The following is a 72,089-nucleotide window of genomic DNA, read 5'->3' on the forward strand; positions in this document are numbered from 1 at the left end:
CATTCTCTGTTGTACCCACTTGCTGTTGTGTGCTAGCTAGCTCAAGTCATGTACAATGTTTAATTTTACAGACCGGATTGAAAATTGGACTAATCTTGGGATGCTGCAGATAACCAGGTATGAAAGTAAAGCCTGTTCTTCATTGTTTTATTTTACAGGTACCCAACCGCCAGCTCCTAGGATGACCAGTGAGACAAACTAGCTCGTGAACTAGACTCGAAGTGGACTGTCCTGTTTTTATTACAAGTTTACATAATTATTTATATGTATATATGTACGTAACTTACCAATACTGATATAATATATAGCCTGAATTGTGATTCAACCAGAGACTTCCACCCAAACAATATCCTACATAATGCTCACTTTATCATGAAGTTTATGATCACGTGTGTTAATAATCATGGTGTTGTCGACGTACTCCAAACAAAGGATTGTTTCTCTACATGATCAAGGATTCAATAGCCAACATACTGGGAAAAGAAGGAACGCGTGTGACGCGCATTGCAGTTTGCAACTTTCTTTGTATGTACAAAGCCACACACACTATTCAACAAACGAGTGGTTCTGGACACCCTAGCAAGATAACAGCAGAGGTGAAGGCTCTGGTTGAGCATCAAATGATGCAGGACGATGAGACAACAGCGTCCCAGCTACATCAACTTTTGCTAGGAAACAGAATTCTTATTTCCCTTAAAACTATCCTTCGTTGCTGTGCACAGTTGGGATGGACATTTAGAGGATCAGCCTATTGCCAGCTGATCCGCAGTGTTAATAAGACAAAGCGATTTGAGTGGGCACTGAATAACCTTGCTGAAGCCAACAACGGTTTTGATGATGTTGTATGGACTGATGAAAGTTCCATACAACTAGAAACCCACAGAAGGCATTCCTATCGCAAAATAAGAAATGCACCCAAGTATAAACCAAGGTACTGTACATGTGCATATACCCTTATGTTCCATGTTAAACATGTGACCATTGACCAAGCTGGTGATGGACAGTAGCTGGACTCTATGTATTGCTTGTCAAATTGAAGGTGTCAGTGGAAAACGAAGTGGAAAAGGGCCTAGCTAGCTAGTCTCACAGGCCAGCAGGACATTTTATAAGCACGCGCTTGCAAGGAATAGTCTGGGAATCTGGACCACATTCGTTTAGAATGTAGATAATTTATAATGCATTGCACAGGGAAAGGTCTGGCCTAGACTATGTGGCTATAAGGCCAGGCATGTGCCAATTTATTTTTCAGTTTAAAAAGGTAAAATGGCACTAGTTGTTTTAAGCATGAGATCATCATGTTGGCACTACATTAGACAAAATGTAAAAATTTAAGGTGGTTCATAAAATTTTTCGAAATTCTATTTAATGCCCACCACATGGTCAATTTCCTGACACGTTCAATTCTTGTAAAATGGTTTCATTACTTTTTGTATTGTACAGTAGAACTTCTTCTCTTAGGGGTCACCGTAACGTGGCCTCCATATAATAATGATTCCAAGTTTATTTTACAAATTCGATTTGCATTAAGTGGTCGCTTTTGTAGCTAACTAACAAGTAAAGCAGCCAGCTTTCCAGTCCACACTTTGCCATATTATAAAACTGACCCTCTTAGATGATCAGCCAACTATTGGCAATATATTTCTTACGTGTAATGATTAATTTTAGTGAGGCTGATGAAGCTACGTAGTATTCAGTGTGTATGGCATCCCACTACACTTGTATGTGATACAACTGTTTCGCAGGACTTTATTTCTTCGCTGCTATTTTTGCTAAATTATTTTGTTTACTGCTTTAGGGGTAGAACTCCTCTTTACCATTTTTTATGAACTTTGTCTTATCCCCTGGGTTTAGGGTGCATACTATTAATATATGTACATATTTTCAATTAGGGCCAAGCATCCCGTCAAGGTACATGTGTGGGCAGGAATTAGCCTGAAAGGACCAACCGACATCGTCATCTTTGAGGGAATCATGGATGCCCCTCTATTTGTAGAAATTCTTCATGTTGGCTTACTACCCTTTATCAGGGTCAAGTTACCCGAGAGACACCGGTTCATGCAAGATAATGATCCTAAGCATAGCTCTAATTTAGTTAAGGATTTTTTGAAAGAAAATGGCGTGAACTGGCGGAAAACTGTGCCAGAATCTCCAGATCTTAATCCCATTGAGAATCTCTGGCACGAACTCAAGGAATTTGTCTAGAGGGAAGTTAAGCCAACCACTAAGCTGCAATTGATTGCTGGGATCAAACAATTTTGGGCTACTGTAGACAGCCAGAAATGTACAAAGTACATTTGCCACCTGCGGAAGGTAATACCGAAGGTAATCCAGGTGCAGGGGGACCCTACTGGATATTAAATGATCCTTGCATAAGCTTAATGCTGTGTATTACATCAGTTTAATGCTGTGTGAACCAATGGTTTTTTATGGTGCCTGCATCCATAAATGCCCAAATTTTAAAACACCCATAACTTTCTTCTAGATAAACATTAGTACATCATTATTGGACAACAAGTGAAAACTGGCTTGGCTTATAACATACTTGAAGGGTGAGATTATGACACACCCCCTGGAGGCATGGTTGATTAAACATCAAATAATTATACGTTTTGAGAATTCTCTGTGCTACCATTTATCTCAAGGTGCTATCTTTTCTTGCACAGATTCCCCTTCTCATCACACAACTTTTCACAGAAGATATTTTACATACAGAACAGTAGCCTTGATTTATAACAGTTTCAGCCACATTCACATAATTTTTATAAAAAGAAATTTCAAGCAGCATACTAAAGCTGTTGATTTACAATAAAGATCACAAGAATTTCAGTAAAATGTTCTTGAATCTCAAAGAAGATATTTGTCTAACACAAAACAGTTGTACAGAAGTAATTCCATGAAATTTTAAAGGTGTTTTTTCCTCTTCCATCACACGTGTAATTGACAAGATTCGTTTTGCATTGATCACATTTTCATCTCGCTCTGCCATCTTATTAAGTTGCAATCACATGATACTACATACCACATGATGTGCCATGACGTGATTAGTCTTTTTAAGTTTATCGCAGCATTGTAGTGTAAACGGGGACAAGGTTATAGCAGGTTTTCTAAGTATATTCAAAGAATTTAGTTTTAAAACGATGTTTTAACACTTTACTATTGTTTAAGAAAGAAATCTTAGGTACCATCGCGATCGCCAATCTATAAGGAATAAAATAGCAGTTGATTTGCAGAAATAGTGCAAGCGAGCATTGAGTTATAAGAATTTTAATGGAATGGTTTAAAATCTAATGCGTAAGTTTTGGGCATTTATGTATGCATGCACCATATACCCTATATGCATACATAACTTGTAGGAGATACACAATACTGTAGTAGTTAAGAGTATGGAAGCCAGGCGAGTCAGACAAAGAAAGACAGCCCAGCCAGCTAAAGCCTAGAAAGCCAGAATGTACAATAAAAGCAAACAATACAAGAAAACATTAAAACATACCATGCATATTGCCTATCCACTGGCAGCTGGCATGGCAATTTGAGACTTATGTGTGCCAGCTGGCTTTCAAACACAAATGAACAGTATAGTTCACTTCTCTAAATAGCCATTTGATCAACCTCGTCAATTAGTGGTGGCCATCATGTGCTGTTTTGATTGGCGTTAAATAGAATCGTCATACTGTTTCTATCATTCCCACAAACACCCACCCATTATATGGTTGTCTCTTCATACAGCGTGAATTCTTTTCCCGCTTCAGTGCAAAGCCTTAGGCCTTATAGTTTTTTCAAACGTTATTTATTATTTATTTATTTACGATGCAATTTCAACTTAATGCTTTACAATGACCAGCACTGAAGGTCTGACAGCTACTTGTGCTGCAGCCTTAGGATTACCTAACCTAGTTACAAGAACTCAGACTTAAACAAAGATGTATAACAAATCTAATCAAAAACTACCAAGCTGTAAAAAAAGTGCGGCCCCCAAAAAGGCCATGGTGAAAAAGATGTGAAATCCAAGGTGGCGGCCAAGAATTGGCTGTGATGGTAGGTTAATGGTTAAATTTTAATAACGACAATTCAGGTGAATTTGGTGCAAAGACCAAGCAGCACAAAATTCACCTGAATTGTCGTTATTAAAATGTAATCATTAACCTACCATCACAGCCATTTCTTGGCCGTCACCTTGGATTTTACATCTTTTTTCACCCAGGCCTTTTTGGGGGCCGCACCTTTTTTTACAGCTTGGCAGTTTTTGATTAGATATCACTTCTTTTTGTATTTGTATACTGCAAAGCCAGCCTATGGCTGGCTTTGGGGCTTTTTTAACCCATGTGTTTTTTTCTTTACCACAGGAAGAAGAAAAGAACTTAAAAAGAAGATTTTTAATACTTCAATTATTTTTGATTTTATTAGTAATCAAACAAATTATATACATATATTTATTACATTCCCATTATTCCCCACAGGATATTCTTTTGCAGCTGATTTCTCTACTGGGTGACTTGAAATGTAGCTGAACTATATACAGGATGGTTTCTTTGTAGCTGAACTCTCTACAAGGTGACCCATTCTAGCTGGTCTCTCTACAGGGTGATTTGTTTCTAGCTGAACTCTCTACAGGTGATTTGTTTGCAGCTAAACTCTCTACATGGTGGTTTCTTTGTAGCTGAACTCTCTACATGATGGTTTCTTTGTAGCTGAACTCTCTATAAGGTAACTTCGTCTAGCTGAACTCTCTACAGGGTGATTTTTTTGTAGCTGAACTCTCTACATGGTGATTTGTTTGCAGCTGAACTATCTACAGATGGTTTCTTTGTAGCTGAACTCTCTACAAGGTGACTTCTTCCAGCTGATCTCTCTACGGGGTGATTTGTTTCTAGCCGAACTCTCTACAGGTGATTTGTTTGCAGCTAAACTCTCTACATGGTGGTTTCTTTGTAGCTGAACTCTCTACATGATGGTTTCTTTGTAGCTGAACTGTCTACAAGGTAACTTCTTCTCTACAGGGTAATTTGTTGTAGTTGAATTCTCTACAGGGTGGTTTGTTTGAGGCTGAACTCTCTACATGGCGGTTTCTTTGTAGCTGAACTCTCTACAGAGTGATTTGTTTGCAGCTGAACTCTCTACATGATGGTTTCTTTGTAACTGAACACTCTACAAGGTAACGTCTTCTAGCTGATCTATAGGGTGATTTGTTTGTAGCTGAACTCTCTACATGATGGTTTCTTTGTAGCTGAACTCTCTACAAGGTGACTTCTTCTAGCTGATCCCTCTACAGGGGGATTTGGTTGTAGCTGAACTCTCTACAAGTGATTTATTTGCAGCTGAACTCTGTATGTGGTGGTTTCTTTGTAGTTGAACTCTCTACAAGGTGACCTCTTCTAGCTGATCTCTCTACAGGGTGATTTGTTTCTAGCTGAACTCTCTACAGTTTATAGCTGAACTCTCTTCAGTGTGACTTGTAATGTTTTGAATCTCTACAGTGATATATTTGTAGCTTAACTCTCCACAGGGTGACTTTCTTCTTGCTGAACTGTCTATAAGATTAACTGTTTGCAGCTAAACTTCCTACAGAATAACTTGTAATGTAATAGAATTATATAATGGAGTAAATAAATTAGCCGCATGCTCTAGTAGGGTGACTGTTCTATTAGAGTATCTCGATCTCGCATTTGCTACACGGAGTTGGCTTTCGAATTATAACTCAGTGGTTTGTAATCCGATTCTTCTGTACTACTGCAAGGACTTTCTATGAAGATTATTCCAGCTATACACCGCTTTTCAGCTCATTGCTCTAAGCGGTTTGCCTTGTAAGCGTGAAAACTAATACTTTTTATTCATAAAAATCGATCGCATAATTGTGACACAGGTTGGGTTTTGTGTCATATCTCCATGGTCTTTATCTTGATTCGTTTCAAACCACCAAAAGGCACTCCTACGATGGTTACTCCATCTACGTAGCAATTTTCAACTCATTCAATGAAGCGGTTTAACCTGTAGGTGTGACAACAAATCGATCTTGTTTTATGCGAATAATCGGTCATAACTCCTGAACCATACATCGGATGTGCACCAAATTTAATTCTAGAATTCGCCTTTAGACTCCCTTTTTGTGTGCTAAATGTCAAGGCGATCGGAGTACGCATTTGCGTTGTATAGCAATTTTTGCAAGTGTGTGAAAACACAAGGAAGAAAAAAAAACAAAGAAAAAAATCGAAAATTTGGCAGCTCGTACCTCGGAAACAGCTGGAGCGATTTCATTCCAATTTGAAATGTAGACTCCCCTGGCTGGTAGGCAACTCTGTAGCAAATTTGGTTCCAATCTGATAAGGGATCACCGAGATACAAAGGTGTGAAAATGACGTTTTCTTTTTTCCTGTAAATATACTCACGGTGTGGCGCGCCGGCTTCTTGAGCCGCACGACACACTACCATGTGTCTTGAAATACGGAATAACAGAAAAGGAGTTAAAGTGAGAAAAAAATCCCTCCAACCCCAAGATTCCAACTGCAGGTCACCCAATGTCTAGTCGGTGCCACACTCAGTCTTCCTCCATGAGGGATGGATTTCCTTCCTCAAACCTAAAGTATTTAATATTATTAACTGACCAGCACTAAAGGTCTTACTGTGATATAATATTGTGCACTACTCAAGCTTGTTTCAGTGCTTTTTATTGATTTGCTATGGTCAAAAATTCCATTTTTTTTGTGTATTTGTATAATTAATAGTAATAAAACCAGAGAAGTAAATAACACCTACAGCTTTACTAGTGGGAATTTTTAACAGTCTAGTACAATCTCACTGTCATGATTGCCATACAGTGGACCAATCTAATAACTTGTGCAATGATTACAACTTTAATTTGCTACAGCTTGTTTGTGAGCTAAATAATGTAGTGCTCTTACTCTGAATTCCTCACATCCATAGGCTACATGTTAATAAGGTAAATGGATCCCTTGTGGATTAGTGATTTGGCGAAAGTTACATAAAGGTCATTCCATGTCAAATCACCGAGAAATTGTAGGGTCACCTTTCGGATTTTGACGAAACATGGTGTGTTGGTAGTACCTATGGTGCTCATCACCCATACCAATTTTTAGCCTCATACACCACTGATTTATGTCCACAAATATTTTGAATATTTCATGAAAAATGGTTCGTCTTGAGTTACAAATCAACTGTAGCTCACCACTGTGTTAATATTTTAAAATAAAATTTTCAGCAATTAAAGACTGTTAATTGATAGTTCAAGTAATCCTTAAACTATGGGATATAAATTTAATTAAGGTTCAAAGAGGCTCCATTAAAAATTTTAATCCTTAATATTTCAAGAAACGCTGCTTCAAATTCTTAGAATTTTTTAGTAAATACTAATTAGGTTATGGTCTATTGTTGGTAAACGTTTTGTGGTGGGGTCACTATGGGTTCAAGAGATATAATTAAATATGTTGTGGTATGTAGTGGAATTTTGTAGTCTATTATTGCTATATGGGAGTGTGCACCTCTAATAACCACTGCTGATAAGGCCATGCCAACTTTGTCTTACACAATGAAGGTGTCCAAATACAGTGCAACCTGTATAAGTGACCACCTGTATTGAAAGACCGCCTTTGTGCTGCAATTTATTTAGTTGGATTTACTGTATGGGTAATTCCATATTAGTTCACCAAAATTTTGCACATGGCCCCCTTGGAATTGGACAAAATTTGGTGGGTGGGTATCCAAAGTGGTCACGTGTCCTTTCAACCATTACTTGTATGGCTTCCCAGAAATGGCTCATTTAGCATACTATTTTCGCTGTACTTGTGATCATTCAAAGCATCATAACTTAGATGTTTTTAAAACTACACCACTTTAAAGCTCAAAGAAAAAGCTTTCGTTTGGTATATTTAACAGCTTAATTTGTTGAAGTTGATAATGAACTACGTCTCCTAATCTTTGACTTTTGCTCTACCAAAAAGTGCTAATTAGAATTTTTGTGAATATTTGTCAACATTCACCTAGTAGTTGCAAAAGTTTCAACTTGGGGTCACTATGGGATTATGAGATAGGTAGCTAGCGGTGTTTGCGGTATTATACATGTAGTAGATATCCCATGCAGTATTGCATACCTTGAAAACCATTCTGTTGATTTAGGTTTGCAGACACACAAGACTCTTTGATTCAACTGCAAGTTAATATAAACAGGTTGTGACAAATGCATTTAATACAAGTTTGTTACTGTGGTGATACAGTGTGATGCTGTTTGGTAGCAAAAGTCATTTCTTTTTTTGTCAGAGTACACACAACCACTTCTTGTCCTTGGGTCTATGAGAGTTAGAATGTCATCCATTGGTATAGTGTGGATATTCTGGGGCTATGAGTACTAGAACAAGTTTGATGGACCGCAGAAATGTCAGCTTTACTTCCTAGTGTCACTGCAAATTTCAAGCGCACAAGCTAACCACCGATTCTCTTCTTGTAAACAAGTGATAAATCCAACAATCGATTCTGGTGAAACTTCATTCTTTGCTAGAGTAATTACCTCTCTCTTTCCTGAAAACATCAGATTATGAGTAAAATTTTATTTCCACTCTTTCTGAAATTGGCACAAAAGAGTGGTTTTCTCATACCATGGATTATACGTGAGAGTTGAAAGCAATGTCCCTACTGTCTCAAATAATCTTCATTGTTACAATACCCATAGTAAACAGCAGGTATGTTGTTACGTGCTCAATTGAACAACTGATATGGTGTCATTAGCTGGTCACTGTACTGCCTTTGCAAGCTATATAAGCTGCCTGCATTTGAAAACTATACAACTAAATAAATTGCAGCACAAAGGTGGTCTTTCAATACAGGTGGTCACTTATACAGTTTGCACTGTACTTGGACACCTTCATTGTGTAAGACAAAGTTTGCATGGCCTTATCAGCAGTGGTTATTATAGGTGTACACTCCCATATAGCAATAATAGACTACAAAATTCTACTACATACCACAACATATTTAATTATATCTCTTGAACCCATTGTGGCCCCATCACAAATATTTTACCAACAATAGACCATAACCTAATTAGTATTTACTAAAAATTCAAAGAATTTGAAGCAGCGCTTTTTGAAATATTAAGGATTAAAGTTTTTAATGGAGCCTTTTGAACCTTAATTAAATTGATATTCCATAGTTTAAGGATTACTTGAACTATCAATTAACAGTCTGTAATTTGCTGAAAATTTTATTTTAAAACATTAACACAGTGGTGAGCTATAGTTGATTTTGTAAACCAGGCGCACGACCACAGCCGGCCAAAGGCCGGCTGTGGGCGTGCGCCTGGTTTACCGAAATTGTTTTCGTAAAAGTGTGTGTGTGTACCTATCTATCTACCTATCTACCTATGTTTGTCCGTACGCACCCATGTGAGCAAAATCATTTAATAACGGTAAAAGTAGTAAGAAGTAAAAGTGAAATGAAGTCTGTATTAAACTTTTGCACAGGTGAACTTTGCTCTGAGGTGGTTTCTTTTCGGCGGACTGAAATACGGGTGTGGTGACTTTCCTCAGACTACCTTTCCCTTGAGGTTTTCAGGCATTTAGCAACTGAAAAACAATGGTGCAGGCCTCGTACACTGCCAGGAATAGCCTATCGCTTCGAGTTGAAAGGGGGCGTATCCCTTACGTATGCGAACGAAAATGAAGAGTAGCTTTGAGGCTTTGTCGAGAGAATTTGTGGGAAAAAACACGTTAGTCACACTATAAAACATTTTAGAAGATAGTTTTGTGCGTAATATGTTGGTAAAAGCGGTTTATTTAACAAACGCTTCCTTAGCAGTGCATAGCAACGTAATTGAACGAATTACGAATATTTCATGAATTACGAAATATGAGAAATAGCGAATTATATTACTGCACAACCCAAACTACCCTATTGTAAAGTAGTAATACATAGTTGGTTAATTCATAGTAGTATATACTGTCTATAGTTATTCCAGATGAGTTAGCTAGCTGCATGGCGCCTGGTTTTTAGAAGTAGCACAACATCAACTTGTTTCGTGAAATATTCAAAATATTTGTGGACATAAATCAGAAACTATGTGGTGTATGAGGCTAAACATTGGTATGGGTGATGAGCACCATAGGTACTACTAACACACCAAGTTTCATCAAAATCCGAAAGGTGACCCTACAATTTCTCGGTGATTTGACATGGAATGACCCATAACAAAAATGTCTTCCCTTTAAAGACTAATTTGCTAGCTCCTCTAGTCATAAATCATGAGAAGGTACCAAAGAACACAATATCTGAGAGCGCATATGCATTGAATGAAAAGCTCAAATAGGAATCGCTTCATTAGTAGTATCTCAGGTTGTTGATAGGTTAATGTTTACAGCTCATTGTACCATTTTAGTGATTGTATTGTTTAACTAAACTCTTTATAAGGACCATCATATTGTAAGCATTGCCTACCCTGAAAATCCACAAGTTTTATGAAAATTACTTATTCTATTACTTAGCAAGTTTGCAAAACTAAAGGCTAATACAACTTGTGCTACATAACTTGCCTATCAATAACAAACAACACTGTCTAACTTATAAGTGAGTAGAACTTACCATTTTTATAGCTACAAGGTAACTGTGATGATCTTCCTTTGCTAATGCATTAAAAACTGTTCAGAATATTGGTCAACAATCAGATCTCAATGTGTGGATGAGGAGCACAGTTAGAAGTCACAGCCAATGATGCAGCTCAAGAGGTGGCTGAGGACTGGGAAAAACAGCTCCAAGATCATCTACAAGTCACCATCCAGGGACGAAAGATCACCTAGAGGCAGTATCTGATAACTGGCATAAAATTAATAATTCTTGTACTTACATATATGATAAGATTCCAAGCTTTACCATACCAATTTCATGTGGTACTACCTTTATGACGGTATCATTGGCATACTTATCCAGATGGGAATTATTCAGTTACTTTGTCTTGAGATGTATATGAATTAGTACATTGCCACAAGGAATAATGAATGATAAAATTTATTTTGAACAGATCTTCCGCTTTATTCACGTGGCAAACAATGCTGACCAAGCAATGCCTGTAACACTACCAAATATGTAATTCAGAATCAGATAATTAGTAAACGTATTGCTGGCATTCTTTTGGTTCAACTATGTTCCAAACAAAACCATCACAATGGACCCTTCAAGGGACACTAGTCCTTCAAACAATACATGACAGAGATGCCAATAAGTGGGGAATAAAGGGTTTTATACTAAGTGATGCCAGCAAAGGGTATGTATACAGATTTCAGATACATACTGGGAAGAGCATGGAAAACAGGGTCGAATGCTCTAGGGTAGTACTGCAAGTAATGAAAGGCCGAGAAGACCCTGGTTTGAGTTATACACAGATTATTACTACAGTCCACAGTTGTTTTTGACCTTCTACAGAAAGGGTGTCAACTGCTATGGAACAGCTAGAACCAATCGAAAAAGCTTTCCCAAAGTGTTAGTCAAAAAAGGAGATCAGAGGGTATTATGATTATAGAATACCATATTTCCTCGTACAGAAGCCTGGGAATTTACTTCTTATAATCCATTGTGAACCAGCTGAAAATCTTCTTGTTCCTTGTAGCAGCTGCTGTTAACATGACCAAACTAGTCTTGCATAGCCAGACCACTTTTTCCCATGGATTGGGTGAGGAAAAAAGGGTCTGGTGCAACTCCAATAGCTCCATCCCCAGACACTGGGGATGCTAACATTTGGCTGCAAATGAGGTGCCAATGACGTCAGTAAACCAATGATGATGTGGAAATATTCTCACAGGTTGTGAGTCTTGTTACATGAAGAGGATGAACTTTCAAGACGCTATAAAAGAGACATTGGAGCAAATTAAGATCATTTAAACAGATTGAAGCCATCTTGAGTTTACTTACTGATGTCATTTGCACCTCCATTATGGCCAACGTTAGTGTCCCCAGTGCCTCAGAAGTAAACAGCTATTGGAGTTGCATCAGACCCTTTTTTCCTTATCCAATACACAGAAAATAGCGGTCTGGCCACGTGAGACCATATCAAAACATGCTATTGGGATTTGTAAAGTCAGAATGGCAAAAATGGCAAAATCAAATTTACAGCCAGTAACCATTTTATCAGCAATATTGTACATTAACAGTGCCCACTAAAACACCAGTGCCCTTTGTTTGTTTTCTGCCCTTAGATCATGAAATGGACTGATTAAACACTGATTTTTGCAAAGGTTTCAGCAGTTGCGTAGCCAAGGGTGAGCATGGTCGGGCATTTGCCCAACCATCACAGTTTTTTTTTGTTTTTTTTAAAATTTATTTATTGATTAGCAAACACCCAACAGGGTTTTTACGCTAATGTACAAGGTACGTACACATAAGTGCCTAGTTTAAGTTACAATAACATAAGTGCCTATAATTTAGGTTACAATAATGATTAGTACTAAGTTACAATAAGTGCTAAGTTACAATAGGTGCTAGGTTACAACTAGTGCTAAATTACAGTAAGTGGTAAGTTACAATAAGTGCTAGAATTACAATGAATACTAAATTACAGTGAGGGCTAAGTTACAATAAATACAATAAGTGCTAAGTTACAGTTACAAAGTAGGAGTAGTTGATTGTTTAAATGTTTCAAGATCAATGGTAGATAGATTAGGGATACATAGATCGTTCCAATGGGGAATAGTTCTGGGTAGGAATGAATAGAGATACGTGTTTACTGAAGACTGTATATGATTAAATTTCTGATCATGATGGGCTCTGGTAGCAGTTTGATTTAATGATGGCAGACAGCGATTTGGGACCAATAATAAATGATTAACTATCTTGTACAATAGGATGAGGCGTGCTTGCTTTCTGCGTTCTTGTAAAGATGGCCAATTTAGTTCATTTAACATGTCTGTGATACTGTCACGGTGGTGTCTGTTCCAAGGCTTATTTAAGACGAAACGAGCAGCTCGATGTTGAATCATTTCAAGTTTAGAAATGTCATTTTGGTGGTGTGGGTCCCAGATGGCACAACAATATTCGATAGATGGTAGCAGAAATTGTTTGTAGGCATATTCTTTGAAGTGTTTATGACAGGAATGTAAATTTCGCTTTAGGAAACCAAGTAATCGATTTGCTTTGTTGCATATGTAGTCAATGTGATCGTGCCATGAAAGTTTATTGTTCAAGTAAACTCCAAGATATTTAATCTTTTCTACTGATTTCAAGGGCACTCCATTCATTTGATATGTAAATGTTTTGGTGGTATGGTGTGTGGTAACTTGTAAGATGTTGCATTTAGATACATTAAAGTCCATCTGCCATTCATTTGCCCATTTTATAAGAGTAGTTAAGTCATCCTGCAGAATCTTCTGATCACTTGGTGAGTGTATAGGCCTATAAATTAAAATGTCATCTGCAAACAGTCGCAACTCACTATGTATGTTTGTAGTTATGTCGTTGATATATATTAGGAAAAGGGCAGGTCCAAGAACTGAGCCTTGGGGGACACCAGATGTTATGTCACAAGATATGGAATAACGGCCTTCTATTACTACTTGCTGTGTTCTGTTGTGTAGAAATGATTCAAACCATTCCAGCAAACTTCCTCTCACTCCATAATACTCCAGTTTGTTTAGAAGTCGAGCATGTGCAACCTTGTCAAAGGCCTTGGAGAAGTCTAGTACTGCCAAATCTACCTGTAGTTTATTGTTTATTGCTTTGGCTATATCATTGACAGTCACAAGCAGTTGTGATTCACAGGAGTGATGTTCTCTGAAGCCGAATTGATTTTCTGTTAAGATGTTGGTTGACTCTAGATGTTTCATTAATTGGCTGACAATGATGTGCTCCATGGTTTTGCAGATTACTGAAGTTAGTGATATTGGACGGTAGTTTTTGGGATCTGATTTGTCTCCTTTTTTATAAACTGGTGTGACATATGCATGCTTCCATTGAGTTGGTAATCTACTGTAGCTGAGAGACTGTTGGAAGATGTGGGTAAGCATAGGTGATATCTCTGCTGCTGTGGCTCTTAGGGCATAAGGGTGTAACTTGTCAGGACCTGGAGATTTGTTTGAATTACCTTCATTTAGTATATTGTAAACTCCTTGTGTGGTAATCTCAAAATGTGGCATAGATATCCACGGAGAATTGGACTTAGAAGGAAAGTTATCAAATTGTTCTGTGGTAAATGTAGATTTAAAATGTTCATTTAAGATATTTGCTTTATCTATTGACTCTGTTATAGCTTCACCATCAGGACCTTTTAAGGTAGTAATTCCTGTAATATCTTGTTGTTTAGCTTTAATATATCTCCAGAACAATTTGTTATCGTTTGAGGATGAAATAATGTTAGTAATATAAGCCCTGTGCTTATGTCTTAACATTTGACGTACTTTACGTTGTAAATCTTTGTATTCTGACCAATCTGAGTTTCTTGCCCAACCATCACAAACTTTTGCCCAACCATCACAAGTAGCTTAAGATTCATGCGAGGATTCACAGCAGCACAGAAAACAATCCTACTTTAATACTGTAAAACGTAAACGTACCTCATTTGTTGAACTATGACTTCGAAGAAGGGATCGTGATAGATGGTGTATCACGTGATCCATTACGCAGGAAAATCCCTTGGGAAGTCCCTATAATTACGCTCCTTGGTGCGATTTAAATTCGAAATTTAAAATGGAGTTGAAGCGTGGTACACTGTAGTCGTGGTACCGTATCTCTAAGCCAAAGTGAGTGATAATCGTCAGTAGGATTCAGTGTGGATGGTGCTGGCAGCAAAAGATTTCGTTTCAGTGGACTTGTTAAGCTTATTTTTTTTGATTAGGAAAGTACCGTATAGTCTAACTTACTGCTGATGAAAGAAAACGGGAAAACCTACTCTTCTAGATAACAATAATGGCAGACGACTGGAAATGGAGAAAAGGTCAAGTCATTATAAAGTGTCACGTGCACAATTTGTACTGATTAACCGAGTTGTGGTTGGCACCAAATTCATGCAACATGTACATTGGCTGCTATAAGTCTGGGACGAAGCATTTTTGGCATGCTGACATTTGTGATAAGACTCGTTATAGTTCATAAATTAGCGCCCCCGGCCTTAATTTGGGGCCATGTGGCGTTTACTTTAAAATGCATTACATATCGTTGTGGTGGTTGGTCTGTAAGCTATACTGCCAATTGATTGTAGTAAATATGTGATGAACTGTTTACATTGTTGGTTCTTGTAGATTCAGCAGTTTGATGTCACGTGAGTTCGGCTACGACGATCGTTGGTGGATGCCTGCCCTACAAGTTTAATAGAATAGCATATAGCTAGCTAGTATATATTTGCATGCATGCAGGCATTTGTTTACACTAGCATAGGTAGCTGTAGGCCTTGTGTGCATACACTTTTCAAATTTTTCTGATAACGTCTCACATGAAAGTGAGCGTGTTTCTTGTGTGTGTAGTTAAATTGATGTTATGCCCAACCTTCAAATATTGGCTGGCTACGCCCCTGGGTTTCAGGATGGATGGATCACTTTTTCAGTTTCTCCAATACAAACTCCATACATTTTACATCTTTTGTATATTCAATAATTGCAAGCACTAGACACGATCAAATGCTATAAAACTTAATATCATTCAACTCTTTATGAATTGCTCTATCCGATTCCGGCTGAACAAAATTTGTAATTGCTATGATAATGGCGTGATGCCACTATTTAATTAGAACGCGAAATTCGTGATTTGCTCTCCAATGGATTTTGTATTGCATAAGTTGCTACTTACCATCGTTTGTTGTAAATTTGCAAGCTGTAAACACTTTAGCTTCGAATAAATTTTGTTACCATCGGATAGAGGAGTGTTATGCGTGTATAATGGCGGCCGAACAATTTTGATACTGCCTTCAGAACCAGAGTTATGATGAATAATGTAACCTTAAAACTAACTTACCTCCATAGGCTGCTGTACATAAATTTTACACATAATAATATTTTACGGAAAATTGTAATGTATGGGTTAATTTAACATGAGTTTTGATATGCTAACACCCAAACTGCAATCTAGTGGACTTTAATTACAGAGCCATAAAAAGTCCCCAAGGATATTACAACATCCACGAACAACAAAATTCACATTGTAGAAGGGCACACTCACTAGAACTCTTACGTTGAAAAATGGCGTAGGAATAGTCCTGGTTCGGTAGCCGTGGCTTTCTTATTCTTTCTCTAGTCTTCGCGCTGTTTTCTTCGTCTTTTAGACATTCCAAATATTGCTTCGCATCCGACAATATCCTTTCTAAACTACTTAGCGTGCTCAAGATCCTGTTTCCAGTATCCCCTCTTGCATTGATCAGTACCGGCTGCGACCAGTTTTCTGCGCCTAACAATATAATTAATTTCTTGACTCTTACTGCGGTTTTCCAAGTTCTTGCAATGCAAAGCGTCATGCGCTAATAATGTGTCAGTATGCGCAGTTCTTTAAATACACCTGTAATGATCTGTGGCTGTCCAGTTGTATGCGTAGGCATGCCTAAATCCCTGTGAGTCAGTAGTCTTCACTGAAAATCCACTGCTGAACAACTGCGCACCACACGCTTGTACAGCGCATGATGCTTTGCATTGCAAGAACGTGGAAAACCGCAGTACACACACTTAATTGCTGGTAGAGGCAGATGTGCTATTGTACGCATGCGCATTATAACTCTAGCCAAAACTTCACCTGTATGAATTAACTAGACAACAAAAAGGTAAGAATAACTTTATTAAGATAATAGCACTAGTTTAATGCAAGTATAGTGTCATTTAACGCAGGTTTAAATTTAACTCTAATAGTACACACGACTACTCTATTAGAGATATGGAGATGCCAAAAAAATACATTTGATTGTTGCGTAATGTCCTCTGGTGAGATTCCTTGGATCATCGAGTGAGAAAGTCTGGGATCATGATGAGAATGCGCAAAGTTGTCTACTGAAAACTGCAGTGTCACGTAACTGCTTACATTATCTACCTACAGCTACTGTTCAGATTCTACAGATGTTGCTCAAGAATAGGCCTGCGCCGATTATACCAGCATAATTTGGGGCATAATAGGAAGCCAAAAGCATCAGCATAATGCCAGTATATTAGGCAAAATGTTTGTGCATTGGTTATGTGAGAAGCTGAAACTCTGCCTATTTTGCATGATGCAGAATGGGATAGTTTGCAAACATGGTAAAAATCAGATTTACAGCTACGTTGTGAAGAAAGGATTAGTTGAAGATCGATATACTCTAATAGAACAGTCACCGCATAATGAAATATCCTAATAGAACGTTCACAGATGCATTAGATACTCTAATAGAGCAGTCAAGACACAATTTTATATGAGCATATTTGGAGCATAATGGTACACAACTGGGCATAATTGGAGCATAATAGGGGAAATTTTGGAGCAATGCTCAAAAGCATAATAGGCAATTTCAAAAGCATAATAGGCTCAGGCCTACTCAAGAATGAATATGGTACAATGAATCAAAATTGTGATACAGTGATTGATAACTTTCATTAGGTAAAGCGGAACTGTGAACAGAATTAAATTCCATTGCCACTGACACACATGCTTTATGCAAGGTAATTGCTTGTATGCACAACCACATTAGTTTACACCTTTAACTATAGGTATGTCTCAAGGACAATTCTCCTGTGGATTTATTTATTTATTTATTGAACTGGGCAGTCAGCACAGCTGGTAAGTGCCCTGGAAAAAAAAAGAAAACAACAGAATCACAAAGCATGTGTACAATTACTTAAGGATAGTTGTAAATTGTTTGAAAATGTGTCATAATCAGTTGTGTTAAGGATAGATGTAAGTAAGTTGTTCCGTTCTTTAATTGTTCTTGAAAAAAATGATTGTAAATGGGATGTGGTTGATGCAGGTGGAAGTATGTAATGATACGGATGATAATGTCATGTGTCTCTTGTTGCAGGTAGATAGTAAGTTGGAATTGATAGGGATGTTTGATGGTGAAGGATCTTATGAAATAATAGTAGTCTTGAAATATTCCGTCGAATTTGTAAGGAAGGCCAGGACAGATGATGCAACATTAATGATACTGAACCAGTTCTGCTATAATCACTTAAAACCCATCTAGCAGCCCTCACTGCTTGAAGTTTCTTAGTTTACTAGAGTGGTATATCCCCAGTATATGGAACAGTTAATTGTTTGGAATTTTAGTAGCTTTTCAGTAAACCTGCATTCACTGATGTTTACTGAGAGTTTAAAACTTAGTAAAACAATTATGTTCCATATACTTAAAGTTACTGACATTTTACTATCAGTATAACTGGGTACAACTACAGTAAAGCAGCTTAACAAATTAGTAAACTAAGAACCTTTAAGCAGTGCCTACACTGGATTAATTCTAATTCATCTCTGTCACTATTATAGTAAGGATCCCAAATAATGGAAGCATAATCCATTTGAGGCCGAATCATTGTTAGGTAAGCTGATGCCTTAACATTTGATGAACAGTTGCTTAAGTAAGTTTAGAGTTTTTGATGCTTTTTAGCTATGTTAGATATATGTTGTGACCATGACATTGTCTTGTCTAACATGACTCCAAGATATGGATGACTATCAGTTTGTTTGAGGATACAATTATTTAAAGTGTAGTGATAAATGATTGGTGAATGGGATCTACTACAGTGAATAAGTGCACACTTATTGATATTCAGTCTGAGCTGCCAAGTTGATACCCAACTAGCGATTTGATCTAAGTATTTCTGCAATATAATGATGTCTTCCGATGTATTAATAATCCTATATAAAAGGCAATCATCAGCAAATTTTCTTAGAGGTGAGTTTATATTGGAAATAATGTCATTTATATAAAGCAGGAACATAAGTGGTCCAAGTACCGTCCCCTGAGGAACACCAGATGTTACAGATATGGAATTGGATGTTATGCCATCAAGGAGCACTTGCTGAGTATGGTTAGAAAGCCATGCCTTTATCCAGTTGCATGTGTTATCTCGAATTCCATAGTGTTGAAGCTTAGTGAGGAGTCGTTGGTGAGGAACAGTATCAAACGCTTTAGCAAAGTTAAGGAGTATGATGTTTATTTGTTTCTCATGATCTAGTACATATGATATATTTTCTGTTAGTGTTAGCAGTTGGGTGACACAGGAATGGTTTGATCGGAAGCCATGCTGATTCTCTACCAGGATGTTATTACTATTTAAATGGTTCATAATAATTAAATGGTACGCAAAAGTATTTCATTGTGACAACTGATATTCAATATTATACTTTTAGGTCAAAAATGACCATGCAGTAGTGTAGTAGCATCAGTATTGAATGTCTGGAAGTCAGTTGTCTTGCGGTAAAACATCTGGGGTCCTCTTAATGTGTGGTCGGTTCATCTGAAAAGAGCATCTAAGGTCGTCCTCTGGCGAGAATGTCCAAAGTATTGACATCTGGAGAGACTTGCATCACCTACAGCATATAGCCATATACAGAATTGTATACACATTATATTGTATTTGTGTATTTTGTAAATATTTAAACAAAAAATTAATTGTGGGAAACAGAGAAAATGCATAAAATGAACAAGGAAAGCATGTTTGCCTCACCAAAATTTTTATGTGTGGAACACAAGCAAAAACTGTGCGCATAGCATATGAAAAATTGTGTGCAATCTGTGGCAAATATCCCAAATGAAAAAACTTGTGATATACACATGACTGTTTTAACAGTGAACCTACATGGATAAATGTGACCTGATTTTGGAAAATCTGTCTCAATGTCACCTTTGAAATATATAGAAATCTGCACTTATATGTATAAACACTAAAGTAGTTATACACCTAGTAAAATATTTCACAAACTTTCTTGTAATTCAGGCTAATGACTACTGATCTAATCAACGTTAAGCTGAGTAGATGTTTGTAATAAAATGCCTTATTTTAATCTTAAATATTCTTGTTGTTAAGGGTGAACAAAGAAAAATGAGAGAATTAACATAGTATGGTATGATTCCGAAAATGATTCTTCTTGGAAGATTTTCTCTGAAGCACTCAGCATTATACTCTTAATTGCTTGCATTTGCACTTGCGCATAGCTACATTGCATTCGACTGATAGCTACCGTACAAGTGTAACTAAGTATTATTATTGAAATATTGAGTGGAGTACGAGGGGTCAGCAACAGAGCAAAATCGCCTATGAGATTTACAAAGATTTACAGATTTTTAGAGATTTTAAATATTTCAAAAGATTTGAAGATTTTCCAAGATCTAAAAAGATTTTCTCGAGATTTTCCCATTCTCTTTAACATTGCTGGTGAGGTTGCTGTCATGAAATGTTTATATATTATATAACTTATTGGTATATGCTATAGGGGCAGGGAGTCTAGCAGGTCAGAAAAATTTTCAACATCACAACAGTTCAACTGGCTGCCGCGCTCTCGGGCACCATGCTAGCTGAGATACTGCGATTAGCTACAGATCGCTACTACAGTTTCACTCACCAGCAAATCTATATCCGCAACTATTGTGTTTGTTCGTTGCATTCTTATAAGACAGCCGTCACCAGTCACCATGCAATACTTTTCAGTATAGCGAGCTATATAATTTTGGCTATTGAGATACTGAAGAGTTATTGCAACAGTTTAGATGTTAATGACATCTAATCCAAAACAGCCAGCTGTAAAAAAAGTGTGTGGCCTTCAAAAAGACTGTGGTGAAAAAAGATGTGAAATCCAAGGTGGCGGCCAAGAAATGACTGTGATGGTAGGTTAATGGTAAAAATTTTAATAACAACAATTCAGGTGAATTTTTGTGCCACTTGGTCTTGGCAAAAAATTCACCTAAATTGGCGTTATTAAAATTTTTACCATTAACCTACCATCACAGCCATTTCTTGGCAGCCACCTTGGATTTCACATCTTTTTTCACCACAGCCTTTTTGAGGGCCGCACACTTTATTTACAGCTGGCTGTTTTGGATTAGATTTCACTTCTTTTTGTATTTGTATACCCCAAAGCCGGCCATAGGCCGGCTTTGGGACTTTTTTAACCTGTCTTTTTTTCTTTTCTACAGGAAGAAGAAAAGAGGAAGTTTAAATATTTCTGATTTTATCAGTAAATGTACAAATTAATATATAATACATATATTTATTACAGAACTCTCCATGGTGGTTTCTTTGTAACTGAACACTCTACAAAGTGACTTCCTCTTGCTGCTCTCTCTACAGGGTGCATTGTTTGTAGCTGAACAATCCACAAGTAACTTCTTCTAGCTGATCTCTCTACAGGGTGGTTTGTTTGTAGCTGAATTCTGTGCAGGTGATTTGTTTGCAGCTGAGCTCTTTACAGAATGGTTTCTTTGTAGCTGAACTCTCTACAAGGTAACTTCTTCTAACTGATCTTTCTACAGGGCAATTTGTTTGTGGCTGAATTTTCTACAGGGTGATTTCTTTGCAACTGAACTCTCTACATGGTGGTTTCTTTGTAATTGAACTCTCTACAAGGTAATTTCTTCTAGCTGATCTCTCTACAGGGAGATTTGTTTGTAGCTGAACTCTCTACAGGTGATTTGTTTGCAGCTGAACTCTCTACATGATGGTTTATTTGTAGTTGAACTCTCTACAAGGTAACTGATGTCTCTACAAGGTCACTAGTTTGTAGCTGAACTCTCTACATGGTGGTTTCTTTGTAACTGAGCTCTCTACAGGGTGACTTCTTTTAGCTGATCTTGCTAGAGCGTGATTTGTTTGCAGCTGAACTCTCTACATGATGGTTTCTTTGTAGCTGAACTCTCTACAAGGTAACTTCTTCTAGCTGATCTCTCTACAGGGAGATTTGTTTGTAGCTGACCTCTCTACAGGGTGATTTTTTTTTGTAGCTGAACTCTCTACAAGGTAACTGATGTCTCTACAAGGTCACTAGTTTGTAGCTGAACTCTCTACATGGTGGTTTCTTTGTAACTGAACTCTCTACAGGGTGACTTCTTTTAGCTGATCTTTCTAGAGGGTGATTTGTTTGTAGCTGAACTCTCTACAGGTGATTTGTTTGCAGCTGAACTCTCTACATGATGGTTTCTTTGTAGCTGAACTCTCCACAAGGTAACTTCTTCTAGGTGATCTTTCTACAGGGTGATTTGTTGTAGCTGAACTCTATACAGGTGATTTGTTTGCAGCTGAACTCTCTAAATGATGGTTCTTTGTAGCCGAACTCTCTACAAGGTGACTTCTTCTAGCTGACCTTTCATCAGGGAGATTTGTTTGTAGCTGAACTCTCTGCAGGTGATTTGTTTGCAGCTGAACTCTCTACATGATGGTTTCTTTATAACTGAACTCTCTACAAGGTAACTGATGTCTCTACAAGGTCACTAGTTTGTAGCTGAACTCTCTACATGGTGGTCTCTTTGTAACTGAACTCTCTACAAGGTGACTTCTTTTAGCTGATCTTTCTAGAGGATGATTTGTTTGTAGCTGAACTCTCTACAGGTGATTTGTTTGCAGCTGAACTCTCTACATGATGGTTTCTTTGTAGCTGAACTCTCTACAAGGTAACTTCTTCTAACTGATCTCTCTAAAGGAAGATTTGTTTGTAGTTGACCTCTCTACAGGGTGATTTGCTTTTGTAGCTGAACTTTCTACATGCTAAGTGACTTGTTCTAGCTGGTCTCTCTACAGGATGACTTGTTTCTAGCTGATCTCTCTGCAGGTTGACTTGTTTCTAGCTGAACTCTACCAGGTGATCTGTTCGTAGCTGAACTCTCTACAGGATTTGTTTACAGCTGAACTATCTACATGGTGGTTAGTTTGCAGCTGAACTCTCTACAAGGTAACTTCTTCTAGTTGATTTCTCTACAGGGTGACTTGTTTCTAGCTGATCTCTCTACAGGGTGATTTGTTTGTAGTTGAACTCTGTACAGTTTGATTTGTTTGCAGTTGAACTTTCTACATGGTTGTTTCTTTGTAGCTGAACTCTCTACAAGGTAACTTCTTCTAGCTGATCTCTCTACAGGATGACTTGTTTCTAGCTGAACTCTCGACAGGATGATCTGTTCATAGCTGAATTCTCTACATGGTAGTTTCTTTGTAGCTAAATTCTTTACAAGGTGACTTCTTCTAGCTGATCTCTGTATAGGGTGATTTGTTTGTAGCTGAACTATCTGCAGGGTGATTTGAACTCTCTACAAGATCTCTCTACTTAGTCTGGATGACTTGTTTCTAGCTGAACTCTCTACAGTGTGATGTGTTAAGTTTCTACCTGATCTCTCTATAGAGTTATATCTTGTTTGTATAGCTCAACTCTTTTACATGGTGGTTTTGTGATTGGTTGCTGAACTCTCTCTCCACGGTGACTTGTTTGTACTACAGAGTGACTTGTTTGTAGCTGAACTCTCTACAGAGTGACTTACTTGTAGCTGAACATTGCATAAAGTAACTTGTTTGTAGCTGATCTAGATGAACTCTCTATTGGGTAGCTTTTTTGTAGCTGAACGCTTTACGCAGTGACTTGTTTGTAGCTGAATTCTCTACAGAGTGACTTGTTGTAGCTGAACTCTCTACAAGGTGACTTGTTTATAGTTGAATTCTCTTCAGTGTGACTTATAATGTTCTGAATCTCTACAGCAACATATTTGTAGCTGAATTCTCTACAGGGTGACTTGCTTGTAGCTGAATTGTCTATAAGATTAACTGTATGTAGCTGAACTCCCTACAGAATAACTTGCATTGTAATATAATTCTATAATGGAGTAAGTTATAAACGTAGCTGAATGCTTTATTAGGGTGACTGTTCTATTAGAGTATCTCGATCTCGCATATGCTACACGTAGTTGGCTTTGGAATCATAACTCAGTGGTTTGTAATCCGATTCTTCTGTACTACTGCACGGACTTTCTATGATAAGTATTCTAGCCACACGTCAATTTTCAGCTCACTACTCTAAGCGGTTTGCCTGGTAGGCGTGAAAACTATTAGTTTTTTATTCATAAAAATCGATCGCGTAATTGTGACACAGGTTGGGTTTTGTGTTATATCTCGATGGCCTTTAACTAGATTCCTTTCAAACCACAAAAAGGCACTCCTACGATAGTTACTCCATCTACATAGCAATTTTCAGCTCATTCCTTCAAGCGGTTTACCCTGTGGGCGTGACAGACCTTCGACCTTATTTTACGCAAATAATCGGTCATAACTCCGTGAATGTTCATCGGATTCCTACCGAACTTGGTACTGAGATTCGCCTTAATGAGCCCTTTAAGTGTGCCGAATTTCAGCCAGATTGGAGCTCGCATTCATATTTTATTTCGGATTTTGCAAAGTGTGCGAAAAGAAGAAGTAGAAGAAAAAAACGAAGAAAAAAACCCAAACTTTGGCCGCTCGTATCTCAGAAATGGCTGGAACGATTTTCGTTACATTTGGAATGTGGACTCCCCTACCTAGGCGGCACATCTGTAGCAATTTTGGTTTCAATCGGATAAGGAATTACGGAGCTACAAAGGTGTGAAAATCGCGTTTACTTTCTTCCTGTAAATATACTCACGGTGTGGCGCGCCGGCTTCTTGGGCCGCACGACACACTACCGTGTGTCTATACCGTGTGTCTTGATAACTTGTAATGATAGCCAGAGGCAGCCTCTGCTATAGTTATACATAGATCACACATAATGACAACTGCATAATAACTTGTCGTTGATACTGTCCGCTATTGTTTACATTCCTTACAACTGTTGCAGTACCACTTCTTCCCTTTCTGGACTTTAGTATTGATACAGCTAAAATGGAACCATTCTTACCTTTTTCATTGTCACAGCGTACCATAGAGGCTCCATCATCCTTGCATCTACAATAACAGTAGACTGTAATCTTGATGAGGTTTGCATTGCTAGCTCTTCTTTTTCTAACAACTGGAAAGGGTTGAACTAATTACTCATCAAATCATTTGATTAAGTGTCTTCTCATCACACTTCGGTCGTAAACATAGCAGCTTGGATCCTCTCCATAAACCAGAGTTGTGGAATAAGCAGCTGCAAATACTCCACAGTCATCAGTACCAGCCTGCTTGTTTGTGCTAGCAAAATTGACAGAGATGGTTTCCTTTTTTGATTTCAGGAGTTTTGCTAGCTGAGCTTTGGTGTCCTCAGAGAGTGAAACATTGACAACTGTAAGATAGGTTGATTCGTCAGACTACTCTGGTTTTCTGTGATTTTTCTATTCTTGCTTGCCTTTGTAAAATGGAAATTAATTTTTCTTTTTGAATGAACATTGACTTCACTCTTATTTTGGAATATTGATTTCACCTCTTTGATAAAATTAGCTACAGAGTCTAATCTTGTGCCTGGGTGGAAATTCAAATGGACTTGAAGAAAATGAATTGTGCTCTGGACAGGCTGCAAATTTTCGCTCTACGTATTTTTCTACTTTTCAATAGAATTTCCTGGCTTCTCACTGGTGTCCATTGAAAAGAGAACCTCTATTTCATCATACCCTGCTGACATAACACAGTTAACAACGTATAGTGGAAGTTTCTGTTTCATTAAGCCCATTACTCTGGAATTCTTTTCTATTTGCTGATCTGTCTCATCCTCACCTGGTGAGTCGTTCGGTGTCTCATAATCAGATGCCTCATCCTGACTTCGAGAGGAAAGCTCGGGGGTAAAGGATGCAGAGCAAGGTGCAGAGTCACTTGAGTACAGAACTGATTACCTCGCTGATTGCTAACAATTAAAAAATTAGTTGAATTACAACAGTTGGCCAATTTATGCTCCAGTGCCCTTACTTTTGTGTTAAAGAGTCACTATCTCCTGATTTTGATGTGGCTTCGTGAAGTGCAGAGTGATCTTGGATCGAGCTTTCAACACGCCGCTGATTCAGAGTATTCGGCGATATAATAACAACAGAGCTACGAAGACAACTCTTAAGGACTTATCTAAAGGATGCTACTGCGGACTTACCTTTGTTCCGAAGAAATCCTTGCTACTGTGGCCAAGACTGTGGCTCCATGAATAGTAGTGGATTCCACGGTGTCGAGCGGCTTGCTATTGGCTTCGAGCTCGGAAGGGTAAGCGCCGGCCAGAGTCGAGGTTGTCGTTGGGTTTGCTTCCATCTTCGGTATCAATTTCAGTCGGTTTCAGTCGGAATTTTCACTGTTTGTAATCCTAGGTTAGCTGATGGAGAAGTAGACCACAACAAAAAATGTGCTAGAGAACACACGGGAATACGAGGAAAGAGTATCTCTCTTTTCACCCTATTTCATATCCCTGTGACGCAATCAGCGGAAATGTGATGTGAATGACACATCACAAATCACGTCTGATCACGTGATAAAAGTTCGTGTCCGGAGGTCACCGAACTGGTAGTCTTTCGCAGACTATGTTAGAGTTCCTGTACTCGCAGTATATTTATATCCTACCTTGCTGATATCGATTGTGGCTTCTACCAAACGTTTCAGCAACGTTATTTGTGTCCTAGTTGCCATGTACCTTGTCTGTCCCGCCAGTTTCGGATCGCGTGATGGTGACGCGGATACAATTCTGTGAAGAGTTCCCTTTCGGTAAGCAAGCAGGTATCACACCAGTAAAAAATTCTTTTTAGAGTGTGCCTGATAAATGCATTCTGGCTTGTCATACTATTAAAACAACCAGATAGTAGATTTATATTGCATTTTTCACATGTAATGCTCTTTATTCCTATACGGTGTCACAGGCTCCTAATTGGGTTACTCAATTTGGACTAATACGCAAGGGGAATTACTATGAAGGGTTTGTTGATGACATATCATTGGTGTTGGAAACACACAAGAGACAAACTGTGATCAGTTGGGGCACACGAAGATCAACCTTCAATAAAGACAAAGAAAATGCTTCCCCTGAAAATGCATTGCATTGATTGTAAATTTATAAGTTCTATTTATGTAGACCAAACAGTCACGTTTGTATTGGACATTGCACAATGGCCACCATGTTTCATTGAATGACACACCTTTCAATGTGATCAGTAAGAAAACTTTAGTAGACTGCCAGTTTGGCAATCGTTACTACAAGCGAAAGGAGTCAAAGTCAACCCGTCTTTGTTTACAGGGAACTCGCAAAAGAGAATGTCCTGCACACATCAATATATATGAATATGAATTGTTCCCAGAATATCAGTTTTCAAGTGCTGACAAACATTTATCCAAAAAAGCAGAAAATGAGCAAAGGAAACAGATGATGAATGCATTAAAAGTTGCACTTTCAACAAAAGAGATAATCAGTACTAACAGAAAGTGGTTTGTTTCTCTACCAAATAATGATGCTCACGAAAAATCACATCCAATTGGAATATCAAGTGGAGCTGAAGTTACACAGAAAGTAAGCCCAATGATTGCCAACAAGATTGAAGACTTTGTGAAAGAAGGAATGACTGATCCATGTGAAATAAGACGAGCATTGAGTGCTTATGTCAAATCATATGCGGTTGACTGTACACCACAGGCTTTAGATCGGGCTTACTTTCCCACATTAGATGATATCCGTAATCATGTGTATCGTACTAAAACTGCACTTCAACTGTCAAAATTTGACCAGCAAAACCTGTCTTTGATGATTAAAGAGTGGCAGACAACTCAACCATTGACAAATCATTATTTTTGTCCATACAAAAGTGGTGGCAAAAATAAACAGCAATGCAGTGTCAATGATGGAGGTAATTCTCAGGATGAAACTAGTGAGTTTCTATGGGTTCATCAAGAGCAATGGCAGAAGGATCTTCTCATTTGCTATGGTAACACAATATGTTTGATGGACGCTACGTACCGAACCACAAAGTATGACTTGCCGCTGTTTTTCATTTGCGTAAAAACTAATTGCAATTACATGGTAGTAGCAGAATTTATTGTGGCATCAGAAGGGATAGATGCAATAGCAGAGGCTCTACAGATCCTTCAAGGGTGGAACCCATCCTGGAACCCACCTTACTTCATCACTGACTATTCAGATGCTGAAATTGGTGTGCTTGAAGAAGTTTTCTGCAATACTATAGTGTACATTTGTGACTTTCATCGTGAACAAGCATGGACTAGATGGATTCATGACAGGAAGCATGGTTTGTCACGAAGTGATGGTGACTTACTGTTACAAATGTTGCGAGATTGTGCATGGGCACCATCAGGTGGACAGGACGCACTAGACCGGCATTACCTGGAGGCTGTAGAAACACTCTGTTCATCTTCGATTTGGGAAAACAATTTTGCTGTCCAACATTGGTTGAACAACAACTGGCTCAACATTCCCAAGGTACACATATATTGTTACCATGCAGTACTATGTATTTTATAAAATTTGTGTTTTCCCTTGTAGAGGTGGGCACATGCTTTCCGGTAAGAGAATTATCATGCTGCTTGTGAAACAAACAATGGGACCGAATCTCAAAATAAATTGCTTAAGTACAGTTATCTTCCTAAGAAGAAAGCAATGACTCTTTCTGCATTAGCCAGAGTACTTGTTGAGAGTTTTTTACCAGATATGCACCAAAAATATGTGATGAATAATTTAAAGGCATCAGAGTGGTATCGCCAGTACAATTCATTTGTACCAGTTTTCCTCCGGGGTAGACCTCGCACCCTAATCGCTCACTGTTTAGAATGTCAAGCTTGTGCAAAGAAGTATGATAGCACAGACATAGTACCTAGCACTCAGAAAGGTGTTTTCACTCTCATAAAGCCAAGTGGTAGGAGCCATACCATTGATTTTGGAATTGAAGGTGAACCTAGTTGCACTTGTAAGGATTGGAAGAAATGGAAGATTCCGTGTAAGCATTTTTTTGGAGTCTTCAATACAAATAAAGAGTGGGGATGGAACTCTTTACCACCGTCATATTTACAGAGCGCTTATTTGTTCTGTGACACACGTACAACATGTTGTTTATATCAGGAGTTTGGTGTATGGGAGTCATCAACAGAACAGGAAGCAGAAATAAATGAGATTAGCACAGAGAGCACTGAAGTGCAACCTCAGATAACAGAATCAGTTCAGTCTATTGAAGAATCACAGCAGAAGTTATCACAGCCAGAAGAATGCACAAATGCATTGATTGGTTCTGACCAAGCTGAAGTAGATCTCACTGATGAGCCATATAGGAAGAAAGTAAGCATGATCTATAACTGTCACATTATAAACATTGTTTTTATATACAGAAGAAGCTATCATTGCCTTTGGAAGTCATGAAAGTGCAGGCAAATTTGAAGAGGACTGAAAACCTAACTTATCAGTATTCTGAAGATCAGGTTGATCTTGTGACAGACCTTAACAAAGAAACAGAGGAATTGTTTAACAGATTCCAGTCTTATTTACCTAAAAAAGATGGTTTGGTGATGAGGCCTAGGGGAAATCAAAGTGTTGTCATCATGAAAAGAAAGATCCGGAAAGCTAAACTATCACTGGTTTGCTCATCATTACCTACCCCAGCAAAAAGGCAAAAACCTTCAACACAACATGTTGGCAGTATTGCAGATCGGAAAAGGAAACTACAGGTATAAAAATCATAAATGTACTTTACATAATATTATTTATACTATACATTATTATGCTACATGGATATAGGATAGTGGTAAACATGCTGCAAGTACTACCTCAAGTGTGAAAGCATTGCGGCCTAGTAAGTACATTAAAGCCACTTCTACTGAATTGTATGTTTCTCAGCTCTAACTCAGCCGAGTATACTATGTCAATAGTAGGAATTTTTTGGAATGAAGTCATACGGTAGCTAAGCTACATTGTGATTGCTGTGCCACACTTCAGTAGCCAGCTATATAATGTGAAAATATCCAGAGTCCCATACTTTGTTGTAAAGTTAAAAGTAACTTGCAACTTCACGTACTTGTAAGGTGATTACGTGATGCATGTAAACATATGCACTGAAAACTATAGAGTCAGTCGGGCCTGAGAAACAAAAAAAATAATTTAAGTTGTCTACTTAATTAGTTATACTATATTCACTTAAAAGGTCGCAACAAAGGATGTGGAGATTGTGATGGGTGCACAGCAGAGAATTGTGGAAGATGTAAGCATTGCAGGGATATGAAGAAATTTGGAGGCAAAGGACGAAGAAAGCAAAAGTGCTTGGCTCATTGTTGTACCCTGCAGCATAAGAAAGTATGAATTGTATCAATAGCAGTACAAATGTCAACAATTCCATTTACAGAACAATACAGGAGGATTTGAGGACCCAGAAAGTTCATTGAAAGATGTACAGAGAAAGCTACTACCCATATGTGCTGATGGAAACTGTATGTTTCGATCGTTTTCTGTAATAATGTATGGTTCAGAGGTATTTCACACAAAAGTTCGAATGGTACTACACAAGTACATCATGGAAAACCAAAAAGATTTTAGTACATATGTGTCTGGAGAAATGGTAACTCACTTGAAGAGCTCAATGGAGCTTGGAAGATGGGGAACTCACGTGGAATTAAAGGCAGCAGCTGGAATTACTCAACTGCCAATCTATGTTTATACTCCAACATTAAGGGCAGATGGACAGTATGCTTGGAACAAGATAGTGCCTTGCACACATTCCCCACCATTGGATACAGTTTCTATTCCTGATCACTTGAAAGATCTGGGCTTAAATCATATCGAACTATGTCACACTAAAGGGATACATTATGACATAATTGTTTGTGCAGATGGTTCCTACCCTGGAGACATTCCAAAACACACCTTTTGTATGTGAAAAGTCAGCTACTGTAACACTTCATTAGTATGCAACATTAAATTACTGTTTTGTATGTATGTATGCATCATCTATCCATTACTCCATTAAATGCTCACTAATAGATTTTATACTGTCATGTGTGATCCCTATTGTGATCCCTAAAATAACTGACTTGTGGAAGAAATGTAATAAACTACAGTATTTTGCCATATTGGACATTCCAAAGTCACCTGTATGATTACTGTTGGTATGTCAAAGTTATTATAAAATAACATACCAATATGAACATGTATACACATAGCTATGTACATCATGAATGAATATTTTTTTAAATCAGCTCAACTTACTGCTTGAAAGGGTGAAAGCCTGCACAGTGTAATTCTGCATGGCTATACCGTGCTATACAAAAAGAACCCTGGCAGGCTTTCTAAACAAATTGCATAACAATCACACTGTATGTATAACGTCAAATATTTGTCCTGTAAGTCAGCTCAGCATAGTCCATTTGGTTGTCATGAATCTGCCATGGATAGGTATGGGACAGTAACCTGGTAGCAACATACGTAATAATGAGTGCTTGTATTCTACAACATCACATGCTATGTAGGCAGAGGAGTTTGGTCATTAAACAACCACTACTGGAATTTGTTAGTGTTAATTACATATTTTCAAAGTCAAGATGACAATTGAGTGATAAGGTATTACCCCTATAGTACCACACATCAATTTCTACACATGTGATATCGGTATTATCCCCATGGATTTCAAGTGCGATTTGTATGCCTGGAGTGGTGGAGTTGAAAGGAACAGACTGGCTGAATAGAAGAGGCCAGTGGCAAAAAAAGACAAGTGCCATTTGAAAATCTAGGTTACCACATAGTGGGCATTAAACATATTTTGGGGCATAATTGAATTATTGTGATATTTAATAAAAAATAATTTGAAACTGTCACGAACTTTTAAATTCTGTTGTTTATTTACAGTGTTGGGGGTAACGTACGTAATGCATTATGTAATAATTATTACTTTTGTAGTAACGAAGTAATATAACAAAATAATTATGCTGTAAAAACAGGTAATATAACTCAATATATACTTGCAAATGTAACATGTTACCTAAGTAATGAAGTTACTGTAACAAGTCTAATATTATGTAATATTACTACTTTAAGTAACGAAGTTATATACTTCACTAATCTCGTTAGTAATCCACTGAGTAACGCCTAGCCACAACGAAGTAATGAAGCCTATCAAATGAAGCCTATTCACCAGCTTTTTGCTTATAACCAAGATTTACACATTGTCCAACAATGCAATCATGTCATGTGATAAAGTGGTAGTTTCACATGTGACAGCTTAAGGCTGTGGACACAAAGTAATATAATATGTAATAATATTATAGTTACTTTATTATATGGGTAATATGTAACTGTAACTAAAATAGTTCAGCTGCAAGTAATATGTAACGAGTTACATTTAAAAAGGTAACTGTCCCAACACCGTTTACTTACTTAGTGACAACATTACAGATTAACGCAAATTTTTAGAAAATGGAAAATCTAAAATGGCACATGTCCCCTGTTTTCACTGACCCCTTTAATTAAAGCACAATCTTGATAACCTCAATGATGGCTTGGTTTTACTTTCAATACAAATGCTGTAAGTGTCTTGCATGTGGGCAAGTAAAAAACTTATAACGCTTTGTTACCTACTGTCAAACTCACAATACATAGATATAATAAAGGAGTTTTAAAAGCGAATGAAGACCTAGAAAAAAACTATCTACTGTCTGGAAATTACTGTCTGGAGATGTGAAGAATTTCTAAATGTCTTAGCAAATGGTTAATTAATTTATTTACAGTAAAGGCACTAAACTACACATTGCAATTTAATATTAACACATCTGTATTGAGACGGCTTAAACATGACAGCTATTGATGTGCATGCATGCCTTGGTATACCCTAAATGTGTAATCATTGTAGTAAGCTGTCAACTGTGGTACATATGTATAGAGGTGTGCCAATACTGGTATCAGTATAATATCAGTGGTATTATTATAGGATCAGTATTAGAAATTCAAAACTGCTGATACTACCAGTGGACACTCACCAGATTTACAGAATCTTGAACCATCAGTAACTAAGTTCCAGGAGCAAATAACACTGTGAAAAAAGAGGAATATAAGATGGTATATCTAATGGCTTAAACTATACAAATAATCTCAGTATAGTCTTGCATTATACTAACTATCTTATACTTTAGTATAAACCCCATCTTATATTATGGGAAACAGATTATATTTTAGTTTAATACACATTCTTTGTATGGCTTTGTTTACTTAACTAAATGTGATAACTTTTTAGCTTCACCATCAGGTCTCATTATTGTCTCATTTTTAGCTTCACCATCTCATTATAAGCATCTCATGTGACTTAAGATTTTTTTTACTGTACCAAACAAAGTCATGATGATTTTACAATAAGTAGCTACACTTCTGTTAATCACTATAGCTAGCTAACTAGCTTCAGTTTGTTGTGATAATTTCATACGCACACATTTTCATATAGCAAAGCATATAATACCACTAAAATTAATTATTCAATCTAAGAGACATACAAATCTAGATTTTCTTGCACAGTTAGCACACCTGCAAAAGTTCGTAGTAATGCTTGTTTAAAATTGAAGGGGTCAGTGGTGTGCGCATGCGTATTAGGTGCAATTAAGTCGCCATCTTTGTCGCTATTGTTGTATCAGAGGTTGTAAATGTGAGTGATACGACGGTGTATCTCGCGGAGAGAGTGTGCGCGATCGGCGCTATCGTCCAATGAGCCACGATGATAGTTATGGACCACAACTGTACATCCATGCTGGCTGTAGTGGTGAAGTGGCGCGGCCAAGTGGACAATTCCTTCGATGGCAGCAATCAAAAACAGCTCTAGATGAGTAAGTATTAGACTAAAATGATAGCTTGTACGATAGGTTTAGCCGTATTAAATTGTTTATTGTGTATTGTATGACAATGGCCTGCAAACGATTCAACTTTGGTGTTGCTGTGTACGTATTACATGTTTTCAGTATATCCTGTTATCTCAGCTTATGGCGGATGACGAGTGGACACAGTTCATCAGCCATCAACGGTAAGAGTATACATGGTCTGCTCTTACGATTTTGTATATTATCTCTTCAGAGGTACAGTTTCTTGTCGAACCTCTTGGTTATACAGGCTGTCAGTGTACAACATCTGCAGTGTTAGTTTCCTTCAATGGCAGCTGCTTCCTTTAAAGAATCTGGTAGTGACCATATGCGGACAGTTTTGTTCTTTTTTCACGGAGTTGATCAACGTCATCTTCTAATTACTTACAGCTGTAAGTGCATTAAGCCTGATTGTGTTTTTATTCATTCTCTTTTCAATAGGGTAGAATTACAGACTTGGTCTCAGTTCTAGGAGATTCTTCTTATTGCTAACATCTGTAAGTAAGTACACTGAGAGTGTCTAGTATACAATTTATATTTACCTTCGTTTAGGTTTGTGGAAACTGGTCTCATTTCTTCCGGGAACCGGTCTCATTTCTTTATGTTTTTCACTACTTTTTATCAACAGCTGATGGCTGCTACCTTGTCTGGTACTGTAAATGAGTTGAGTGTTTTCAAGAACCTGTTCCGTCTTGTTTGTCCTTATTTCACTGACCATGCTCGTATTGCTAACAAAAGTAAGTTCACTGAGAGTATGCAAATTATATTATATTTAGTCTTGTTTCAGTTGTACTTAGTGATTACAAGATTCTTGGACTTGGTTATCAGTGTATAAGATGCTTCTTGTGAGCTTACGTAACACGTTAGCCCAACAAAGTGACATACTAAGTGCATGGCTGTTTTATGTCTGGTTAGACTCACTGATAACACCTGTAAGTGTACCAAATAATCCAGAATATGAATTATGTTTGCCTCCATTTAGGGTTGTGAGACCTGGTCTTATTAGACTTGTCTTAGATGTACATGGATTGTCGGTCTCAGTTTTAAAAGATTGTTACAAACTGTAAGTACAGTGATTGTTCAGTATACGCATTATATTTACCATCTTTAATAGAGTTGTGGGACCTAGCCGCCGTTCTACATGGTAATACTAGGTTTCCAGACAAGGTCTCAGTTTTATGAGATTCTTATTGTTGCAAACTGTAAGTCCAACGATTATCCAGAATACACATTATATTTACCATCTTTGTATTAGAGCTGTGGGAGACGACTATCAGATTGTCATAGAGTTCTACATAGTGATGATAATACAGGTAATTTGTAATGGAACTTGTGAATTGTATTTACTGTCTTACCTGCTGCAGTTGGATAAAGACTGATAAATGACGAAATTGATTTGATACTGCCATGGCCAAGGAGACATTGATTTACTAGCTGTACTTATTGTGGTTTTAACATATTTACAGAATTAAATTCATTACAAATATATTTATAGAAACTATTTAATTAAAGTAGCCACAGATTATAGGAAAGTAAAAAAGTACAGTAGTATAGTAGCCAATATATGGTTGAAATAGGCTTAGTATAGTCTGATAATACACCGCACTATACTAGTGATTTAATCTCTAATATATGACTGTCTTAAATGTATTCAATAAGCTTGCTATAGTAAAGTCCTAATCTAATAATATATGCTGTACTATTTCATTCCAATACTAACATAATAAGACTGTTATAGACCTTATTATTCTGAGCTTTTTTCACAGTGTAAGCTTGCTGGGTTAACAAAGTAGCCTATACAAAGCCTTTGTTGGTCTTCTCCAAGTATTGATACACTTGCTTCGTGTGTAGCAACACAGAACAACTATGGGTATTTGTGACTAAATGACAGCAAATTTATTCCTCAGAAAGAAGCTCAAGTGTGAAAGTTTTATAGTGGTATATAAGCGAAATACAAGGATTAGATTCAGTTTACTTAAGAGTGCCTGACTTTCAGAAAGATTTTTTGAGTTTTATTGTCTTGATGGCTTAGTATCGGCAGATGAGTCTGAGATGACATCACTATAAGTACTGGCATCAGAAGTATCAGTAAAAAGTTGTATCAGTACACCTCTACATATGTACAGCAATTTTTTGTGATTTTCATAGGGTTTTGAAAAAACGTTCTAGTTTCAGATACTTCAAAATTTTTACATATACTCATTATTTTCTGGAAGAAGATAGACATGTCTAAAATTTGTATCAGGGGATTTTTGAAGTTTTTTTAGTTATTGTTCTATGACATCATGAACTCAGATTATGGATTTTTCAGTGAAATTTGTTTAAAAACGCTATTTATAAAAGTGTACTCTAAGACATTGCAAACATGTATAACCACAATAAGGGAATAAATTGTTAAAAATACTAATGAGTATACTACTGCTTGAAAGTATAATGTACATTGTAGAATGCAGGATATAGAAGAAATGCATGGGCAGGCGAGTAGAAAACTTTTGGTAGTTTATGCCTGGTTGCACTATACACATTCTTGAATGGGTAAACCACTAGTTCATTACTATAATATGACAGCCCTTGTTAATATGTGACTGGTCTTATTGCTATGACAGCAGGTGTCACTATAAGTCAATCCAGCTAGGCTAAATTGGTCTGCTTAAGCTTGTTGCTATTTTAAGCTCAGTAGCAAGCCATTCCAGTTGTCTAGGGCTTTGAAGGATTCTGGTAAACTTGTAAGTGTACAGCTCATTGTTGTTGGATTTGTACAATTTTTTAGGTTTGAGCCTTGAATATGATATATGCAATAAATTTGGCCCGATTCATTTCTATTATTTCTTCAATTTTGTAAACATTTTTGCTCTTACTATCAATGGTTCAAGCTATGGGGTGTGTGTTTATATCTGTACCAAGTTTTCTAATGTAACATTATACATATATTTACACGATTTACTCTAATAAAGTATTTTCCAGAACATCACTGTACAGAAAAGTTCCCAATAGTGAACCCCACCTTTTCGAGATATTTTTCTGGAGGCAGACTGCATTTGGCAAGCTGCAGTAGGGGAGAGTTACAGCACTCTGTATACTTAAACCTGAGTTTCTCAATAGGTGATCATACTGATTTTCACAGAGACTGTAGTTGCATAACGACGCATATACCCTATTTGCTTGATTAAATGCCACAACATTTATTAAAGTAGTTGAAAAAATTGATTGACTTTGAAATTGATCGTTACTCTACAAATGGTATTTAAGCCATTCATTCTGAATTGCTTGCTCACCGCTAAAGTGCGACTACCAGCTTCTAACCAAGTAAATACTGTATGTTGTATAACACACCAAGTGACTTACCATGGCTCAACATGTACTCTCTGGCTGGAATCAATCCAACTGTTCTGCCAAAAAATCACCACACCTACAAAATGATTGACATATGTAACTAGATTTTAGAAAACTAACACTTTGGTGCTCTTGATAGATGATTTCAAGTCATCGTAACTTACATAGGGTAGCAAATGTGAGATTAAAACTTGTGCTGGCTTAATATTGCATCTGGTATTCCCTGTGCTGATTATGACTAGCTTCCTGTTGAGCTTACCACCATATCAGATATGTAGAATTTGAGGAAAATAACTTTAGTAATCACTTTACACATCATGCAGGCCTAGCAGCTCCTAAAAGCTGACGTATTATGATGAAATTTGAGCCTGAGTCTACAAGCAGCTATAACATCTAGATAACCACAGTGAATCTCACATCATGTAAGACACTTTGGTATATACTAGTATTTATGTAAGCAACTAGGTTAATTGCAAACCAGGTGCCATGTTTCATAATATTATTTCCATAGAACTTATGTTCTGTATTACTCAGTTAAGTGTACTACACACAGGCTAACCAGACACACACACAGGCACACACTCTCTCTCCATAGTCAAATTTGCAGTGTGACAGGTGCCTAGCCTACTACTACTATTACTGTACTGTTTACAGCAGGACAATGAGGTCACCAACGCCCACGCAAACCCCCAAAATCATGTACAAGAATCCCAATATTTCTTTTTAAATTTGTGACTGGGCCTGCGAAAATAGGGCATGTGGGCACATGATTTTTGCCTACTTTTTAAATGTTTCATCACTCATAACTTTTTGTACCATTACGTTATGGCAATGTAATTTTCAGCTCATAATAAGCATTTAATTGGCTATATAATGCAAGTTACAGAATGCAAATATTCTATTCCAATACTGAGATATGACCTGTAACATGATGGGGTGTAGTTTGTGCCCACATGCCCTGTTTTCGCAGGCCCGGTCACATTTGTATTTCAATATTTGTAAATGCAGTATTGAACTTTTTGGTCTTGCATAGAACCCCTCCACAGGAGCCTCAGCAGAAGTATAGGAGTTCTTTGAACAGAATAATGATATAACAAAACACCTAGCAGTTATTAGCTAGCTACCTCAAATAATTAAGGATTTCTACATAATTTATATAATCATAGGTAGATAATCTATGATATAATGGATTTCTAATTGGAGTTCTCAGATAGTGTGGCTGCAAGAGTCCCCAAGGTCGTAGGCAGGTGGGATTCATCACAGGGGGGGTTCGGGTGGTTCGGACGAACCCCCCTTTCAGAGACAGAATTTTTAAAAATTAAAAATCACACCAAATCTTACAGCCATAGAGCCCTCTGGTAGCTACTTGCCCTCTGGCGCTCCTCTGTACTACTCTTGAGAGTCACATCACACTAATGTTGAACCATTGCAAATTATATCTAATGCATCACGTGATTAATTGCGCACGTGATGCATGGTTGAAATGGCGCGAGTAAAATGGCGAAGGAATGTTCAATGATTGGCTGAGACATGTTACAAGGGATGAGCTGCTAAACTTGAGCGGTCGTGTTACACATGTGTGAGGTTAGCAGAAACTGTGAATTGTTGATGTATATTTACCTGATGAATGCTGTTTATTTGTTACATGTTGTGGGCACGTGATGTCACGAACATACTGGAGCACAAGCCAAGTCTGATTTTATTGACCATCAACAGGTGGACCGGCCGAGAATCAAGACACACGGTAGTGTGTCGTGCGGCCCAAGAAGCCGGCGTGCCACCCGTGAGTATATTAACAGGAAGAAACAAAACGCAATTTTCACACCTATGTAGCTCTGTGATCCATTATCCGATTGGAACCAAATTTGCTAGAGAGGTGCCGGCCAGCAAGGGGAGTCTACACACCAAATTTGAAGAACATCACTCCTGCCATTTCCGAGATACGAGCGAACAAAATGTAGTTTTAATTTCTTCGTTTTTTTCTTCTTCTTCTACTTCTTCATTTCGCACACTTCGCAAAATCCGCCATAAAACACGAATGCGTGCTCGGATCGGGCTGAAATTTGGCACACTTAAAGAGCTCATTAAGGCGGATCACTGTGCGAACTTTGGTAGGAATCCGATAAACATTCACGGAGTTATGACCGATTATTTGCGTAAAATAAGGTCGAAGGTCTGTCACGCCTACAGGGTAAACTCCTTTCAGGAATCAGTTGAAAATTGCTATGTGGATGGAGCAACCATCGTAGGAGTGCCTTTTTGTGGTTTGAAAGGAATCGGGACAAAGACCACGGAGATATGACACAAAACCCGACCTGTGTCAAAATTACGCAATCGATTTTTATGAATAAAAAAACTATTAGTTTTCGTGTCTATCAGGAAAACCGCTTGGAGCAATGAACTGAAAATCAGTCTGTAGCTGGAATAATCATCATAGAAAGTCCTTGCAGTAGTACAGAAGAATCGGATTACAAACCACTGAGTTATGATTCGAAAGGCAACTACGTGTAGCAAATGCGAGATCGAGATACTCTAATAGAACAGTCACCCTAATAAAGCATTCAGCTGCATTTATAATTTACTCAATTATATTATATTGCAAGTTATTCTGTAGGGAATTCAACTACAAACAAGTCACCCTGTAGTCATATCAGCCAGAAGAAGGTACCTAATAGAGAGTTCAGCTACAAAGAAACCATCATGTAGAGAATTCAGCTACAAACAAATGACCCTGTAGAAAGATCAGCTAGAAGAAGTCACCTTGTAGAGAGTTCAGCTGCAAAGAAACCATCATGTAGAGAGTTCAGCTGTAAACAAATCACGCTGTAGAGAACTCAGCTACAAACAAACATGCCCTGTAAAAAGATCAGCTAGAAGAAGTTACCTTATAGAGAGTTCAGCTACAAAGAAACCACCATGTAGAGAGTTAAGCTCCAAACAAATCAGCCGGTAGAAAGTTCAGCTATGAACAGATCACCCTGTTGAGAGTTCAGTTAGAAATTAGTCATCCTGTAGAGAGATCAGCTAGAAGTATCACCTTGTAGAAAGTTCAGCTACAAACAAATCACCTGTAGAGAGTTCAGATACAAACAAATCACCCTGTAAAGAGATCAGCTAGAAGAAGTCACCTTGTAGAGAGTTCAGCTATAAAGAAACCACCATGTAGAGAGTTCAGCTGCAAATAAATCCCCTGTAGAGAGATCAGCTAGAAACAAGTCACCCTGTAGAGAGTTCAGCTAGAAGAAGTCACATTGTAGAGAGTTCAGCTACAAAGAAACTACCATGTAGAGAGTTCAGCTGCAAACAAATCACCCTGTAGAGAACTCAGCTACAAACAAATCGCCCGGTTGAAAGATCAGCTAGAAGAAGTTATCTTGTAGGGAGTTCAGCTACGAACAGATCACCCTGAAGAGAGTTCAGCTACAATCAAATCGCCCTGTAGAGAGTTAAGTTACAAAGAAACCACCATGTAGAGAGTTCAGCTGCAAATAAATCCCCTGTAGAGAGATCAGCTAGAAACAAGTCACCCTGTAGAGAGTTCAGCTAGAAGAAGTCACATTGTAGAGAGTTCAGCTACAAAGAAACTACCATGTAGAGAGTTCAGCTGCAAAAAAATCACCTTGTAGAGAATTCAGCTACAAACAAATCACCCTGTAGAAAGATCAGCTAGAAGAAGTTACCTTGTAGAGAGTTCAGCTACAAATAAATCACCCTGTAGATAATTCAGCTACAAACAAATCACCTGTAGAAAGATCAGCTAGAAGAAGTTACCTTGTAGAGAGTTCAGCTACAAAGAAACCACCTGTAGAGAGTTCAGCTGCAAACAAATCACCTGTAGAGAGTTCAGCTAGAAACAAGTCACCCTGTAGAGAGATCAGCTAGAAACAAGTCACCCTGTAGAGAGTTCAGCTAGATGAAGTCACATTGTAGAGAGTTCAGCTACAATGAAACTCCCATGTAGAGAGTTAGGCTGCAAACAAATCACCCTGTAGAGAACTCAGCTACAAACAAATAGTCCCTGTAAAAAGATTAGCTAGAAGAAGTTACCTTGTAGAGAGTTCAGCTACAACAAAACCACCATGTAGAGAGTTCAGCTACAAACAAATAACCTGTAGAGAGTTCAGCTAGAAACAAGTCACCCTGTAGAGAGATCAGCTAGAAACAAGTCACCTTGTAGAGAGTTCAGCTAGAAGAAGTCACATTGTAGAGAGTTCAGCTACAAAGAAACTACCATGTAGAGAGTTCAGCTGCAAACAAATCACCCTGTAGAAAGTTCAGCTATGAACAGATCACCCTGTAGAGAGATCAGCTAGAAACAAGTCACCCTATAGAGAGTTCAGCTAGAAGAAATTACCTTGTAGAGAGTTCAGCTACAAAGAAACCACCATGTAGACAGTTCAGCTGCAAACAAATCACCCAGTAGAAAGTTCAGCTATGAACAGATCACCCTGTTGAGAGTTCAGTTAGAAACAAGTCATCCTGTAGAGAGATCACCTAGGAGTATCACCTTGTAGAGAGTTCAGCTATAAAGAAACCACCATGTAGAGAATTCAGCTGCAAACAAACACCCTGTAGAGAACTCAGCTACAAACAAATCACCCTGTAGAAAGATCAGCTAGAAGAAGTTACCTTGTAGGGATTTCAGCTACAAACAAATCACCCTGTAGAGAGTTCAGCTGCAAACAAATCACCCTGTAGAGAGTTCAGCTAGAAGAAGTCACCTTTCAGAGAGTTCAGCTACAAAGCAACCACCATGTAGAGAGTTCAGCTACAAACACATCACCCTGTAGAGAATTCAGCTACAAACAAATCGTCCTGTAGAGAGACCAGCTAGAAACAAGTCACCCTGTAGACAGATCAGCTAGAAGAAGTTACCTTGTAGAGAGTTCAGCTGCAAACAAATCACCCTGTGGAGAATTCAACTACAAACAGATAACCCTGTAGAGAGTTCAGCTAGAGTCAAGTCACCCGTTAGAGAGAATCCTGTATAGAGTTCATCTACGTACAAGCAGATCACCCTGTAGAGTGTTCAGCTACATTTCAAGTCACCCAGTTGAGAGATCAGCTGCAAATTATCCTGTGGGGATTAATTGACATGTAATAAATATATGCTCTCTTTTTATATTATGAACTCTTGATATATGCATTATATATATATAATTTGTACATTTACTGATAAAATCAGAATGAGTTAAAGTATTTATTAAATCTGCTTCATCTTTTTCTTTTTCCTGTGGTAAAGAAAAATATAGGTTAAAAAGCCCCAAAGCTGGCCATAGGCCAGCTTTGGGGTATACAAATACAAAAAGAAGTGAAATCTAATCAAAAAACAGCCAAGCTGTAAAAAAGGAGTGCGGCCTTTGAAAAGGCTATGGTGAAAAAAGATGTGAAATCCAAGGTGGCGGCCAAGAAATGGCTGTGATGGTAGGTTAATGGTAAAAATTTTAATAACGATAATTCAGGTGAATTTTGCGCCAATTGACCAAGCGGCACCAAATTCACCTGAATTGTCGTTATTAAAATTTTTACCATTAACCTACCATCACAGCCATTTCTTGGCCGCCACCTTGGATTTCACATCTTTTTTCACCATAGCCTTTTCAAGGGCCGCACTCCTTTTTTACAGCTTGGCTGTTTTTGATTAGATAATGTATACCTGGAAAGTATTGCCAACTAAGGGACTCGAGTGTGGAGGTCTTCCATGTGCTAGGAAATTGAAGTTGGCTGTCAGTGTATTGTCTGAAAGTGAAGATTAGTTAATTTTACAATAGGTTTAGTTATAGTTTCTATAAGCTGCATAAACAGCAGTGTGTAGGTTTTAGCTAGTTAAAAACACAAACATCACCTTTTTGTATTATTCACTAAGGGCACGTTTTGTGTATGCATCGTTTTCGTCCAAACGTGCGTCGTAGTCTAGGGGAAGCATCCAGGCCTTCCCCTTAAGACATTCCAATTTAAATCCGAACCCCCTTCAAAAAAGTCCTGGCTACGCCCCTGGTCTCAGGCCATTGGCAGTCTCTCAAGCAGGACTAGTAACCCCTGGTAAGGCAGCATGTAACAAGCAAGTCTTACAAGTGAAGATGAGAGCATATTAAGTCACCAACCCAGTACTCTACAACTTACTGTGATATGCTTTCTTTCTTTCAAGTTTTGTTCTTGGGTCTTCATTCCTTCACCAATCATTCACCCCTTCAACCATCATGACATGAACATAAAGACACACGGTAGTGTGTCGTGCGGCCCAAGAAGCGGGCGCGTAACACCCGTGAGTATATTGACAGGAAGAAAGAAAACGCAATTTTCGCACCTCCGTTGCTCTGTGCTTCCTAGATGAAACAAGACGATTTTTGCTGTGGACATTCCCTCCAACTGCAGTACTCCACATTCCAAATTTGAGCGAAATCGCTTCGCGCGTTCCCGAGATATGCGACTACAAAAATTGGCTCAGTTTCTTCGGTTTTTAATCTTCTTATTTTTCCTTTTCTTGTCGCACACTTACAAAAATTGCTATAAAACTCGAACGCCATATCCGATTGCATTGAAATTTGGCACACAGAAGGGGATATAAAGGTGCATCTCGGTACCAACATTGGCTGGAATACGATAAACAGGCAAAGAGTTATGAGAGATTATTCACAAAAATTAACACCAATATGTTGTCACGCCTACAGGGTAAACCGCGTATGGGAAGAAGCTGAAAATCGGTGGGTGAATAGGTTAACTATTGAACCTCAAACCTTTTATGGTTTGAAAGAAATCGAGCTAAAAAACAGGAAGATACAACGAAAAAACCAACAGGGTGTAACAATTACGCAATCGAGATTAGCTAATAAAAATAACGACTGCTTGCCACGCCTACCAGATAAACCGCTTCGGATAATGCTTTGAAAATCGTTGTACAGATGGAGTAATCATCTTAGAAAGGCTCATCAATGGTGTAGAAGAATCAGACTTAAAGCCACGGAGTTATAACACGAAATCCAACTTGGTGCAGCAAGTGCGAGATCGAGATACTCTAATAGAGCAGTCATCCTAATAGAGCAGTCACCCTGAAGAGAATTCAAGAGATCAGCTAGAAACAAGAAACCTGTATAGAGATCAGCTACACACAAGTCACCCTGTAGAGAGATCAGCTAGAAGAAGTTACCTTGCAGGGAGTTCATGCAACTATGGAAATGGATAGTTCAGCTAGAAAAAATCACCTTGTATAGAGTTCAGCTACAAAGAAACCACCATGTAGAGAGTTCAGCTACAAACAAATCGTCCTGTGGAGAGATCAATAGAAGAAGTTACCTTGCAGAGAGTTCAGCTACAAAGAAACCATCATGTAGAGAGTTCAGCTACAAACAAATCTCCCTGTAGAGATATTAGCTAGAAGAAGTTACCTTGTAGAGAGTTCAGCTACAAAGAACCATCATGTAGAGAGTTCAGCTACAAACAAATCTCCCTGTAGAGAGATCAGCTAGAAGATGTTACCTTGTAGAGAGTTCAGCTTCAAACAAATCACCCTGTAGAAAAATCAGCTAGAAGAGGTCACCTTGTAGAGAGTTCAGTTACAAAGAAAGCACCATGTAGAGAGCTCAGCTACAAACTAGCGACTTTGTAGAGACATCAGCTAGAAGAAGTTACCTTGTAGAGAGTTCAGCTACAAACAAATCACCCTGTAGAGAGATCAGCTAGAAGAAATTACTTTGGTGAGAGTTCAGCTACAAAGAAACCACCACGTAGAGAGTTCAGCTGCAAAGAAATCACCCTGTATAAATGTCTGCCACAAGCAAATTGCCCTGTAGAAAGATCAGTTAGAAGAAATTACCTTGTAGATAGTTCAGCTACAAACAGATCTCCCTGTAGAGAGATCAGCTAGAAGAAATTACCTTGTAGAGAGTTCATCTACAAAGAAACCACCATGTAGAGAGTTCAGCTGCAAAGAAATCACCCTGTAGAAAATGCAGCCACAAACAAATTACCCTGTAGAAAGATCAGTTAGAAGAAGTTACCTTTTAGAGAGTTCAGCTACAAAGAAACCACCCTGTAGAGAGATCAGCTAGAAGAAGTTACCTTGTAGATCGTTCAGCTACAAACGAATCACCCTGTAGAGAGATCAGCTAGTCTAAGAAGAAGTTATCTTGTAGAGAGCTCAACTACAAAGAAACCACCCTGTAGAGAGATCAGCTAGAAGAAGTTACCTTGTAGATCGTTCAGCTACAAACAAATCTCCCTGTAGAGAGATCAGCTAGAAGAAATTACCTTGTAGAGAGTTCAGCTACAAAGAAACCACCATGTAGAGAGTTCAGCTGCAAAGAAATCACCCTGTATAAAATTCTTCCATAAACAAATTGCCCTGTAGAAAGATCAGTTAGAAGAAGTTACCTTGTAGAGAGTTCAGCTACAAAAAAACCATTTTGTAAAGAGCTCAGCTGCAAACAAATCACCTGTACAGAATTCAGCTACGAACAAATCACACTGTAGAGAGATCAGCTAGAAGAAGTTACCTTGTAGATAGTTCAGCTACAAACAAATCTCCCTGTAGAGAGATCAGCTAGAAGAAATTACCTTGTAGAGAGTTCAGCTACAAAGAAACCACCATGTAGAGAGTTCAGCTGCAAAGAAATCACCCTGTATAAAATTCTTCCACAAACAAATTGCCCTGTAGAAAGATCAGTTATAAGAAGTTACCTTTTAGAGAGTTCAGCTACAAAGAAACCATTCTGTAAAGAGCTCAGCTGCAAACAAATCGCCTGTACAGAATTCAGCTACGAACAAATCATCCTGTAGAGAGATCAGCTAGAAGAAGTTACCTGGTAGATAGTTCAGCTACAACAAATCTCCCTGTAGAGAGATCAGCTAGAAGAGATTACCTAGTAGAGAGCTCAGCTACAAAGAAACCATCATTTAGAAAGTTCAGCTTCAAACAAATCTCCCTGTAGAGAGATCAGCTAGAAGAAGTCACCTTGTAGAGAGTGAAGCTACAAACAAATCATCCTATTGAAAGATCAGCTAGAAGAAGTCACCTTGTAGAAAGTTCAGTTACAAAGAAACCACCATGTAGAGAGTTCAGCTACAAACTAGCCACCTTGTAGAGACGTCAGCTAGAAAAGTTACCTTTTAGAGAGTTCAGCTACAAACAAATCTCCCTGTAGAGAGACCAGCTAGAAGAAATTACCTTGTAGAGAGTTCAGCTACAAAGAAACCATTCTGTAAAGAGCTCAGCTGCAAACAAATCACCTGTACAGAATTCAGCTACAAACAAATCACCCTGTAGAGAGATCAGCTAGAAAAAATTACCTTGTAGATAGTTCAGCTACAAACAAATCACCCTGTAGAAAGATCAGTTAGAAGAAGTTACTTTGTAGAGAGTTCAACTACAAAGAAACCGTAAAGAGCTCAGTTGCAAACAAATCACCTGTACAGAATTCAGCTACAAACAAATCACCCTGTAGAGAGATCAGCTAGAAGAAGTTACCTTGTAGATAGTTCAGCTACAAACAAATCTCCCTGTAGAGAGATCAGCTAGAAGAAATTAGCTTGTAGAGAGTTCAGCTACAAAGAAACCATCATGTAGAGAGTTCAGCTGAAAAGAAATCACCACCCGCCAAATTTCAAGGCAATAGCTCTTTCCAATTTGAAGTTATCATTTGTCAAAGTTGGCAAATTGGATGTGTGGAAGGCCCCTTTTCGCAAATCCGGTCACATATGTATTATATGTGACCGGATTTACGAAAAAGGGTCTTCCACATACATCCAATTCTATGAACTTGAATGACCATACCTTTTTGCTCAAAGAAGATACTAACCTGAAATTGTGTTCATGTATTAACCTATGTCATCACTGTCCAAATTTCAAGGCAATACTATTTTCCTATCTGACATTATGAACTGCCAAAGTTCGTAAATTGGATGTGTGTGGAAGACCCCTTTTCGCAAATCCGGTCACATATATATAATTTGTACATTTGTGACCGGGCCTGGGAAAATAGGGCATGTGGGCACACAAAATTTGCCTTCTTTTTCTACCTTTCATTACCCAAAACTTTTTATGCCATTAAGACATGGCCATGAAATTTTCAGAGTTTTGTTAATAATTTATCTGGTGTTACAATGCAAGTTACAGAACACTAAAACTGCATTCCAGAAGTGAGATATGACTCATTAAGTGACGTCGTGTAGTTTGTGCCCACATGCCCTATTTTCGCAGGCCCGGTCACATTTACTGATAAAATATTTAAAGTACATCTACTTCATCTTTTCTTCTTCCTGTAGTAAAGAAAAAAACATAGGTTAAAAAAGTCCCAAAGCTGGCCATAGGCCAGCTTTGGGGTATACAAATACAAAAAGAAATGAAATCTAATCCAAAACAGCCAAGCTGTAAAGAAAGTGTGCGGCCCTCAGAAAGGCTATGGTGAAAAAAGATGTGAAATCCAAGGTGGCGGCCAAGAAATGGCTGTGATGGTAGGTTAATGGTAAAAATTTTAATAATGACAATTCAGGTGAATTTTTGTGCCGCTTCACAAAATTTACCTGAATTGTCATTATTAAAATTTTTACCATTAACCTACCATCACAGCCATTTCTTGGCCGCCACCTTGGATTTCACATCTTTTTTCACCATAGCCTTTCTGAGGGCCGCACACTTTTTTTACAGCTTGGCTGTTTTGGATTAGATCTATATTAATACATGAGAGAACTATAAACTTATGAATTTGCAATAATATTTACTAACTCTATTTAACGCACAGTAACAGCATTGTGGCCATGTTCCTAATGCGAGCTGAAGTTACTTACCAGGGACCAACCAGCTACAGTGCAATATTTGCATTACCCTTGGCCCTATGGCATTTCCAAGCAATCAGTAGTTAGAGGGGCATGTCGTGATGTCATTTCCTCTTATTACGTAAGGGTTATGAAAGGTGGTGAAAAGAGTATCTAATCCAAAACAACCAGCTGTAAAAAAGTGTGCGGCCCTCAAAAAGGCTATGGTGAAATAAGATGTGAAATCCAAGGTGGCGGCCAAGAAATGGCTGTGATGGTAGGTTAATGGTAAAAATTTTAATAACAACAATTCAGGTGAATTTTTGTGCCGCTTGGTCTTGGAAAAAAATTCATCTAAATTGCCGTTATTAAAATTTTTACCATTAACCTACCATCACAGCCATTTCTTGGCCGCCACCTTGAATTTCACATCTTTTTTCACAATAGCCTTTTTGAGGGCCGCACACTTTTTTTACAGGTGGCTGTTTTGGATTAGATTTCACTTCTTTTTGTATTTGTATGCCCCAAAGCCGGCCTATCCAGCCATAGGCCGGCTTTGGGACTTTTTTATCCTGTCTTTTTTCTTTTCCACAGGAAGAAGAAAAGATGAAACAGATGTACTTTAAATATTTCTGATTTTATCAGTAAATGTACAAATTTTATTATATAATACATATATTTATTACAGAACTGTTCATGGTGGTTTCTTTGTAACTGAACACTCTACAAAGTGACTTCTTCTTGCTGCTCTCTCTATAGGGTGAATTGTTTGTAGCTAAACAATATACAAGTAACTTCTTCTAGCTGATCTTTCTACAGGGTGGTTTGTTTGTAGCTGAATTCTGTGCAGGTGATTTGTTTGCAGCTGAGCTCTTTACAGAATGGTTTCTTTGTAGCTGAACTCTCTACAAGGTAACTTCTTCTAATTGATCTTTCTACAGGGCAATTTGTTTGTGGCTGAATTTTCTACAGGGTGATTTCTTTGCAGCTGAACTCTCTACATGGTGGTTTCTTTGTAACTGAACTCTCTACAAGGTAATTTCTTCTAGCTGATCTCTCTACAGGGAGATTTGTTTGCAGCTGAACTCTCTACATGATGGTTTCTTTGTAGCTGAACTCTCCACAAGGTAACTTCTTCTAGCTGATCTTTTTACAGGGTAATTTGTTGTAGCTGAACTCTCTACAAGGAAACTTCTTCTAGATGATCTCTCTACAGGGAGATTTGTTTGTAGCTGAACTCTATACAGGTGATTTGTTTGCAGCTGAACTCTCTACATGATGGTTCTTTGTAGCTGAACTCTCTACAAGGTGACTTCTTCTAGCTGACCTTTCTACAAGGAGATTTGTTTGTAGCTGAACTCTCTACAGGTGATTTGTTTGCAGCTGAACTCTTTACATGATGGTTTCTTTGTAGCTGAACTCTCTACAAGGTAACTTCTTCTAGCTGATCTCTTTAAAGGGAGATTTGTTTGTAGCTGAACTCTATACAGGTGATTTGTTTGCAGCTGAACTCTCTACAAGGTGACTTCTTCTAGCTGACCTTTCTACAAGGAGATTTGTTTGTAGCTGAACTCTCTACAGGTAATTTGTTTGCAGCTGAACTCTTTACATGATGGTTTCTTTGTAGCTGAACTCTCTACAAGGTGACTTCTTCTACCTGACCTTTCTACAGGGAGATTTGTTTGTAGCTGAACTCTCTACAGGTGATTTGTTTGCAGCTGAACTCTCTACATGATGGTTTCTTTGTAGCTGAACTTTCTACAAGGTAATTTCTTCTAGCTGATCTCTCTACAGAGATTTGTTTGTAGCTGAACTCTCTACAGGTGATTTGTTTGCAGCTGAACTCTCTACATGATGGTTTCTTTGTAGCTGAACTCTCCACAAGGTAACATCTTCTAGCTGATCTTTCTACAGGGTAATTTGTTTGTAGCTGAACGAAACTTCTTCTAGCTGATCTCTCTACAGGGAGATTTGTTTGTAGCTGAACTCCCTACAGGTGATTTGTTTGTAGCTGAACTCTCTACATAATGGTTCTTTGTAGCTGAACTCTCTACAAGGTGACTTCTTCTAGCTGACCTTTCTACAGGGAGATTTGTTTGTAGCTGAACTCTCTACAGGTGATTTGTTTGCAGCTGAACTCTCTACATGATGGTTTCTTTGTAGCTGAACTCTCTACAAGGTAATTTCTTCTAGCTGATCTCTCTACAGAGATTTGTTTGTAGCTGAACTCTCTACAGGTGATTTGTTTGAAGCTGAACTCTCTACATGATGGTTTCTTTGTAGCTGAACTCTCCACAAGGTAACATCTTCTAGCTGATCTTTCTACAGGGTAATTTGTTTGTAGCTGAACGAAACTTCTTCTAGCTGATCTCTCTACAGGGAGATTTGTTTGTAGCTGAACTCCCTACAGGTGATTTGTTTGCAGCTGAACTCTCTACATAATGGTTCTTTGTAGCTGAACTCTCTACAAGGTGACTTCTTCTAGCTGACCTTTCTACAGGGAGATTTGTTTGTAGCTGAACTCTCTACAGGTGATTTGTTTGCAGCTGAACTCTCTACATGATGGTTTCTTTGTAGCTGAACTCTCCACAAGGTAACTTCTTCTAGGTGATCTTTCTACAGGGTGATTTGTTGTAGCTGAACTCTATACAGGTGATTTGTTTGCAGCTGAACTCTCTACATGATGGTTCTTTGTAGCCAAACTCTCTACAAGGTGACTTCTTCTAGCTGACCTTTCTACAGGGAGATTTGTTTGTAGCTGAACTCTCTACAGGTGATTTGTTTGCAGCTGAACTCTCTACATGATGGTTCTTTGTAGCTGAACTCTCTACAAGGTGACTTCTTCTAGCTGATCTTTCTAGAGGGTGATTTGTTTGTAGCTGAACTCTCTACAGGTGATTTGTTTGCAGCTGAACTCTCTACACGATGGTTCTTTGTAGCTGAACTCTCTACAAGGTGAATTCTTCTAGCTGACCTTTCTACAGGGAGATTTGTTTGTAGCTGAACTCTCTACAGGTGATTTGTTTGCAGCTGAACTCTCTACATGATGGTTTCTTTATAACTGAACTCTCTACAAGGTAACTGATGTCTCTACAAGGTCACTAGTTTGTAGCTGAACTCTCTACATGGTGGTCTCTTTGTAACTGAACTCTCTACAAGGTGACTTCTTTTAGCTGATCTTTCTAGAGGATGATTTGTTTGTAACTGAATTCTCTACAGGTGATTTGTTTGCAGCTGAACTCTCTACATGATGGTTTCTTTGTAGCTGAACTCTCCACAAGGTAACTTCTTCTAGCTGATCTTTCTACTGGGTGATTTGTTTGCAGCTGAACTCTCTACATGATGGTTTCTTTGTAGCTGAACTCTCTACAAGGTAACCTCTTCTAGCTGATCTCTATACAGGGAGATTTGTTTGTAGCTGGGTGATTTTTTTTGTAGCTGAACTTTCTACATACAAAGTGACTTGTTCTAGCTGGTCTCTCTACAGGATGACTTGTTTCTAGCTGATCTCTCTGCAGGGTGACTTGTTTCTAGCTGAACTCTACCGGGTGATCTGTTCATAGCTGAACTCTCTACAGGATGATTTGTTTACAGCTGAACTATCTACATGGTGGTTTCTTTGCAGCTGAATTCTCTACAAGGTGACTTCTTCTAGCTGAACTCTCTATAGGGTGATCTTCTCATAGCTGAACTCTCTGCAGGGTGATTCGTTTGCAGCTGAACTTTCTACATGATGGTTTGTTCATAACTGAACACTCTACAAGGTAACCTCTTCTAGCTAATCTCTTTACAGGATAACTTGTTTCTAGCTGAACTCTCTACATGGTGATTTGTTGGTAGCTAAACTCTCTACAATTCGATTTGTTTGCAGCTGAACTCTCTACATGGTGGTTTCTTTGTAGCTGAACTCTCTACAAGGTAGCTTCTTCTAGCTGATCTCTCTACAGGATGACTTGTTTCTAGCTGAACTCTCTACAGGGTGATCCTTTCGTAGCTGAACTCTCTACAGGGTGATTTGTTTGCAGCTGAAGTCTCTACATGATGGCTTGTTTGCAGCTGAACTCTCTACAAGGTAACTTCTTCTAGTTGATTTCTCTACAGGGTGACTTGTTTCTAGCTGATATCTCTACAGGATGATTTGTTTGTAGTTGAACTCTGTACAGTTTGATTTGTTTGCAGTTGAACTTTCTACATGGTTGTTTCTTTGTAGCTGAACTCTCTACAAGGTAACTTCTTCTAGCTGATCTCTCTACAGGATGACTTGTTTCTAGCTGAACTCTCGACAGGATGATCTGTTCATAGCTGAATTCTCTACATGGTAGTTTCTTTGTAGCTAAACTCTTTACAAGGTGACTTCTTCTAGCTGATCTCTCTATAGGGTGATTTGTTTGTAGCTGAATTATCTGCAGGTTGATTTGAACTCTCTACAAGGTGATGTTTTCTAGTTGATCTGTCTATTCAGTCTGGATGACTTGTTTCTAGCTGAACTCTCTACAGTGTGATGTGTTAAGTTTCTACCTGATCTCTCTATAGAGTTATATCTTGTTTGTATAGCTGAACTCTTTTACATGGTGGTTTTTTGATTGGTTGCTGAACTCTCTCTCCACGGTGACTTGTTTGTACTACAGAGTGACTTGTTTGTAGCTGAACTCTCTACAGAGTGACTTACTTGTAGCTGAACATTGCATAAAGTAACTTGTTTGCAGCTGATCTAGATGAACTCTCTACTAGGTAGCTTTTTTTGTAGCTGAACCCTTTACGCAGTGACTTGTTTGTAGCTGAATTCTCTACAGAGTGACTTGTTGTAGCTGAACTCTCTACAAGGTGACTTGTTTATAGTTGAATTCTCTTCAGTGTGACTTATAATGTTCTGAATCTCTACAGCAACATATTTGTAGCTGAACTCTCTACAGGATGACTTGCTTGTAGCTGAGTTGTCTGTAAGATTAACTGTTTGTAGCTGAACTCCCTACAGAATAACTTGCAATGCCAAAGAAATTCTATAACGGAGTAAGTTATAAACGTAGCTGAATGCTTTATTAGGGTGACTGTTCTATTAGAGTATCTCGATCTCGCATATGCTACACGTAGTTGGCTTTGGAATCATAACTCAGTGGTTTGTAATCCGATTCTTCTGTACTACTGCAAGGACTTTCTATGATAATTATTCCAGCTACACACCGATTTTCAGCTCACTGTTCTAAGCGGTTTGGCTGGTAGGCGTGAAAACTAATAGTTTTTTTAATTCATAAAAGTCGATCGCGTAATTGTAACATAGGTTGGGTTTTGTGTCATATCTCGATGTCCTTTAACTGGATTCCTTTCAAACTACAAAAAGGCACTCCTACGATAGTTAATCCATCTACATAGCAATTTTCAGCTTATTCCTTCAAGCGGTTTACCCTGTGGGCGTGACAGACCTTCGACCTCATTTTACGCAAATAATCGATCATAACTCCGTGAATGTTCATCGGATTCCTACCAAACTTGGTACTGAGATTCGCCTTAATGAGCCCTTTAAGTGTGCCAAATTTCAGCCCGATCCAAGCACGCATTCGTGTTTTATTGCGGATTTTACAAAGTGTGCGAAAAGAAGAAGTAGAAGAAGAAAAAAACGAAGAAAAAAACCCAAACGTTGGCCGCTCGTATCTCGGAAATGGCTGGGGCGATTTTCTTCAAATTTGGTATGTGGACTCCTCTACCTCGCCGGCATTGCTGTAGCAACTTTGGTTTTAATAGGATAAGGAATCACGGAGCTACAAAGGTGTGAAAATCGCGTTTACTTTCTTCCTGTAAATATACTCACTGTGTTGCGCGCCGGCTACTTGGGCCGCACGACACACTACCATGTGTCTTGATTACCCCATGAGGAAAAGCACGAGGTTTCGTAATCTGAATTCACGTGAGACAAATGAAACGAAAATTTACTGATAGAATACGGACTATTTTTCAAGCAAAGATTCAAGATTTTAAGATTTCTATTAAGATTTTCAGTAGCTCCTACGAGTTTTTGGCTTGTTGCTGACCCCCCGGCGGAGTATAGAGCAAGGGCAGTCAATATTACTCCGACAAATCAGCTGCTACTAAAACAACTGCTATCCGTAGTCTGGCGATCCTCCTCTAACCAATTACAGTCCACACTTTCCAGCTGCCCTCCACCTTTGCGTTGGGCTGTTGAATGCTGCGCCGAGAAAGGTTCTTCTTCTTGGCTTACTGCTCTTCCTCTAGAGCAGTATGGCTTTGCACTTCATAAGCGTGAGTTCATTGATACCATTTGTTTAAGGTATGGCTACATGCCATCACGACTACCATCTCACTGTGTGTGTGGCAAGGATTTTAGTCTATCCACGCCCTTAGCTGCCCACATGGTGCCTTTCCGATCATTCGGCATAATGAAATTCAATCTCGTTATGCGCAGAGATTCATCATTCCGTATATCGTCGCGAATTAGAATTTCCGGTATCCTATGGTGTATGGACCACAATCGAAACCGTGCAAGATGGTGTGGCGTTCAGTGGACAAGTTTGGCGAAGCATAAAAATTAATATACTATCTATGGGCGAAGTTTGGACATGCAGTTATCCTTGGTTTAAAGGTTTGTTCTTTGTAATAGCATAGTGGCTTACGTCGTATGTGGCTATGGTAATAGTTTGGTTTTACGCATTGATAAACCTCGAAGTACAATTTCGTGATTGGGGTGAATCATGTGATATGATTATATAGACTCATGATTACATGTTACAAAACTATATAAATATCCTGTATGTCTTACATTGGAGGGGAAGGGTGCCATCTGGTCCAATGATAACATCATTATGACACTGCCAAGCATGAAACAATTCAAAGTGAAACACACCTGGTGGGAGTGGCAATTGTGTACACTCATCTGGACACACCAGCTTAGCACGTTCTGTTGGCTTGAAGCGTATCCAAAAGTAATTGGGGTTTTGGGTACACACATAGATTGGTACTTGCCAAAGAGAAGCAGCTGCATGTATCTCCAGATCTGTGCCCCAAATTCTGTCCAGTTTCATTCCATTCAGATGCTGTTCAATTGGCAGCGGGTGGCAAAATTTCTGCAACAAGCCCTTGTGAAAAATGTAACTAGTGTCCTCCACACAAATCTGTGGTTGTCTTTGTTGCCACACAAAATCCTTGATAATGCACGAAACAAACAGTTTCCATCACCCCGAATGGCTTCAATTCCTCTCTTGTATGTAAATAAATACTGTACTCCATTCATCCAAATTTCAGTATCTGCAATAGTAGATAATAATATACACACATAACATACACATGTGTGTTTATGGATACACTGTATTGCCTCAAATTATGACCTGTCCCATATAAACACCTGGTCACCTTTAGTTACTGGGAGTGTAGCCTTGCAATGCTACAATATGTAAGTTTGAAACAAACACCAGGTACCTGCTACAGACAATTCCGTACGGTGCCACAAACGATGAGCTTAATAGTCATTTTGTGGAGGAATGCATGTGCCATGTATGTCTAGACACAGAGGAGGTTGGAAGTGTGTACGTGAGCCCAATAGTTTTGTATTGAAAAACATGTTGGGTCTCCTTGGGTACTGAAATGCCTCCCTATTGATGTAATATAACAAGTGCATGGCATTGGCATAATAAGCCCCACCAAATAGGTTAGTTTTATAAACTTGGGCTATGTATAAATCACAGGAGATCTCACGCCAAGCCACGGATGCAGTAAATGTCTTTGTTGATGAGCTAGAAAGACAGAAAGAGGTGTCCCACTCGAGGAAACAGTATGAATAAACACCAAAGAAGTAATCCTATGCAGTGTACTTCACTAAGACTGTAGTGGCATGCACCCTAGTCAGGGATAACATAAAACTAGAAAGCTTCCAGATGAACGATAGCAATGATGGGCCACCACAAAGAAGGTTAGAAATAAGTATCACACCCACCATTCTATATTGCTTCCCTCATTCAATGCTATACTCCACCTTACAATCTCCAAAATGTAATTAACACAAAAAAAATTTTGTAGCACTTATTAAGTTTCCAACCTTGACAGTATCACACAAATGTTCCTGATCAATAGGCATAGCTCACAGAAATTTGTAACAGTACAGCATTTAGTTACATTTACATGTACTTATAACTCTTTGCAAGAGTTCGTAATGCAAGTAAGGGAGAGAGTATCTAGTTAGTCAAGTAACAAGAGGCCAGTTGGCTGTTTGACACTCTACAGAGCCTATTGGGAAATCTCACAGGAAAAAATGTGGCATTTCCTGTAGCAGGATATGTGCTGGAAATTTACAGGACAGGTGACATTTCCAGCAAATATCCGGGAGATGGAAATGTACAGGAAATTTGCAAATTTCCTGTACATTTCCTACTACATGATAGGGCACAATTTCCTGCAGATTTCCTGCACTGGACATATGAAATTTCCTACAGATTTCTTCTATAAGGTATTTATGAAATTTCCAATACATTTCCTCTATACAATATCTATGGAATTTCCTATAGATTTCCCCTATACAATATCTATAAAATTTCCTACAGATTTCCTCTATACAATATCTATGAAATTTCCTATAGATTTCCTCTATACAATATATATGAAATTTCCTATAGATTTCCCCTATACAATATCTATGAAATTTCCTACAGATTTCCCTTATACAATATCTATGACATTTCCAACAGATTTCTTCTATACAGTATTAATGAAATTTCAAATACATTTCTTGTACAGTATCAATGAAACTTATACATGTGGTAAAAACTGTAAACAATAATATCTACGTGGTACTACATTATATACAAGTACACAGTTACAAGGGTATAGTATAGCTACAAGTTAGTCACATAGTACAGTACCATATATCAGATTTTGTGACCCATCACGAAATTTTTTTTGCTTGGGACAAAGTGTGATCACCTGGGCTGAACCTGTTTAATAGACTACCATCTTTATCATCATATCAGCATGTTTACTCCTTAAGCTTGAGTTGTAACTTTCATTAGCTCATCGTGTCACTCCTTGCTAGATGTCTCTCTGCTCTCTTGGTGTATCGATGTCACTTAATATCTTCTTGATTGATAGCTATTTCCACTTTGCCCTTAAGTTCGGCATATTACAGCTGCTCCACTTTATTGAAGTTTCTGTAAATTGTATAATGTAAATGAATGCATGGTATAATACACATTAACAAAAAAATGCAACCTACACTACAATATAACTATTTTTCTTGGACATTTAAGAAAGTTGAACGATGCAAGATTACTGAAAACAGATCCAGTGTAACCATACGAAAAATGTTTGTGGTCAGGGCCAACAAATATGAAAAACTGAATACATTAATACTATGCATAGAAAACACATTAATAGTAGGACCTAATGTATTTCGCAGACTGAACTCGCAGACAGGACTCGCAGACTGGACTCGCAGACTGGACTCATGCACTGAACTAAACAGCTTCTTAACAGTTATCCAGGCATTATCTAGCTCCTGTACCACTGGAAACACCATTATCAAGCTAAAACTGTTGAAGCTGCTCTTCCTACAAAGTTACACAGTTCGCGAATGCACTAATTTAATAGAATGTTTACAAAACATGTGTACTTGTGCATACTAGCAGTGGTGGAGGCTATTGTAGTTGCGTAGGATTAATTCCTTTGCTACTTTACTGCTTAGTACTAGTGGATAGGCTACTGTGAATGACCAGAAGTAAATACTTAGCGATGTTGTTAGTATTGCGCTATCCGCTTAATGCTGCCAGCTAAGTTAGTTTACATCTAAAAATATGTTGTCACTATATAGACTGTGTAGAAAAGGCTATGTATAGCCTATATCTAACTATTTATGCACTATTATAACGTCTTGTAAATATTCTAATAAATTAGTGCACGTGCGATATTTGTGACTTTGTAGGAAGAGCAGCTTCAGTAGTTTTAGCTTGACATTAGTGTCTACAGTGGTACAAGAACTAGGAAATTCCTGGATAATTGTTAAGAAGCTGTTTCTAACTTAGTGTGAGTCCACTCCACAAAATACATTAGGCCTATTAGTAGCAGGTTGGCAGCTATTCTTGAAAACTAGCTCCTTAAGTGGCTGAAATATAGCAGAATCAATACCAAAATCTTTGGCTGGCTGTTGAAGGCCATCCACCACTGATTGTCATGAAGCGAGGTCCTTGTGTCAAAGCCAGAAAATGTGACTAGAGCCTGACAGGGCACCCAGAAAACATAACCTCAAGAAACCAGTTTTGAGCATCAAAATCGCCGGATAGTTTGATAGTGTAGCTACCCACTAGAGGTGGTCGTTCAATTTCCCCTGGTGTATAATTTGGTTCCGGTTTCTAAAATCAAGTTACAAATAATGGTAAAGTACTGTGTGGTATTATGTTCAATCCAAATGCACCTGGGAATGCATACATACTACTCAAGGTACTACTTAGCACAATTACTGTAGGCAAGATATGAGCAATGTAGGATATAAGGTTACACATATTTTGAACAGGATGTCTGTTTGTGGCCTTGTTTAATGATACACCACAGAATAAACACATACTACAAACAAATACATAATTACAAACAAGACTTGTAATCACAAAAGAGAACCTCACCTACAGACCAGGTGACACATCAACGACATTCAGTAACAGCTCAAACTCAATTGTAGGTTGGCATCCTGAGGTCCGATTAGGGATGAGCCTATTTTGCTTTTTTTTCCACCTATTTTTCTTTCCAGCAATTCTTTTATTTTTCACCTATTTTTCTCAATATTTTGCTCGGGTTTTTTTCTATTTTGCTGAGCATCAGTAAAAATTAATTGCAGTATCTCAAGCTTGCAAGCATGTGTGACTGCTCTATTAGAATATTTTGTACATAGAGACTGCTCTATTAGAGTATCTCGATCTTTTGTCACCATTTCCTATGAGCTCATGTTATCCTAATTATGCTAATACCATGCGTGACTGTTCTATTAGAGTATCTCGATCTTTTTCATACAAAATGTGCTAAGCTGCCATTCCTTGGTACCCATTTTTCCAATTTTCCACCTATTTTTCCAGCATTTTGCTCTTTGCTTTTACCAACGTATTTTTCCAAAAAATTTGCCGGCAAAATCGGCGCATCCCTAGGTCCGATGGACTTTTCCAACAGGTGCTATAGTCTTAATGATGTTCACCATCTTGGAAAAGCTACCATTCTCTTAATATATCTGGTGATACATTCTGCTGACGAGTAACACTATATTTATCTCCAGACATACTACTCTATTGATGAGTGCGATTTTGATAACCTGGATATAATAAATATTTGTGTACTGGACTAGGCGACTCTAAATGATGCCTACCTTGTTTTCCTGCACCGAGTTGTAGTAAGAAGAGCTTGTTGTTTCCTCACATTAGAAGCAGTGGCAATAATACCATTCCTTTTCACATACCCATATGGAATTATAGCTGTTAAGGTAGGCGGGTGATGTGCGAGTAGTGACTTGAGTCCAGAACCCCTCGAGTCGAGACAGCCGCTTCACTGGCATTCTTTTATTTCACTACTTGCTTGCAGAGTCTTCTCTTTCTCTATGTCACAGAAGAACGCTTCGATTCTCTCCAACTTTCTGCCAGCACCTGCCAACGTCGCCATTTTTAATGTTCCGGCGCAGCATAACAAACGCCTCAACTTTTGTCAGAAAAAAACTATTAAGTTGCGCGCTTAGGTTAAAATCGATCGGTTAAAATTCTTGCTCTTTGCGACCCACCCAACCTTTTACTCTAGAAGAGAAAGAGAGTATCTTCCCTCATATTATGTACAGCTAGCTAAATATTATACGTAGCTATACCATAGATTATATAGAGGGCTATAATCTATGGTTTTAAACTCTAGTGCACAGACTAACGTACGAGAAGCCATACAATTGCACGTAAGAGTTTGCTACTTGATATTATTTCAGCCCTTCAGTACACTCAGACTTACTTCAAAGATTCTGTTGAGCAGCATGCAACTGTCAGCACCCAACTAAATTACGTTAAAAATGCTTTCAGATTGCTGCATCTCAGGCTTGAGTGATGAATTTAAAATTTTTCCTGGTGGAGGGGGGGCCTGACCCCAGACCCCCTTGAAAATATGCTACAATTGCTATGCCCTCAACTGTGGTGGCCCACCCGCCCCTATTTTTCCAGAGCCAGCCCTGATTGGTAGTCTTGTTTGGTTACACTTTGGTTCACACTTATCAGATTTGATCAATTTAATTGTTCAGGACAAGTAGTGCAATCTGGATCCAGAGGCAGAGATGGTTTCAGTGCCCACAGGTGATTAGTGCTGTGAGCAACTGGCAATCTGGCTCAGTGCCCGAGACATGCTGAAACACGTAGTAGCTACTGTAATACATGAAGGAGTTGATTATATAATTACAGGGGAGGATCCAGACTTTTAAAAGGGGGGATTCCACTTTAAATTGCAACTTCAGTCTAGCTGTAAGTTGAAGATCAAAAAAAAAACAAGGTCATTACCTGCTGTCAATAGCTGCCCTCACCATAGATTCCCTCACCAACTACATTTCCTTATTTATAACTGTATACATATAGCTTGCTACACTGCTCCTCAAAAGACTACTGTGACTTCTCTATTAGAGTATCTCGAGTAAGAGAGGCTCTTCTTTCAAAAGGGGGGTTCCATGGAACCCTTTGAACCCCCCTGGATCTGCCCCTGAATTTGATACAGCATTTTGCATGTATGATCAGCTTTGGCTACACAGCATGTGCAATTCCCACTGAGCCAAACTGGAAATTGACAAATAGCTACACCAAAATCTTTTAAGTGCATTTAATGTAAGTAATTATGCATCAGATGTAAAGCAAAAGCAAACATCACAATGTCGACCCTATTTGATGTGGTGTCAAACTCATACATTATGTAGAGTCGTTTTTCTACGATAAAGTGTGTGGGAATACTACCTTAAATAGACATATACTTCTTGTAGCCAATATAGCTCCTAATGGTGTTCAGTCCCCTTCATTGACTCATTGTCAATAGTCTCTCAACAGACCACCCTACAGTTTGTGGCTGCTGATAGTAAAATATCTGAGTTGAGTTAGCTACATATACGTATGCTGGTGAGAATTTTATAAATTTATCCCAGAAATTTTATTGTAGTTGTGTGGCACAATGGATCCTAGCCACTACTACTATGATCCAGTAGCAGTAGTGGCTACTGGATGGTAGCTTCATTGGTTTCGTATACATAATTATGTGTTGACCTGGTTATAGTGGTACTCCTCTGGTAAGAGTAGAAAGGTGTGTGCTGAAGTTCCAACAGGTACTGTAGAAAATGTATGGGAGATGAGTTTCCCAGTTCGCTGTGTATAGAAAATTGTTCCAGCTCATCGATAAAATAATTTTTTGCTTATTGTGAGATGACACATAACAGCCTATAATATTCTTTAATTTTATGGTGATCCTGTGTAATTCATAATACAAAGTGACGTAATTATGCAAAGGTTGCTTGTTTTCTGTTTTGTGCCATGGTTACCAATGGGGCTCTATAGAGAGTGTCTGGAAAACCACCCATTTGTTTGTTTAACCATTACTAGCACTTACAAATTGTGGCAAACCTATTATATCAAACAGCATGTAGCATTTTTTGAGCTGTAACAATTTGTTATTACATATATAGGTATATTGATCACGAGATTAAAGTTTGGTGCATGGGTTAATTTCTATATTATGCAAGACAACAAAAACTGTGAAGTGTGCGATAGAATTTTCAGTGGATGCAGATATATTCATGTAATAATTCTACCTTTAGCTACCAGTTAAACTGCATAGTACAAACTGCACTGTTAAAAATAGGGTGTAATCCAATCATCTTTGGGGGAGTTCTAACTGCTGTTTAAATTAAACTCCTTTGAAGGGAGTTGTAGTACTCCCAGGGGTGCTCTAGGAGCAACTAAAAGGTGTTACAAGGGCATTGCAACACTCCCTAAGGGTGTTCTAGGAATAGCTATAAAGGTGTCACGGTACACTTTAAAGATGTTCTAGTGCTCTCCATGGTGGCATTTTGTTGAAAAGAAATGTAGGCTTGCTATAGCATTCCAGTAACCTTCATGTTGATTTCAATTTATACTCAATGACTACCAACAACAAAGCACATTAGCAGTACGCAATAATATATTTGCAACACCTTATACTTACCACATAGTTGTTTCCAAGTCACTCTTATAGAAGTTAGCAAACTGTACTTATAACCTAATTTTCAATAGAAGCATCCAATTGTGGGTTTCAATATACCTAGGTGTAGGCAAACACCCTTACAGTGGCTTAGCTATTATTGGGGAGTAAAATGACATTTGTGGTGTTCAACAACACCCCAAGTGCTACAATATTCCCCTAGGGTGTTGTAAATACCATGGGTGTACATGAACACCTTTACGATGGGTGTACCTGTAACACCTCATTTTAACAGTGTGAAAATAAAATTATTGCAAAATTCTACAGTAATTTGAGCTGAAGTGTAACCATATCAATTCAAAATTCCATAGTAACTTCAAATCAATGACAGTAAAAGTGGCACGTGTCAAACTTATATTACATGCCTAACTGCAAACTACCGTAACAGGTGATATGTACTAATACAGAAAATGCACCAGAAATGTAAACAAATTACCTTGAAATTTCCGCATAACTGGAAATCACCTGGACAGGTGGTATGTACTAGTACAGGAAATGTTTCAGAAATGTGAACAAAGAACTCCTTGACAAAATATGGTTGTGGAATTTCCTGCACAACTGGAAATTAGATGGAAGAGTGATATGTAGAAGTACAGGAAATGTGTCAGAAATGTAAACCAAATAATTTCCTTGACATTTCCAGTTCCAGGAAATGTGACATTTCCTGCATGAGTGGAAATTGCCTGGAAAGGTGGCATGTATTAGGGCAGGAAATGTGCCAGAAATATGAACAAAATATTCCTTGACATTTTTGAAAGTGGCATTTCCTGCAAAACTGGAAATCACTTGGAAAGGTGATATGTACAAATACAGGAAATGTGTCAGAAATTCAAACAGAAAATTTCCTTGACATTTCCTGTACCGATATAACCGCCGGAAATGTGGTATTTTTTGCTGTGTCTTTCACAACATCCTCATAAACTTGCTTTACCCTTGTTGTAAACTGGCATGACTTAAACCAAAAATTGGCTCTATGTGTATGCACACACACACACATACCACGCATGTACACACACACACACACTAACGCATGCACACTAGTTAACATGTTCGTGTCTACCCAGTGAACCAACACTGGGACATCTGTGTGCTACTCAGGTGCTAGGAGTCAGTGAAGGCAAATCCTCCTGGAGCAGGACTATAACCTGCAGGAGACTGTACCATGTCCTACTATGGTCACCCAACACTAGTGATGCACCAATTATTTGGTAAATAATTGGAAATCAGTTTATCGCCTAACTATTAGCAGATTATTTAGCCAATTGATTTTACTGACCCTGATGCTGTTGTTTTCATAAAAATAAGACAAAAATGGCAATTTAACAAAATTCATGGTAAAACTTAGCATTGGTTCAGTTATTGATATTAGCAATTATATGAATTTCAATATCAGCTAATCAGATTATCAGCGAAACCTTTTATCAGTGCATCATTACCCAACACATACGCACACATTTTTCAGAAAACAATTTCAAAAACCAGGTGTATGCCCACAACCAACTTTTAGCTGGGTGTGGGTGCACAAACAACTTCAGTGAAACCCTACAACTTGACCTGTATGGAGTTAGCATGAGTGGAACAATTGATATGTTCATACTCCATCCTCTTTGTAAAGCTTAATTAGGTTTGACAAAAGTACGTAAAAAGTGATGGATTAATTTAGTATATTTGTTAAACTACATATGCATAGCAGTGGTGCCTTCATTGTGTGCAGAAACTTACAATATTGTGTATGTAATTAGCCTGCCCATGCATACTAACTGTGCAGTTTCTATGAGGTGCATAGCAATGCCATTGCTCAATAGTTAAAAATGATACACAAAAGCACATTAAAACAAATTTTAAAATGGATGAAAAATCAATAAATTATGCAGGGTTAGTAGGTGGATAACAATCACCAGAGATGTTTATTTTGTGGACTGTATATAACCCAATCACTTGCATCACTGTTTTTGTATTCAGCCAATTTTTTGTGTTGATACGTATGTGTATGGCATATATGGTTGACTACAAAAGGCTGTGCATCATATATAAACTATGGAAACAAACACTTGACGACAAGGCATTATAATATTGTGAATGCAAGTATACTACAGTATGTATACTTGACGACCAGGCTGTCTGCTGCTTCTAACAGTAGTTTCTGATTTACTACTCTTTGGGTTCTGCTAAGAAAGTAATTATTAAACAGCACATTATGGTTTCATTGTACACTAGCTACCTGTTGGCTTGTATCTTCATTTTCTGTTAAATCCTACAAGGGTAATAGTTACCAACTTTACCAAGCGCTACAAATTACTGTATAACATAGCACTGTCATAACACAAGCCAAAGTATTACCATATATGATAGGATACATACCAGCATGTCACTTGAATTATCTTGAATTATCTTTGATGGGCTGGCTCAAGATTGAGTCTTGCTTAATCTCTATGAATGTGTATGTATATAAATGATGATTTTGTGTACTTTTGGCACTAGATTACCATTGTTATTACATTTGCGGTAAATGCATGCTTGCTTTTTCTTGCCAGGTCCTCCAAACTTTCTCATGTCCCTACAGTTGGTGCAATTCCCACAGTCTTGTATCTTGCACCCTTCACACATCCCACAACGTTTCCGTTTTCTTGTACCTAAGATATTATGTACATGTCAGTCTGTACTGCACACACAAGTGAGCATACTGGTACTATTAGTCACTTGTACATCAACAATTTTCACATCATTTGGTGTGTTGTCGTTTAATCTGGATTAGTAAAAGCATTTTTTATGGGCTGTATGTAACCTGTATCTTACTGTATTGGCTCATCTTTCTTCATAGCTTTCCATATTGTTTCTTTGACTTCTTTGCTTGGCCTGCTAGATAATAAAAGCATCTGAGTTAGTTACATCAACAGTTTTGGCTGTATAGATTGTTATTAGTCTGGTGCATGGTTGTGAGTACTGGTTATATCAGCCTACAGGAGGACTTTATTATGTCTCCCAAGAAATGGTGTACGTATTGAGTTTAGGGTTGGGAGGTATTTAGGTATTAGTAGTTAAAAAGGTATTTTTCAGATACCGAAGTGGTTTTCTAAAAATACCGAATACCGAATTTGATGTAGTAATTAATTTTTGGTGGTTTAGTGGTGACCATACGTACATGAAATCAAGCCTCATACAACCATAATTACACTGTGGACAAGCACAGAGCTGTGAGTGCATGTTCAGGTATTCACAATGGTTTTTACTTTTTGGGATACTTCAAAACTTACTTTGTGGCACAATATTATTGTTGTTTCATTTGTTTCTTTTTTAAAAATGTGGATATAAGTGCAAATCATAGTTTACCCAAGTTTAAAAGGTATTTAGTGATACCGAGGTATTTCTCTTAATACCATACCGTTCTTCAAAAATGCAATACTGCCCATCCCTAATTGAGTTCAATCATAACAAAGCATAGATAGCTATCATGTCTACAAGTGCATACCTCAGGGGTATGTGCTTCTGCTTCCTGCCAGGATTACTGGATTTTTTGAGAAGCAGAGCTGTGTCTCATTTTTCTGCCTTGGTGCAAATTTATCTTTCTTCTCAAACTTTTGGTGAGGGCTGCTGTCAATTCTGTCATAGGTGGTAACACTAGCATCTGCTTTGATTAGCAGTGCCAATATCCGATCTAGAGTTTCAGGATCATTTGTGCTCTCCACACTGAGTGTAATCTTCTCCAGGTACTCTTTTATTGCTTTCTTTCTACCCGATACAGCTGTCATTGAGACATGCGTAAAAACGTGCACAATTAAAGTTGAAATTAAACATGGAACAAAACTTCATTGTGTATTGCATAATATATACTGTGTATACGTAATTACTTCATGTTTTGTGGTAACTTACCAACTGTTGTTCTCCTTGCAGAAGCATCTGTACCAACAGCAGTATCTTCATCACATGCCACGTCTACGAAACACTTATCAAGTACAAAGTTATTGAATGTAACATGACATCACCATTAGTTTCATCCGATGGCTCCTCATGATCAAGATCATAGTCTACTCCACAATCCATGTCTACTTTACTGACTATCTCCACTTCTTGATTCTTACATAGTATGTTAACCTAAGTGTGAATTTGATATTTATGTTTGTGCATGCACTCTACATCACATCCACTACACTTGTGTACAGTTATACCTTGTGCACATGCTTGCATAAGTGCCCATGTATGTAATCCATACAAGTACATTTGAACATGTGTCGACAGAGGTATTCACATTCTGCTTGTGAACACTGAGGGATGCACTTTGGCCTCTCCGAACACTTATGTGTTATGACAAAAACACTGTACTTGGCTTCCTTGTTACTAGATTCTACTTGGTGGGAACTCTCATCTATAACCTAATTGGTTAATGATGTCATAATTGTATGATTAATAATAATTGTAACTGACTGTAACTGTAAAATCACTTATGTCTCTCCCTCTGTTATGTCGATCACTACCTTCTCGTTTCAGAGAAGCATCTTCTGGTGTTATCATTATATCCTTTCTCTTACGTTCATAAAATACATTTTCAATTTTAAGTAGGACTTCAATAAGGTCATCACATCTGCAGTCGACTTGGTGGTTCAAGTAGCATTGGTTATTCTTCAACTTGTTGTGAAAGCTACATACATAGGTAGATAAATTCTTGTTATGAGATTGGAATGACATACAATATTATACAATCACATGCATTCAATCACACACCATGCAAGCAAACTGCGTACACACACACACACACACACACACACACCACACACACACACACACAGAGGCACACACACACACACACACACACACACACACACACACACACACACACACACACACACACATACACACAGAGGCACACACACACACGCGCGTGCACACACACACACACGCACAGAGGCACACACACACACACACACACACACACACACACACACACACACACACATACACACACACACACAGAGGCACACACACAGAGGCACACACACAGAGGCACACACACACACACACACACACACACACACACACACACACACACACACACACACACACACACACATACACACACACACACACACACATACGTGCACACACACAGGCACACACACACTGTATCATATGAAAATGCATACCTACCTTTCTACCAACTTTTTTGAGTCTACATTGGAGTGATCATAGTGTTGGTAGCAGAGTGCCCACTTCTCTAAAATTATATGCCAGCTTATTAGGAATTCTTTACATGTAGTGTGCCATACCAACTCTGTTGCTGTACTCCTTTTCATAGTACTTGATGAATTCAGGCTCTCTGTCTCCGCAATAGGAAATAAACATCTCTTGATTTTTTAGGAAGGTGTCAGTGTCTTGTTCACTTATCAGTAGTGATAGGCACGCATATATCTGTGCACAATTTTCTTTATTCTTCATGCCATACAGCTTCCTCTGCCGTGCTCTAAATACACAGACATGTTTGTTTGTTTTTTTACTATTAATCACATACAGTATATCTTGCACATAGTAGAGTAGTGATGTGTTCTTTGCAGAATTCAGAACCCAAACTTAAACAATGAATATAATAATTTAGCCTGTACATGTGAACAAAATATTTGGGTAGCAGGATGATTTCTATGTACATTGATAGTAACTGGTTATGAGGCCCAGGATTTACACGTAATTATGTATATTATGTAGTTTCATTCCTAGGCCTATAGTAGCAGCCCACTGATATATGTACATATACTGTTAGCATGTAGTTCATATTAATTGTAGTAATGTACGTACTTGTCTACATGCCATCTACAGAGTATCTGACGAACTTCTGGGTAAACACATTCATAAGTATTTTTTCCAGCTAAATCTGTATTGAAATATACATGCTTGTATAGCACTTTTAATATATGTACGTAGAGTATGCAAAGAGTAATGTACACATTGTACTTCTATCAAATTTAGTTTTCAGAGCTAGACAATGTTTGCCTTAGTTTATAATTATTATCAATATTATTTTTAGACAATGCAGCAAGTTGTGGTTTTCAGAAATTAATATAAGAGACCCAGTGTAAAATATGTGTGAAAGTGGGGATCTACAGGGAAGTTGAACCAACAGGCTGGCAGCTTACCCCTCTGTGTAAGGCCCTCATGGCTTAATGATACACACATCACTGATTGCCTACTATCATCTGCCATTACAGAAGATACTGTAACTGATGGGCATCGTTTTTGCACAGCGCTCCATAAGGCCTGTAGTATATCAGCATCTTCTTTATCAGAAATACCCCATGCTACTGGTTGACCTAAAATTATATGAATTCCATTTTTAGATGTACAGTAGCTATAAACATGAATTATAGTAATTTTGAAACTGAAATTTGTTGCTATATTCCACTTTGCTGCCTATTTTACATTCGTATCATTATGATATTCATCAGGAACCATGATGGTGAGGAGCTTGAAGCAGTATTGATTGGTTTTGTGGGTAGAGTCAATGCATGATATTTTCCCACCAAAGGTTTCAAATAGTGTTGCCTGAAATTCTGTCATTATGACTAGTAAAAAGGGATCCTTGGCAACATTTGGCAGCTCTGGATCTTCCACTCCCTGAGGCTTATAGATCAATACTGGTGATGGTGATTCTAGGGACAACTCCTGGACTATTCGATGTACAGATACGGCATCATCTGAGTGACGATGCTGTGAAAAACTTCTGTACTTCTGGCAAACATTTCTAAAGTTTTTTTAAAAACGTACATATGTCAAATGGGGGTAGTAGCATTCTGATTATGCATACCTGCAATCTTGTCATTTTATGAATTGTTTCCTAGTTGCTTCATCTCGAAAAGTATTGCGTTGCTGCCTGCTCCCCAAAGTACCCTTGATATCTATGATGTAGAAAGCATTTATGCTAATCACAATTTTAGTGATTGTACCAACATTGCATTGTAACTAAAAGAATGTTACAGTCACACAAATGTCAAGTTAATAAGTTGCTATATGAATTTTTTGTACTGTGTGGTATATTTTGTTTGTACTGTGTATATGGACGTACTTTCTATAATGCGCTCAATTGGAATTCCCACAGCAAACTTTTGTGTTATTTCATCCTGTACAGATGTTGGCAGAGGAAGATTTTTACATTCAGTTAAATCTGGTTCGTGGTTGGTGTGATTTGAGTAGTACCTAACCTCTACCCTTCCATCAACAAGATTTTCAGTTGCTGTCATCCAGGCTGTGCAAAAATTGTCTAGTTTTCGGGAGTGTTTAGGTATTCTAGTCTTCCCAGTTTTAGTTGGACCAGTGTGACCTCTTTAGCTACTGTCTCTGCAGCACACAAACATGACCGTATGAGTAGATCCTGCAGCCATGTAAGCCATGAATAGGTTAGTACTATTACATTATTTTGTATAATAATGTTGATGTATTGTATACCACTATAAGTGTACAAAAGTCATGCAGTTGTACATAAACAGTAGACATATACATGCAGTACATATATAAAGCACTAATGGTAACATGTGTTTATATTTACTTACCATCACTTGTCTCCCCAGATACCACTTCACCAGTTGGTTTTGCAAAAAGGAGAAGGTGGAATTTTCTTCTTCCTCCTTCCATGCAGTGAATGCAATCCAGCTTGGGAATGTTTGTAATTGAAACCCTATGTTGTATGTGTGCATGTATCATGTTTTATACTTTTGTTGTTTTATAATTGGTGACGTACCACTTAGAGAATCATGATCAATCTTATTGTGTTCTAAAAGCTTATGCACCTATCAAAGTTTTGCCCCACCTACCCCCATGCGGGCAAACGAGAGGCATAACGAGAGGATTAGACAAAAATTTCAGCCCCGGGGGTGGGGGCTTTGATCTATGCTTGTAATAAAAGATTGAGAAAACTGATGGATGGTAGCGTCATAGGAGGGGGGTTAGACCTCCAAATTTGCCCCAGGGTGGGGGAATTAGACATAGAATTCGGTCAAATCCCTCCTATGTCCCTTCCTTGCCCGCATGGGGGTAGGTGGGGCAAAACTTTGATAAGTGCATTAGTAGCATGGTAAAACGTACGACCACACACTGTACACAGAAATCGTCCCTGAGTCACTGCATCCTTTTGTAAGTGCACCTTTTTCAGGTGCTCCTTTAAGGTTCTTTGGTTTGGGCATACCCTGCTACACTCATGTACAGGATACGGGTATCTTGGCTGTAACATGATGTTATTCATTAATTAAACTACCTGAACCAAATCATCGTGATAAGCTGCAGAATCCATGCGTTTCAACGTTTCGCGCGTTCATTCACGTGTGTGCATTCAGTGACGTAACATGACTGCGGTAACCCGTAATCTACAATTACGGAATGGTGAATCTCTGCGCATAACGAGATTGATGAAATTAGGAATCCGACAGCTAGTTTGATATCTGAAGTCTGCCATAATATCCAGATTGCACCACAGCTGCACCCTTTGTCTGGTGAGACCTTGCATTATCGCTCTGCCATTCAGGATGATGACGCGAAGGTATACATCAGGGCTTCCGGCTTCTGGAGGTGCCTACACCATCATACCTTCTTTGATGTGAGGGTTTTTAACTGCTTTGCAGGTTCTCATCGTTCCTCTACACTATCTACTGCTTTTCGAAAGCATGAACTCGATCGATGTTGTGGAGGTGGAGGAGTCACAGGAAATCGCAAACAAGAATACGTTGCGTTCAATCGATCGTGAACGCTCGTATTGTTTAAGCAAACGCGCTCTTACACTCACTCTTACAGGTTTAGTTCGCTTAATAGAACAACTTCGTCTTTCGCTCGTTGTGAGACAAATATTATACGCGTTTACTCGTTCATCCACGTACAATTCCTCGTATCATTGATGTATAACGCGTATTCTCGGTCGTCCCACCATAATATCCGACAGTGATGCCCGTATACGTACGTAGCTTGATATCCGCTTTTGTAATTATTGCCGCACGGCGTAATTAATTATTCTGAGCAATAAAAAATTTTTTTTCAACCATTAAAAAAAGCACACACACACACACAAGTTCAAATCCGTTTCTCCATCAAGCCACACGTCCAATCCATTTTAACAGCAGTATCCAACAAAATTCTGCAGCAAGTGTTTATAGGCCTAGGGTTGACACAAGTCCTGGCACAGCCACGTCACCTCTACACTCTCAATCCACACAGTCTTAAGACTTTTCTCAGTTGCCTTGTTGCCTAAACTACCCTTGTCGTTCACAGTAGTTCTGTCTCGAGTCTTCTATTCTATAACGGACACTAAATGTGACCGGGCCTGCGAAAATAGGGCATGTGGGCACATGATTTTTGCCTACTTTTTCAACTTTCCATTACTCATAACTTTTTATACCATTATGCTATTGCAGTGCAATTTTCAGTTCGTGGTTAACATTTAATTGGCTTTATGATGCAAGTTACAGAATGCAGATATTGTATTCCAGCACTGAGATATGACCTGTAGAGTGACGGGTTGTAGTTTGTGCCCACATGCCCTGTTTTCGCAGGCCCAGTCACAAATAAGCACACAAACAATACAGTCTACTAACATTATGAAGAAATGTCTCGTCATATAAACTACTGGTGTTGTCCACGGTAGTCTTGACGTCTTAGTCTTCTCTCCTGTAAACAATAGTAAATAAACACGCAAACAAATAGAGTCTACTTACGTTATTGAAGAAGTGTCTCGTCATATAAACTACTGGTGTTGTCCACGGTAGTCTTGACATCTTAGTCTTCTCTTCTGTAAACAATAGTAAATAAACACACAAACCAAATATAGTCTATATACTTACATTATGTGAAGATTTCCATTGTACCAGCACAGTTGTCTTGTTGTCTAAGTTGATAGCAACCTTTTCTCCAACTTCCCTCAGCCATCTTGCTGTCTAAAGTATCCTTGTTGCTGACAGTAGTCTTGATATCTCAGCCTTACCTCCTATAACCAATAGTAAATTAACACAAAAACAAATATTATAATCTACTTACATTATTTGAAGAAGTGTCTCGTCGTATAAACTACTGGTGTTGTCCACGGCAGTCTTGACGTCTTAGTCTTTTCTTCTGTAAACAAATAGTAAATAAATGCACAAACAAATATGTGACCAGGCCTGCGATAATAGGGCATGTGGGCACATGATT

The 72,089-nt window shown here is 38.2% G+C and overlaps 1 protein-coding gene and 3 long non-coding RNA genes across 27 annotated transcripts in view; 2 read left to right on the forward strand and 2 right to left on the reverse strand.

The window, feature by feature from the left end:
* Positions 1–27,645: 27,645 nt before the first annotated feature.
* LOC136245164 (OTU domain-containing protein 5-A-like) lies at positions 27,646–30,865 on the forward strand. The gene is made up of 5 exons (XM_066036670.1): positions 27,646–28,245; positions 28,309–29,480; positions 29,551–29,605; positions 29,954–30,102; positions 30,152–30,865. The coding sequence occupies exons 2-5, from the start codon at positions 29,172–29,174 to the stop codon at positions 30,680–30,682; spliced, it is 1,044 nt and encodes a 347-aa protein (XP_065892742.1). The 5' UTR covers positions 27,646–28,245; positions 28,309–29,171; the 3' UTR covers positions 30,683–30,865.
* Positions 30,866–31,039: 174 nt separating this feature from the next.
* LOC136245172 (uncharacterized) lies at positions 31,040–43,185 on the reverse strand. The gene is made up of 3 exons (XR_010695792.1): positions 43,095–43,185; positions 36,984–37,047; positions 31,040–31,212 (listed from the first exon to the last, which is right to left on the reverse strand). It is a non-coding gene; the product is annotated as an uncharacterized lncRNA (long non-coding RNA).
* Positions 32,832–35,126, forward strand: LOC136247298 (uncharacterized). Of its 5 annotated transcripts, none has more exons than XR_010697327.1 (10): positions 32,832–33,608; positions 33,759–33,802; positions 33,853–34,030; positions 34,080–34,139; positions 34,191–34,375; positions 34,415–34,570; positions 34,621–34,701; positions 34,753–34,840; positions 34,894–34,951; positions 35,003–35,126. It is a non-coding gene; the product is annotated as an uncharacterized lncRNA (long non-coding RNA). The 5 variants fall into 5 exon arrangements; XR_010697325.1 differs by having other exon boundaries at positions 34,426–34,570; XR_010697326.1 differs by having other exon boundaries at positions 34,080–34,135; positions 34,426–34,570.
* A 27,739-nt stretch (positions 43,186–70,924) lies between the features above and the next one.
* The window catches only part of LOC136247299 (uncharacterized), a 5,006-nt gene continuing 3,841 nt past the window's right edge, over positions 70,925–72,089 (reverse strand). For 19 of the 20 annotated variants that reach the window (XR_010697336.1, XR_010697343.1, XR_010697337.1 and 16 more), the window contains 5 exons: positions 71,937–72,011; positions 71,744–71,886; positions 71,618–71,691; positions 71,498–71,570; positions 70,925–71,198 (listed from right to left, as the gene is read on the reverse strand). This is a non-coding gene — a long non-coding RNA (uncharacterized lncRNA). The remainder of the gene's footprint in view (positions 71,199–71,497; positions 71,571–71,617; positions 71,692–71,743; positions 71,887–71,936; positions 72,012–72,089) is intronic. The other variant, XR_010697348.1, reaches the window with a different exon arrangement.

This window comes from Dysidea avara, chromosome 2, assembly GCF_963678975.1.
Source record: "Dysidea avara chromosome 2, odDysAvar1.4, whole genome shotgun sequence".
Taxonomy (NCBI): Eukaryota; Metazoa; Porifera; class Demospongiae; order Dictyoceratida; family Dysideidae; genus Dysidea; species Dysidea avara.

Bases quoted from the DNA above. Each gene is read 5' to 3' on its own strand.
- LOC136245164 (XM_066036670.1), top strand. From the start codon at position 29,172: ATGAAAGTGCAGGCAAATTTGAAGAGGACTGAAAACCTAACTTATCAG. The intron at 29,606-29,953 runs GTAAGTACATTA...TTCACTTAAAAG, and splicing joins TGTGAAAGCATTGCGGCCTA to GTCGCAACAAAGGATGTGGA. The intron at 30,103-30,151 runs GTATGAATTGTA...TTCCATTTACAG, and splicing joins GTACCCTGCAGCATAAGAAA to AACAATACAGGAGGATTTGA.